The 60,948-nt window shown below is 43.3% G+C and overlaps 1 protein-coding gene across 3 annotated transcripts; it reads left to right on the top strand.

The window, feature by feature from the left end:
- The first annotated feature begins 3,584 nt into the window (after positions 1-3,584).
- On the top strand, positions 3,585-32,955 carry surf4l (surfeit 4, like). Of its 3 annotated transcripts, none has more exons than XM_046346601.1 (6): positions 3,585-3,801; positions 5,083-5,269; positions 21,904-21,980; positions 22,129-22,172; positions 30,903-31,089; positions 31,492-32,955. In XM_046346601.1, the coding sequence occupies exons 1-6, from the start codon at positions 3,754-3,756 to the stop codon at positions 31,756-31,758; spliced, it is 810 nt and encodes a 269-aa protein (XP_046202557.1). In that variant the 5' UTR covers positions 3,585-3,753; the 3' UTR covers positions 31,759-32,955. The 3 variants fall into 3 exon arrangements, with proteins under 3 accessions (XP_046202557.1, XP_046202558.1, XP_046202559.1); XM_046346602.1 differs by lacking the exon at positions 3,585-3,801 and adding an exon at positions 21,690-21,814 and having other exon boundaries at positions 5,159-5,269; XM_046346603.1 differs by lacking the exons at positions 3,585-3,801; positions 5,083-5,269 and adding an exon at positions 21,235-21,239.
- Positions 32,956-60,948: the final 27,993 nt, after the last annotated feature.

Here is a 60,948-nt window from a genome sequence, read left to right as displayed (position 1 = left end):
ATGTTGTACTTTTATCCCAGATTTTGTACCTTGTCAGCTCAGGGATTTGAACTTGCAACCTTTCGGTTACTAGTCCAATGCTCTAACCACTAGGCCACCCTGCTGCCCTTTGATGGAAGTAGTTGACTGTGGTGTTGTGAAATTAGTGTGTGACAGGCAGACAGAGAAACTGGAGAATATTGTAATGACTTCAATTTTACAATGGCAATAGTGTAATCCCAATACCAATCTGGAACAAATTATTGAGTTTATTATATCACATTTGGGACCAAGGGTTGAACTAGTTAACCCACTGTTCCTAGGCTGTCATTGAAAATAAGAATTTGTTCTTAACTAACTTGCCAAGTTAAATAAAAATATTATTGGTGATGCTTATTCCTAGCCGCAAAATAACTTAACCTGCTGGTGAAAAATTTGGCCTACATAGTACAGTAGTGATGAACAGCTAGCTCACAACCACGCTGGAACAAGTTGATTTCTCTGAGTCCCCGAACCCACCACCATTTATTGTAGAGTAGCATCGCCTGTTGGTTAAAGTTAACACTTGTTGGTTTGTGCATAATAGTGTACTTTTAGTTACGACAAGGTATGAAATACCCATTATAATAAGAAAATTGATCTGAAAATACGAAGACTGAAAAATCGAGCACATAGACCGTAGACCTGCTCGATGTTTCAGTCTTCATTGTCACACAATGTCACACACCAAGTACCTTTTGACTGATGCCAATGATACAGTATGTTCACAACTATGCAGGTTAATATGATTTCGGTGTTGATGTATCAAATAAAACAAGTGAGGTGGGTGATATGCATACAAGCAAATGTAATTATAAATCGGACAAACTAAGAAACGTTAACAGGGGAAAAGAGAAAAATTCCACGTCTCCCGTTTTCTGATGACAGCATTTTCTTGTTTTTTTCTTCCAACATGTCCCTTTACAAATGATCAGTGTTGACAAACCACCAGTATCATAACACGGTCCACGCTAGAATCCTTGGGATGTCCCAACTCTGAAGTTACCCCATTGAAGTTGATATTTAATATAGTTAAGGTGATGGTTAAGGTTGGGGTCAGTGGCGATTTTAGCTTGTAAATCTTGGTGGGGCAACTTAAAATATATATTTTTTAGATACATGCCAGCAAAGCCACAACACAACACAACAATAAACAATACATTAATTGGACTATAACGTTGACAAATGGTTCCCACAAACTGTTAGGGCCTACATAAAGCTGTCCCAATGGCAGTGTCCCAACAGCAATCTCAACACCTTACCACAAATCAACCTGGCTATCAGGCAAGCCTTGTCTGGCAGCGGAACAGTTCATTCAGCCTTGTTTACTGCCTTTAAAAAAACCATAGTTGATATGGCTGACTTGCTTAAACAAATGTGGTTTCCACTGACAATTGAGATGTACAAACTATGGCATAAGGGGATGATGAGCGGATAAAATATAATCTGTAATTTCGATTAAGACATTAATGAGCGTGCTAGGACAGACGTGGTCTATATAACTATTTGTTCAGCATGTTTGAAATGTGCAGCGACAGAATTCAGAATATGGGCCGTTCTTACAGTATTCTCCCTGTATACCAAGTCAGTAGGATAAATAAAGGGGGCATGTAAAGCAGACAATATTCAATGATGACATTTCTCTAAAACAGGCTATAAGCTACATGTGCACCACCAAGTCCGAACAGTAGGCTTAATTATGAGGGGAAAAGGGACCAAATTATTAGGGTGATGCACATGGGCTACTAACAGCTTACTTTCCAACATACACATAGTATTACTTTCTTAGCTACAGTATACATATCTCCCTGGCATATTACATCATTTTTGCAGCAGCATAAAATACATTTCTGGACTCACGTTGTTGTGCTGTGTTCACTTGAACAGGAATGTGGCACGGCGCTCCTTCGTGGGCAAATTTTGTCATCAAACTTTGTCATCAAAGTCTGGCATTCTCTGGATTTATGGTGCTTTCAAGACAGCAGGGGATTTAAAAAAAACAAGGTTGAATCATGACATTAGTGATCTTTAGGTTGGAGTTCTAGAAAGAGGCAAGTTGGAATTCCGAGTTGGATGACCGTTCAAAATGTATTTTCCCAGTCGGAGCTCTTTTTTTCAGTGGTCTTGAACTCACTGAAGTCTGAGATTTCCCAATTCCGAGTTTCCAGTTGTTTTGAAAGGGGCAGAAGTCATGCTGGATTGACAGCATGGCCAATGTTGAATGTTTATCCTTTTAAGCTTGGAAAAGAGACTCTTAAACTCAGACTTGGACCACACATCCACTCCACTGAAGATCAGGCTAGTGATTGCTTTGCAATGCTTGCAGTTAGCCACTGATTACTTCCAAACCACTCATTGTTGAATTTGCAAGTTCCAACTTGTTGTTTATGTCGAATGAGCACCCGAAACATTTTATCTATAATTTATCTTCATATGACAAGGATTGAAAAGGATTTTACAGTTGATTGTCGACTTGATTCAAGATGATGACTGTAAGCTTGTCCAATCAAAGATCAAATCAAAGTTACTGTAGATATAATGTGATTTGACGTAATTTTATCTGTGGCCAATGACCTTGAGCTTTCTTGGATCGCCACTTCTAATGTAACTCTATGGCAGCACAATAGGGGCCTGCATTTTTTTGTTCTGACTGTACATTTTGCAGTGATGTAGTATCCCAATGAGTGACAGAACACTGAGCCAATCACGGCTCAACGAGAGAACATTACCAACCCCATACGCCAAGGATTTATAACTAATCCAAGATACACAACTGCCTGTCATTTTCAATGGAAACAAATGAGTCATAGAGAGCAGAACAAGCAAGGACGTGGGCAGAGTCAAGCACACGCTAGCGAGATCCTATTGGCGTGTTCTAGCATGCATCTGCATATTTCCGTTAGGGAACGCCTACTCTGTGGTGTGCTTGCAATAACTCAATTCGTCTTTGCATTCCTTCTACACAGCGCAATTTAAAAAAAAGTTTTGCGAAGGGTAAAGTCTACAAAATTTAGTCCACTCTGTTCAAAGCAGATTTGGGAACAGAAAACTGTATTAAGAGCTACTCTTTTATCGAGGAGAAAATGTGCAGAATGTCAGCCCCCAAAAATGTAACACAAATTATTATTTACAATGACAGCCTACCCTGGCCATGCTGGTCCAATTGTGCACTAACCTCCCAATCACAGCCAGATGTGATACAGCCTGAATTTGAACCAGGGACTGATATGACCCCTTGTAACACTGAGATGCAGTGCCTCCTGTGTCACTCAGGATCCCTAGCAGCATGAATATAAAATGTCAAATATAAAACTTCGGCTGTGAGTGATGGAAGAAAATTGGCCTCGAAGACAATTAATGGAAAAATTCAATGGATATTTGTCACAAAGGTGATGATGAAAGTTTCTTCTTAAATCATTTTGAAAATTGACTTCTCTTTGAGGGCGTTTTCTGGGCTCGCGTCAGTTAAACTGCAGTACCGCCAGTTTCCTCTGTCTACATGGGATGGTGTGCTTCCCAACCAGAACACTAGTCCCTTGGATCAGTATACGTGGCACGCTATGGCAATTACTGCCTACAGAGGGAGCTGTGTTATGGGGCGGAGGTTAACGCTTGCACTTCTTCGATGAAGAGGAGGTAGCGTCTGAAAAAACTCAAGGCGACAGGTCAGATTTTTGTCAGTTAGAATTCTAGGAAACTACAGTGGCACCAGCAGTACCAGACTCAGAGCGTGACATGGGGCAGAATGATTTGATGAGCAATGCGGAGGACGTGGCAGACCAGGTAGGCAGTGCACAAGGCCCTCGCGGCCACGACAGAACCAGACAGGAGTCATCATTGAATTAAGGGGAGGGAGTCTGCTCACTTTTTCATGATAGCGAAACTAGAATGTGGATAAAAAAAGTGAATGTATATTAATGAACCAATGATGGTGTGTGTAGTCCCTTCCCATTTGAGTTATTCTTCAATCGTACAGTCATGAAGCCGAAACAGTTGCAGTAGTGGCTACCTCTGGTTTAGCTTTCAAAAACACTTCTGCTCCGTATGTATTGGTTTCAGCGGTTACATTCGTCCACATTTGGTACATTTCCGACGCTGTGTTCCTACTCTTAGAAACGTCTATAATAATTGTTTTCGAAACATATGCTGATATGCCCCTGACAGAATTGTTATAATAAAAAAATATAGCAGTTATGCTTACACACAGGTGTTCAGCGCAAGCTATATAGGCGGCCACATGTGCTAATCAGCCATGTCTTCCATCTGTCTTTGGAAACAAGCAATGTAAACATGGAGATATGGCCGTGTGGGAACACTAACCATATAAAGGTGTGTCGTAGTTTAACCGTTTTAGTTTTTAGAAAATCGTTAAGCTTAAATGAAAGATACGTTCCTTATGTTTCCAAAAACGTACCGCAAGCGATATGTTAATTTGTAGACTAGTGTCGGGGCTCTTAACAAAACTCACCCAGTCAGAAGATACTATCATCAACAGGTAAGCGGTGGACTGCTAAATCAGTGTCTATGAATTGTCTACCTCAGGCTGTTCGCAGTAAACACAGTAACATGGATAGTCAGATTAATATAATAGTTTGTTTAAAACCTAACATCAGAGGGACAGTACAAGCACCACTGCAACAGTGCACCCTCCCTTCACCGATCCCCTGTAGACAACCGTAAATCTGCTTATAAGAATACATACCCGGTAAGCAAATCATCTTCTCCTGGCTCCAACCAGTGGCAATGCTGGGGGCATTTAAAGTTGTCTGTTATTATGCTAATGCATCCCAGAAGATGTCATATTAACCTGAGACGTTCAACACTTGTGACTGGACAGAAGACGACCTGCCTGAAACGCCACTAATGACTACAATAGTTGACCTTAGATACTGATCTTGGGTCATTTTAGCATTTTCCTCACTCATGGTTAAGGTTTGGATTGAGGGAGGGATCCTAGATATGTACCAAGGGAAAACTTAATCTCACACCTGCAACTGCATGTGTTGTGACTGAGCTACTCTCTCTGACTAACCATTTAAACAACCACTTCCTCTTTCCTGGCAGTTCCTGAGAGTGACCAAACAATACCTTCCTCACGTGGCACGCCTGTGTCTGATCAGCACCTTCCTGGAGGACGGCATTCGCATGTGGTTCCAGTGGAATGAGCAGCGGGACTACATTGAGGCCACCTGGAGCTGTGGTTACTTTCTGGCTGCCTGCTTCGTGTTACTGAACCTGCTCGGACAGCTAGGTGAGTTACTTGAACCTGTTACTGAACCTACGAGAACCGTTGCACTGTAAAGCTTTTCCCTGAGTTGCCAGCTTAATACTGTAATTTTGTTTTACCACAGAGAGGCTCTAATGTATTTGACAGTACTATTTTCCTTACTGTAAAAAGATATTGCAGCTCCCTGCTGTACATTTTAATGGATGCTGTCATTTTTTACAGTATCAAAATAGTACTGTCAAATACATTACAGGATCTCTTCTCACCAATTAGGAAAAGCATAGAAAAATAAAGAATAGAATGAGAGATGAGCACTAGTTACTCTGTGGGTAAAAAGACAGGTGACAAGGGACATATCAAGCTTGTGTGTGTGTGGTCATCCACATCGGCGTTAAACTAATGTCAAAGCTTACATGCATACCTTTATAACATGACTTAATGACGCCACATAAAATGTTCACTACATGTGCAACACAGCATTCCTAACCTAGCCCACAATGTCTGCTGTGTGGATCGAGCACTCGATTTGAAAGATTAAGAATATTTCAGTGAGACAACTCAAAGGCGATATCCATTAATGACAAGATAATGGAATTCATTGCCATTGAAAATCAACTGTTTTGTCATGGTTGGTGTGAGCTTTTGTGACTGGTTGAGCACTGGTACACACTAATGTTACCATGTGCGCTATTGTTCAGATGTTTGCCCTTCTGGAGTTACACTGTGATAGCATCACTGCTATTAGCTTCACGACGTACTATGGAACGCCGTTTGGGTCTTTGCGTATCAAAAAAGATGCACGTTAAATAACACTATTTGACAATAACACTTTGATGTGTTAAATAAGCTTTTAATTTGACACATCAAATAATACCGTTCTATTATAGAATGTTGTCTTCTGAATTTGCACGTGCAAGCCAAGCGCCACCACTACTGAGCGCCAGTAGCACTGTCAAAGCTGTAAAAAAAAGAAGTATGCAAACGTTGGCCACGAACAATGTGTTTACAATACCACGAAGGTAATAAAGCATTATTTGTTTGACTGCAACTTCTGGGGTAGCTAGCTAGCTTTAGCTTGGTACCTAGATAGCACCAATACAACCAGCCTGAAAACAATGACCAGTAGAAACTGCATTCATTTTTACTATTCTTAGAAAGGATTTAGTAATCCTTGTGATTTAAGTATTAGCTTGGTAGCCACTTGTTGTTCGCCTATTGAAATTGAACTTCAGTTAATGTAAATAAATGGCTAGCCAGTTAATTAACCCTGTTGCCCAAAGCTAATGTTATAAGCAGCCATATAGCTTCATCTGGCTAGTGAGGCTCGACCTGACCTGGTTGCGTGTTGTGCCTAATCCTTATTGTGGCTTTCTTCACAAGAGTGGAGTTTGCCTTCAAAATAAAAGTACCTCTTTGAAAGTGAAGCAGAAGGTTACAATTGGTGGAATCATGCCATATTTAGACAAGATAATGTTAAACAAGTTTGGAATGTGAAGCAATGAAGTGGGGGTTCAGTCTACTCGGTGACACCCACAGAACACAACTGTTAAGAGTTTATGCAAATTAGCGTTGTAGCCCTTCTGGAAGGGACTGTGACTTGTGGGAAATCACCTCCCCAGTCAGCCTATTGAGTGTATTGACATTCATATTGCACTGTAGAGCTTTACCTAAGGATTGGGGATCAATGAAATGAGGTAACAGTCTACTCAATACCCAATATTTTTTTCCCCCAGCGTCGTCCTCAGAGTTATCAGGCTCCTAAACATCCACACAGTATTGTTTCTCCTCGAATAGTGTTCAATACACACTGGTTGACAAATGTGGCTCAATTCAGTTGTTTCAGAGTCTGAGCCATGATGCTAATGTTCTCTGGGTGTCACTGAGCAGACTGATAACCCATGTAATTGAGCCACAATCCTAAATAAACTGTACTAGAATGCTTAAAAGGCCGCAGGATTTTTGGCAAGGAAAATATTGGATATCAGTATTGGCCAAAAATGTCATATCGGTGCATCACTCGTTGGTACCATGTTTCATGAGCTGAAAAAGGAGATCCCAGAATTGCATGTGTCTACACCTATTTGTCTCTACAGTCCCATAAGGTGTATTTCTACCTGTGTTTTAAAAATCTGATTCTACTGCGTGCATCAGTTACCTGATGTGGAATAGAGTTCCATGTAGTCATGGATCTACAGTTGAAGTTTACATGCACTTAGGTTGGAGTCATTAACTCGTTTTTCAACGACTCAAAAAATGTCTTGTTAACAAATTATAGTTTTGGCAAGTCGGTTAGGACATCTACTTTGCATGACAAGTCATTTTTCCAACAATTGTTTACAGACAGATTATTTCACTTATTCACTGTATCACAATTCTAGTGGGTCAGAAGTTTACATACATAAGTTGACTGTGCCTTTAAACAGCTTGGAAAATTCCAGAAAATTATTTCATGGCTTTAGAAGCTTCTGATGGGCAAATTGACATCATTTGGGTCAATTGGAGGTGTAGCTGAGGATGTAATTCAAGGCCTACCTTCAAACTCAGTATCCCTTTGTCAAGGTATTGGAGTGGCAATCACAAAGCCCTGACCATAGAAAATGTGTGGGCAGAACTGAAAAAGCGTGTGCAAGCAAGGAGGCCTGCAAACCTGACTTAGTTACACACATCATGGGAAAATCAAAAGAAATCAACCAAGACCTGAGAAAAAAAAATTGCAGACCTCCAAGACCGGTTCATCCTGGGAGCAATTTCCAAACACCTGAAGGTATAAACACCATGGGACCAAGCAGCCGTCATACCGCTCAGGAAGGAGACGTGTTCGTTCTCCAAGAGATGAACGTACTTTGTTGCGAAAAATGCAAATCAATCCAAGAACAGCAAAGGAACTTGTGAAGATGCTGGAGGAAACAGCTACAAAAGTATCTATCCACAGTAAAAACGAGTCCTATATCGGTATGACCTGAAATGCCGCTCAGCATAGGAGCCACTGCTCCAAAACCACCATTAAAAAGCCAGACAACAGTTTGCAACTGCACATGGGGACAAAGGTCGTACTTTTTGAAGAAATGTCCTCTGGTCTGATGAAACACAAATGGAGCTATTTGGCCATAATGACCATCGTTTATGTTTGGAGGATAAAGGGGGATGCTGAAGAACACCATCCCAACCGTGAAGCACGGGTGGCAGCATGTTGTGGGGGTGCTTTGCTGCAGAAGGTGCACTTCATAAAATAGATGGTGTCATGAGGGGGGAAAATTATGTGGATATATTGAAGCAGAATTTCATAGGAAGTTAAAATGAGTCTTCCAAATGGACAATTACCTCAAGCATACTTCCAAAGTTGTGGCAAAATAACATAAGGACAACAAAGTCAAGGTATTGGAGTGGCCATCACAAAGCCCTGACCTCAATCCTATAGACAATTAGTGGGTAGAACTGAAAGTCTGTGCAAGAAAGGAGACCTGCAAACCTGAGTCAGTGACACCAGATCTGTCAGGAGGAATGGGCCAAAATTCACCCAACTTATTGTGGGAAGCTTGTGGAAGGCTACACAATTCTTGACCCAAGTTAAACAATTTAAAGGCTTTGCTACCAAATACTAATTGAGTATTTGTCAACTTCTGACCCACTGGGAATGTGATGAAATAAATAAAACCTGAAATAATTATTGACTATTATTCTGACGTTTCACATGCTTAACATAATGTGGTGATCCTAACTGACCTAAAACTGGGAATTTCTTCTAGGATTAAATGTCAGGAATTGTGAAACTGAGTTTACATGTACTTGGCTAAGGTGTATGTAAACTTCCAACTTCAACTGTATATAAACTCAGCAAAATGAACTTAACAAGATTCAACAACTGAGACAAACTGAACAAGTTCCAAAGACATGTGACTAACAAATGGAATGTCCCTGAACAAAGGGATGGTCAAAATAAAGTAAATTGTCAGTATCTGGTGGCCACCAGCTGCATTAAGTACTGTAGTGCATCTCCTCATGGATTGCACCAGATTTGCCTGTTCTTACTGTGAGTTGTTACCCCACTCTTCCACCAAGGCACCTGCAAGTTTCTGGACTTTTCTGGGAGGAATGGCCCTAGCCCTCACCCTCCGATCCAACAGGTCCCAGATGTGCTCAATGGGATTGAGATCCGGCCTCTTCACTGGCCATGGCAGAACACTGACATTCCTGTCTTGTAGGAAATCACACAAGAACAAGCAGTATGGCTGGTTGCATTGTTATACTCGAGGGTCATGTCAGAATGAGACTGCAGGATGGGTACCACATGAGGGAGGAGCATGTCTTCCCTGTAATGCACAGCGTTGAGTATGTAAACCCCTAGGCTAATTACTTCTCCAATAGCTAATTGAAGTCAGCTAACCTGGAGTCCAATCAATGAGATGAGATTGGAGATGTTGGTTCGAGTTGCATTGCCCTATAAATAACACTCAAGTTTGAAGCATTGCCTGATGTGAACCACGCCTTGAACAAAAGAGATCTCAGAATATTAAGACTTGTTGACTTTTGTGATCCTTCCCAGGTATCTCAAAGCCTTGATGTTAATCAGTCCACGGTAAGACAAATTGTCTATAAATGGAGAAATATCAGCACGGTTGCTACGCTCCCTAGGAGTGGCCGTCCTGCAAAGATGATTGCAAGAGCGCAGGGCAGAATGCTCAAGGAGGATAAGTAGAATCCTACAATGTCAGCTAAGGAGTTACAGAAATTTCTGGAATATGCTAACATCTCTGATGTATCAAATTGTATTTATCACATACACATGGTTAGCAGATGTTAATGCGAGTATAGTGAAATGCTTGTGCTTCTAGTTCTGACAATGCAGTAACAACCGAGTAATCTAACAATTCCACAACAACTACCTTGTACACACAAGTGTAAAGGGATGAAGAATATGTACATAAAAATATATGGATGAGCGATGGTACAGAACGGCATAGGCAAGATGCAGTAGATGGTATAGTGTACAGTATATACATATGAGATGTGTAATGTAGGGTATGTAAACCTAAAAGTGGCATTGTTTAAAGTGGCTAGTGATACATTTTTCCATTATTAAAGTGGCTGGAGTTGAATCATTATGTTGGCAGCAGCCACTCAATGTTAATGATGGCTGTTTAACAGTCTGATGGCCTTGAGATAGAAGCTGTTTTTCAATCTCTCGGTCCCTGCTTTGATGTACCTGTACTGACCTCGCCTTCTGGATGATAGCGGGGTGAACAGGCAGTGGCTCGGGTGGTTGTCCTTGATGATCTTTATGGCCTTCCTGTGACATCGGGTGGTGTAGGTGTCCTGGAGGGCAGGTAGTTTGCCCCCGGTGATGCTTTGTGCAGACCTCACTACCCTCTGGAGAGCCTTACGGTTGTGGGCGGAGCAGTTGCCGTACCAGGCGGTGATACAGCCCGACAGGATGCTCTCGAATGTGCATCTGTAAAAGTTTGAGTGCTTTTGGTGACAAGCCAAATTTCTACAGCCTCCTGAGATTGAAGAGGCGTTGCTGCGCCTTCTTCATCACGCTGTCTGTGTGGGTGGACCAATCCAGTTTGTCTGTGATGTTGTAACGGTTTTGACTTGAGGTTATTATTTATAGGGGTGCCAGGTAGGTTGTGCCTACCAGAGAAAACATTAGTTTCTCCTTTTAGTTTGGGTGGGAATGAGTCCCATCTGGTCCGTCAAGTCTACACCAATACAAAGGACGTATGTAAAAGTCAGGATGGAAATAAACTTTTCATAAACCCTTAAAACATTGAAAAGAACTTCAAAAACAATTATATTCTGTTGCGTGGGTTGTATTAGCAACAACAATGATTACACACATATATAATAATATCACAATGAGTTCTGGTTCCTCCAGAAATGTCCTGTACCTCGGGCCTAAAAAGAGTCCTGCCCGGTAAAGGAGTTCAGTGAACTCAAGTGACTTTTGTCACGCGATGTTTGTCCGTTCGTTCCGTGTAGCGTAAACCCAGTATTAAACATACAATCAATATAACAATTACTTTACCACAGAACCTTAAAGCGGATCAACTCTTAATTAAGTCCTCAACTACCACTAACTACACAAATCACAGTATACATCACATCCAAACAAATGAAATACCGTATACAAAAAGGTGGTAGTCAGTCGGTCAGTCAGACAATCCAATCCGCCAATAGATCTCCAGCGGAGAAAGGCCACGAAGAACGGAGGTGTAGTCCAGGGATGCAAAGAGTGGATCCGATCCTGGGTAAACTCTATTAGGCAACAAAACACACGTTTAACGGCAACAAAACAACGGAATAGAGAAGCTTCGGGAACTGAGGGTTGAACACATCCTCAGTCACGTCTCCATCACAAAAACCCCCACTTTTGCGCAGCTGATACTGGCTATTTAATTGGGAATTAAAGGGAAAGCGCCCTATTGGAAGGAGCTGCACTGAGACTGTTCAGAAAAATTCAGGGCCGTCACACACCCCCTCCCCTGGAAAAAGCCGACCATTGCCCTGGAAGGCACATCTTGGTCGGGGAAACCGAGAAAGGTCTCCTCATCGCTTTCCTCTACAAAAATATTCATTACTTTTTGGAGCTCACGCTCCTCAGCTGAGGGGCCACAGGCCTTAAGGTGCGAGACTTCTGGGTCTGGGAATCCGAGAAAAGTCTCCTCACTTTCCTCTTCAAAGATATCCAGGACCTTGCGGCGCTCAATCGCCTCCATTTCCTCAGCCGAGGGGTAACAGGCCTTAAGGCGTGAGACATGGACGATGCGCATATCTTCACCTGTGTCCTCTTTCACCACTCGGTAGTTCAAAGGGCCCATCTGCTCCACAATCCTATATGGTCCTTGCCATTTAGGAGCGAGCTTGGCCGAGAAGAATTGTTCAGCTTTCGAGTAAGGATGAGAGCGAAGCCACACCCGATCACGAAGCTGGAACTGCATGTCTCGTCTGTTCTTATCATAATTTCTCTTCTGCTTGAGTCGAGCCTGGATCATGTTCTTTGAGACAAGAGCTCTCAAGTCATGGAGATGGCCTACCTGGTCATAGCAAGCAGCGTCTGGAGTAAGCTGCTGGGGCTGTAGCACCATATCCAAGGGTCCTCTGAGAGGACGACTTAGGTTCAGCTCTGCAGGTGTGACTCCAGTGGACTCTTGCACAGCAGAATTCAGGGCAAATCGAAACTCGTGAAGGTGCTTGTCCCAGTGTTTGTGCTGCGTCCCTACATAGGAAGCAATCATTGTCTTCAAGGTTCGATTTACTCTCTCAGTGAGATTGGTCTGTGGGTGATAGGTCGTGGTCAACTTCTGTCTCAGGTTCCATCTTTGGCAGGTCTCCTCAAAGAGATCAGAGACAAATTGGGAACCTCGATCAGACAGGATGTAATCAGGCACTCCCCAGCGAGTCAGGATCTCTTTCGTAAGGATGTTAGAGACGGTCCTTGCTGTGGCCTGACGCAGGGAAAAGAGTTCCACCCACTTTGAATAATAATCAACAAAAACAAGCATGTACACATTCTGATTGGAGCTTCTAGGAAATGGACCCATCAAATCCACTCCTAACATTTCCCAAGGTCGGGTAACCACCGTTTGCTGCAACTTGCCAGCAGGCTTTCTACCTTCTGGTTTGTACATTTGACAAACCTGACAATTTCGGATGTGTGACTTCACATCCATGCTCAGATGTGGCCAGTAGAGTAACGCTTGCAACCGCTTGTAGGTTTTGAACCTGCCCAAATGACCAGCTAATGGGTCTTCATGGAAATGTTGAAGCAGTTGTAGGCGTAGAGTGTCCGGTATGTACATTTGGTAGAGTGTTCTGTGAGGTAGTTGTACGACTCGGTAGACTTTATCTTCAATGATGGTCAGCTTTGTGGTAGGATTGACCATCTTTTCTCCATCTTCCAGGATAGTCTGGTACAAAGCCTGTACTTCTGGATCATCCTGTTGAGCTTTCCATATTGCCTCATCAGAGATGGGAAAGTCTGTTTTGGGCGAGTCTCGACTGCTTGACAGGACAGTAGCACATGTAAGATCAGGGCCACCGTTATCACAAGTAGGAGCTCTGGACAAGGCATCTGGCACAGTGTTATATTTTCCTTTCCTGTATTCCACTGCAAATGTGAACTCTTGCAACCGTAGAGCCCATCTTATGAGTCTGGTGCTTGGTTTGTTGGTCTTGAACACCCACACAAGGGAGGAATGGTCAGTGACCACAGTGAAGTGTCTACCCTCCAAGTAGTACCTCCACTTTTCCAAAGCCCAGACAACTGCAAGGCACTCTTGCTCGGTTGTGGAGTAGTTCCGTTCTGCTCCATTCAATGTCCGACTGGCGAACGCTAGCACTTCTTCAGTGCCAAGTCCAGTCTGTTGGACTAGGACAGCACCAAGTCCAACATCACTTGCATCAGTGTAAACAACAAAAGGGCAATCAAAGTTGGGATGACCTAAAATGGGAGGTGTGACGAGATGTCGTTTCAGGGTTTCAAAGGAGGTCTGGCACTCTGCCGTCCATTGGAATTTCGCTCCTTTTCGCTTCAACGCGTTGAGGGGTTCTGCCACCTGGGAGAAGTTCGACACAAACCGATGGTACCATCCAGCCATACCAAGGAACCGTTGAAGGGCCTTGAGTGTGGTTGGCACAGGGAAGTCTTGTACAGCCTTTGTCTTTTCAGGATCCACATGAATGCCGTCGAAAGACACAATATGGCCAAGGAACTTCAGGGAGGTTTGGCAGAAGTTGCTCTTCTTCATATTTAAGGTCAGACCAGCTTCTCTTAGCTTGTCCAACACTGCTTGAAGATCTTGAAAGTGTCTTTCTCTGTTCTGAGAGTAGATAATTATATCGTCCAGGTAGATGAAACAGATCTTCCCTTTGAGCTCACCTAACGCAATCTCCATGAGTCTTTGGAAAGTGGCAGGGGCATTCTTTAATCCAAAGGGCATCACCTTAAAGGAAAACAAGCCCTCAGCACAGACAAACGCAGTCTTGTCCTTGCTTTCCTGGTCCATCTCAACCTGCCAATAACCACTATTGAGGTCAAGGGTAGTGAACACAACAGCGCCAGACAATGACTCCAGGATCTCATGGATGGTAGGAAGAGGATATGCATCAGTCTGAGAAACATTGTTGGTCTTCCTATAGTCCACACAAAATCTAAGACCACCAGTCTTTTTTGGGATGAGGACAACAGGAGCAGCCCAGGGAGAGGAGGAACGTTCTATTATATCTTGTGCTAACATATCATTTATGAGTCCCTTTTGGATGATTAGCTTCGCTGGGGACAAACGATATGGCTTTTGCTTGATCGGCATTTCCTGTGTAAGGAATATTTTGTGCTTCAGGAGCCCGGTGCGTCCTAGCTTTGAAGTACATACATCAGCATTATTCTGCAGCTGTTCCAACAGCCGTAACTCCTCTGGCTGTTCCAGCTGAGCTCTTCTCACAGCCTGTAAAAGGAGATCGTCAGAAGGATTATCAAGGGTTAGTGGTACCGGAGCAACGGCAGAGAAGAGTGCCACATTTGAACCCCAATCATGTAACTTTTTAGCTTCTGATTGGTGCGGTATTAACTGAAAGGAAGGGGATGTCGATGGGGGCGTAGGCAGTGACTCTTGGGGTTTCAGCTCTGGTTAAAGCACCCAGAGAAGGATGGTCATTGCTGCGAAGAGAGTTAGGTGTGTTGGCCTGTTGTGATTTGTGGTTTCTGGAAGGGTTTACTTGATACGGTCTTGGACATCTAGCTGAAGAATGTCCCTTTTGGCTACATCTCCAACAGAACATGAGAGAGGTCTTGGCTGGAGACTCTGGCTGTTGTTGATGGTCTGTCTTGGGCAACTGTTTGGGTGTCTGTTTCTTTCTCTGGTCATATTGCTGTTGGCATTCTCTGTCCTTCTCAAACTGCTGTCCCAAGCGAACCAGTCCATCGACAGTGATGACTGTAGCATTGCCTTGTCTTGGCTGTTCAGAGGTGCCAGCTTGGCCCTCAGTGGTCTGAACAGAAGTGGACACCAGAGAAACTCTGTGTAAGGAGTTGTGCCTAATGGAGGCCATGTCCACAGACACGTCATCCAACATTTTAACACAATTAGAGAGTTCTCTCTGCAAGTGGCCTACAGTGTTAACCATGGGAGAAAAAACAGAATTAACGTCCTTGAGGACCTCAGTGTGGTGATGTTGCAGGCGCCATTGGAGAGTGGCAGTGAGTTGGTTTCGTTGGTAGTCAAACTGCCTGTCCAGGGCACCAGTAATTTCCCGTCTTCCACTCTCACTGAGCTCTGTCAGCGTGCGGGTTAGAGTGCTCAGTGAGTTTCTGAATTCCATGGCACTCTGTTGTTGCTCTTCCCTCAGACATTTGAAATTATGGTGGATAAGAGTTTGGAGATGTTGTTGAGTCCGACGAATATCAAGGATGTCACCTTGAAGTTGTAAGACTACAACCTCTGGAGATAAACCAGACAATGGAGGAAGGTTGGGTGTCAGAGGGAGGGCTAGCTCAGTACTTCCACACAGATCCATGTCAATAAGTGAGTAACTGGTTAGACCTCCTGTGGCCTGTGGCTCAGGCCGAGCATTCAGATTCCCAGGGCTCTGGCCCAAATTAACTCCATTATCTCCATTCACATTATGATTTGTATTGTCAGCTTGATGGTCAGAATGGCCCGGTGTATTCCCATTGACAGGTATGACATGGATGAGCACATTATCTTGGGGTGAATCCATTGTTTTAATTCCACACAAAATATTTGCTTTGGTTAGTTCTCAATGTTGAGCTGTCCCATCTGGGGTGCCATTTTTTATGTAACGGTTTTGACTTGAGGTTATTATTTATAGGGGTGCCAGGTAGGTTGTGCCTACCAGAGAAAACATTAGTTTCTCCTTTTAGTTTGGGTGGGAATGAGTCCCATCTGGTCCGTCAAGTCTACACCAATACAAAGGACGTATGTAAAAGTCAGGATGGAAATAAACTTTTCATAAACCCTTAAAACATTGAAAAGAACTTCAAAAACAATTATATTCTGTTGCGTGGGTTGTAATTAGCAACAACAATGATTACACACATATATAATAATATCACAATGAGTTCTGGTTCCTCCAGAAATGTCCTGTACCTCGGGCCTAAAAAGAGTCCTGCCCGGTAAAGGAGTTCAGTGAACTCAAGTGACTTTTGTCACGCGATGTTTGTCCGTTCGTTCCGTGTAGCGTAAACCCAGTATTAAACATACAATCAATATAACAATTACTTTACCACAGAACCTTAAAGCGGATCAACTCTTAATTAAGTCCTCAACTACCACTAACTACACAAATCACAGTATACATCACATCCAAACAAATGAAATACCGTATACAAAAAGGTGGTAGTCAGTCGGTCAGTCAGACAATCCAATCCGCCAATAGATCTCCAGCGGAGAAAGGCCACGAAGAACGGCGGTGTAGTCCAGGGACGCAAAGAGTGGATCCGATCCTGGGTAAACTCTATTAGGCAACAAAACACACGTTTAACGGCAACAAAACAACGGAATAGAGAAGCTTCGGGAACTGAGGGTTGAACACATCCTCAGTCACGTCTCCATCACAAAAAACCCCCACTTTTGCGCAGCTGATACTGGCTATTTAATTGGGAATTAAAGGGAAAGCGCCCTATTGGAAGGAGCTGCACTGAGACGGTTCAGAAAAATTCAGGGCCGTCACAATGTGTACGCCGAGGAACTTTCCACCCTCTCCACTACTGTCCTGTCGATGTGGTTAGGGGGGGTGCACCCTCTGCTGTTTCCTGAAGCGCATGATCATCTCCTTTGTTTTGTTGACTGAGTGTGAGGTTATTTTTCTGACACCACACTCCGAGGGCCCTGACCACCTCCCTGTAGGCAGTCTCGTCATTGTTGGTAATCAAGCCTACCATTGTAGTGTCATCTGCAAACTTGATGATTGAGTTGGAGGCGTGCATGGCCGCGCAGTCGTGGGAGTACAGGAGAGGGCTCAGAACGCACCCTTGTGGGGCCCCACCGTTGAGGATCAGCGGGGTAGAGATGTTGTTTACCTACCCTCACCACCTGGGGGCGGCCCCGTCAGGATGTCCAGTTGCACAGGGCGGGCTCGAGACCCAGGTGATGACGAGTTTGGAGGGTACTATGGTGTTAGATGCTGAGCTGTAGTCGATGAATAGTATTCTCACATAGGTAGTATTCCTCTTGTCCAGATGGGTTAGGGCAGTGTGGTTGCGATTGTGTCGTCTGTGAACCTATTGGGGCGGTAAGCAAATTGGAGTGGGTCTAGGGTGTCAAGTAGGGTGGAGGTGATATGGTCCTTGACTAGTCTCAAAGCACTTCATGATGACGGTAGTCGTTCAGCTCCGTTACCTTAGCTTTCTTGGGAACAGGAACAATGGTGGCCCTCTTGAAGCATGTGGGAACAACCGACTGGGATAGGGATTGATTGAATATGTCCGTAAACACACCAGCCAGCTGGTCTGCGTATGCTCTGAGGACGTGGCTGGGAATGCCGTCTGAGCCTGCAGCCTTGCGAGGGTTGACACGTTTAAATGTTTTATTCACGTCGGCTGCAGTGAAGGAGAGTCCACAGGTTTTGGTAGCGGGCCATGTCGTTGGCACTGTATTGTCCTCAAAGCGAGCAAAGAAGTTGTTTAGTCTGTCTGGGAGCAAGACAACCTGTTCCGCGATGGGGCTGGTTGCTTTTTGTAATCAGTCATTTGACTGTAGACCCTGCCACATACATACCTCTCGTGTCTGAGCCGTTGAATCTACTTTGTCTCTATACGGAGGCTTACCTTGTTTGATTGCTTTGCGGAGGGAATAGCTACACTGTTTGTACTATATGGTTTCCAGTTTACATAGAATCAAATAAAGTTCGTTCAGGGCCGTTTGTCTGCTTGGGGGGGATTATATGCGGCTGTGATTTCTCTTGGTAGATAATGCGGTCGACATTTGATTGTGAGGTGAACAGAAGGACTTGAGTTCCTGTATGTTATTATGATCACACCACGTCTCGTTAATCATAAGGCATACCCCCCCGCCCCTCTTCTTCCCAGAAAGATGCTTGTTTCTGTCGGCGCGATGCGTGAAGAAACCAGCTGGCTGTACCGACTACGATGGTGTGTCTCGAGTGAGCCATGTTTCCGTGAGGCAAAGTTAGTCTCTTATGTCTTTCTGGAATGCTACCCTTGCTCGGTTTTCATCAACCTTGCTGTCAAGAGACTGGACATTGGCGAGTAGTATGCTTGTGCGCGATGTGCCCGTCTCCGGAGCCTGACCAGAAGGCCGGCTTGCCCCTTTTACGGCGACGTTGTTTTGGTTCGCCGGCTGGGATCCGATCCATTGTCCTGGATGTTGGGCAAACCACAGGATCCGCTTCGGGACAGTAGTGTTCCTGGTCGTAATGATGGTGAGTTGCCATTGCTCTTATATCCAGTAGTTCCTCCCAACTGTATGTAATAAAACCTAAGATTACCTGGGGTACCAATGTAAGAAATAACACGTAAAAAACAAAATAGGAAAGATAAGCGGCCATCTCTGTCGGCGCCGGAAGTACGATACGTAAAACACTAAACAAGAATGGTGTTCATGGGAGGACATCACGGAAGAAGCCACTGCTGTCCAAAGAAAACATTGCTCCTCGTCTGAGGTTTGCAGTAGTGCACCGGGATGTTCCACAGCGCTAATGGCAAAATATTCTGTGGACAGATGAAACAGTTGAGTTGTTAGGAAGGCACAGCACACCAACATCAAAACCTCATCCCAACTGTAAAGTATGGTGGAGGGAGCATCACAAGGGCCTGGAAAACTTGCTATCATCAACGGAAAAAATGAATTCCCAAGCTTATCAAGACATTTTGCAGGAAAATGTAAGGCTATCTGTACGCCAATTGAAGCTCAACAGAAGTTTGGTGCCGCAACAGGACGACAACCCAAAACACAGAAGTAAATCAACAGAAGAAATTACACCATCTGGAGTGGCCCAGTCAGTCCTGACCTCAACCTGATTGAGATGCTGTGGCATGACCTCAAGCAGTTCACACCAGACATCCCAATAATATTGCTGAACTGAAACAGTTTTATAAAAAGGAATGATCCGCAACTACAGAAAACATTTGGTTGATGTTATTGCTGCCAAAGAAGGGTCAACCAGTTATTAAATCCAAGGTTTCACACACTTTTCCCACCCTGCACTGTGAATGTTTACATGGTGTGTTCAATAGACATGAAAACATAAATTTGTTATTAGTTTTAAGCAGACTGTGTCTATTGTGACCTAGATGATCAGATCAAATTGTATATGACCAATTTATCTAGAAATCTAGGTATTTCCAAAGGTTCAACTTTATACGAGGTCCCACAGTTGGCAGTGCATGTCAGAGCAAAAACTAAGCCATGTGGTCGAAGGAATTGTCTGTAGAGCTCTGAGACAGGATTGTGTCGATTATTTAATCAATTTTAGAACAAGTCTGTAACTTAACAATGTGGTTAAAGTTGAGCTCTGAATACTTTCCGAATGCACTGTCTCAAGTTTGAGGGATCATGCTGACTGCAGGAATGTCCTCCAGAGAATTGAATGTTCATTCCTCAACCGTAAGGCACCTCCTACGTCAGTTTTGAGAATTTAGAAGTACGGCCAACCGGCCTCAACTGCAGACCACGTGTAATCACGCCAGCCCAGAACCTCCACATCTGTTTTTTCACCTGTGGGATTGTCTGAGACCTTCCACCCGGACAGCTGATGAAACGGAGTATACACAACCAAATAATTTCTGCACAATCTGTCAGAAACCGTCTAAGGAAGCTCATCTGCAAGCTCGTCGTCTTCACCATGGTCTTGACTTGACTGCGGTTCGGCATTATAACCGACTTCTGTGGGAAAATTCTTACCTTCGATGGCCACTGGCACGCCGTAGAGGTGTGGTTTTACAGACTGTACCAAGCAGATTGCATGGTGTCGTGTGGACTAGCAGTTTGCTGATGTCAATGTTGTGAACAGAGTGCCCTATGATGGTGTTATAGTATGGGCAGGCATAGGCTACGGACAATTAACACAGTTGCATTTTATCGATAGCAATTTGAATGCACAGAGATACCGGGATGAGATCCTGAGGCCCATTTTGCCATTGAGCTGCTGCCATCACCTGATGTTTGAGCATGATAATGCAATGCCCCATGTCGCAAGGATCTGTACACAATTCCTACATGCTGAAAATGGCCCGGTTCTTCCATGGCCTGCATACTTACCCGACATGTCAACCATTGAGCGGGTTTGGGGTGCTCTGGATCGACATGTATGACTTCGTGCTCCAGTTCACGCCAATATCCAGCAACTTCTCACAGCCATTGAAGAGTGGGACAACATTCCACAGGCCACGATCAACAGCCTGATCAACTCTATGCGAAGGAAATAGTCACACCAGATACTGACTGGTTTTCTGATCCACGCCCCCTACCTTTTTTTTAAGGTACTGTATCTGTGACCAACAGATGCATATCTATATTCCCAGTGATGTGAAATCTATAGATTAGGGTGTCATGAATTATTTATATTGACTAATTTCCTTATTTGAACTGTAGCTCAGTAAAGTCTTGGAAATTGATGCATGTTGCGTTTTTATATTTTTGTTCAGTGTATAAACAAATCACGGTAGCTGCTGAAAATATTCTTCCACTTCAAGATATTTACTAAAATAGTCTGAGCGTCATGCGTCTCACCCGACAGCATGAGGTTGGCGCCTGAGACGAATTATTTGAATCTACAGTAGGCATACGATATAACTGTAAACAGTTATGTACATTTTTACATGAGGCTTCCAATTAGTTATAGTATTTTTCTACGCTTTTTACCCACGGTACAGTGTAGTCTAAAGCATCCATGCTGTGAAACACTTGAAATTACAGTCTTGGTGTCGGTGAGTTAGTAAACATTCTAGAACAACTAGGTTAGCTCCTGAACCTACCAGGACAATTAGGGGAGTTACTGAACCTACTAGGACAGCTAGGTGTGAGAGGCTAGTTGTTCACTATGTAGTGAATATGTTGGTGCAATTTCTGGCAATGCCTGGGGAGACTGCTAGTAGGGCTGGGAATTGCCAGGGATATTGCAATACGATTATTATCACGATTTTTATGTGCCGAGACGATATGTATTGCAATTCTCACGATTCTATATGTATTGCGATTTGATGTTCCAAACATATTGCTCACTATATGTCTGCTGCAGAGAGATGAGAAAGCATGTTAAAATAGGTTTTGATCACTCATTGAAATAAAAGTGCTGAAAACATGTTGGCTAACTTTAATACAAAGAAAATGCTAAAGGATAAATAATACCAGAGTTTTGGCGCAGGTACAGCTGACTAGTGCTAGCTAATACTACCTATCAGTCAAATATCAATATAATATCCTGATACGTTACTGTATCGATTTTATTCCCCATCACTATCTAGCAGATGAGGGATGGCCAGTTGCAGTTACGTTGGGCCCTGAAAACTGGCCTAGGGAGGGAGAGAATCCAGGCTGTATCACATCCGGCCGTGATTGGTAGTCCCGTAGGGCGGCGCGCAATTGTCCCAGGGTAGGCAGTCATTGTAAATAATCATTTGTTCTTAACTGACTTTCCCCGTTAAATAAACAAATGTTATTGTTCATCTCTCTTTCAAACAGGTGGCTGTGTCCTTATCCTCAGTAGGAATTTTGTCCAGTATGCTTGCTTTGCATTATTTGGAATCCTTTCTTTACAGGTAAGTTTAAACTTGTTTTTCTTTAATTGTATATGGGCTGAATACAGCAGAAGATGAAACCATTCATGATACTATATTCTGTTTACAATCCTTATAATTAAATACATAAGGGAAACCAGTGTCTCACTAAATCATCTTACCATTTCAGACGATTGCCTACAGCATTTTATGGGATCTTAAATTCTTGATGAGGTGAGTCCTTTGATTGTTTGTATTTTTCAAACGAACCAATGAGTGCAAAGTTGGTGGTCATAATCTTTAAACAAATGTCCTTCTGTGAGGCACAGATCAGAGCAACACGCCCCAGCGAATGATCGTGGTTCCTCCTTTAAAAGTTGCGAGCTTAGACCATGGGACCTAGAGGTACCCAGCGTCATGGCTTCATTTCTCCAGACCACAAGGGGGAGTTAGAGCACTCATTATGCATTTGGGTCCCAAGGTTTTTATATCACCAATCATATAGTGGTTCCAATGACAAATTTGACGCGAGCCCGCCCGTCCCTGGTGGCTTTCAACGAAGATGCCTGACAACATTACGGGGGAAGCAGATGTAAGTAGTTATAGCGCCATAACGAGTCGAGCTAAACATGTACAATTGAGAGGAATATGTTAGTTAATGTAGAGACATGTCATAAAGTTAATTCACAAAAATCACAATTTAGATAGCTAACGTTAGCCAGCTAGCTAGCTGGTGTTATGATGTAAGTACTGTATGACATTGTAATTCATGTTTAATGTTTTTAGGGACTTCTGCGCAAACCAGGCTGTCGTCTTGGGAAACAGTGGATGTGAAGAATCTAGCTAGCTGAAGCATTTACTGCAAATTGAATGTACAATTGTGTAAGCTTTGGGGCGGCAGGGTAGCCTATTGGTTAGAGCGTTGGAATAGTAACCAAAAGGTTGCAAGTTCGAATCTGCGAGCTAACCAGTTACAAGTCTGTTGTTCTGTGCCTAAACAAGGCAGTCAACCCTAGGAACGCACTGTTCCTAGGCCATCATTGAAAATAAGAATTTGTTCTTAACTGCCTTGCCTAGTTAAATAAAGGTGTTAAAAAATAAATAATAATAATTGGCCAAGTTAAATAAAGGTAAAATAAAAGCTTGCCTTGCCATGCAATGCAGCTGAAGTAACATAGCTAGCTAACTATTTACTTGCTTATTGTGTAGTGGAGGATAAAATAACTGTATGCCTATGGATGTGTAGCTAGCTACAGTATGTAGCTGATCTGTGTAAGGACCCCAAAATGTTAGCTTCTGAACTAATATTCATACCAATCTATGAACCTCGGCTATCAGAGTTGTTGTGTCAACTTCAAGTCCGAATGCCATTAATAAAGCCTATGGATTGAGTAGAATATACAGTTGAAGTCGGAAGTTTACATAGACTTAGGTTGAAGTCATTAACTTGTTTTTCAACCACTCCACAAATTTCTTGTTAACAAACTATAGTTTTGGCAAGTCTGCTAGGACATCTACTGTGTGCATGACACAAGTAATTTTTCCAACAATTGTTTACAGACAGATTATTTTACTTATAATTCACTGTATCACAATTCCAGTGGGTCAGATGTTTACATACACAAAGTTGACTGTGCCTTTAAACAGCTTGAACAATTTGAGAATTATTTCATGGCTTTAGAAGCTTCTGATAGGCTAATTGACATCATTTGAGTCAATTGGAGGTGTATTTGTGGCTGTATTTCAAGGCCAACCTTCAAACTTGCCTCTTTGCTTGACATCATGGGAAAATCAAAAGAAATCAGCCAAGACCTCAGAAAAAGAATTGTAGACCTCATACCGCTCAGGAAGGAGACTCATTCTGTCTCTTAGAGATGAACGTACTTTGGTGATTAGTGCAAATGAATCCCAGAACAACAGCAAAGGACCTTGTGAAGATGCTGGAGGAAACGGGTACCAAAGTATCTATATCCACAGTAAAACGACTCCAATATCGACATAACCTGAAAGGCCGCTCACCAAGGAAGAAGCCACTGCTCCAAAATCGCCATAAAAAAGCCAGACTATGGTTTGCAACTGCACATGGGGACAAAGGTTGTACTTTTTGGAGATATGTCCTCTGGTCTGATGAAACGAAAGTAGAACTGTTTGGCCATAATGACCATTGTTATGTTTGGAGGAAAAAGGGGGAGGCTGGCAAGTGGAAGAACACCATCCCAACTGAAGCACGGGGGTGGTAAGCATGTTGTGGGGGTGCTTTGCTGCAGGAGGGACAAAATAGATGGCATCATGAGGAAGGAAAATTGTAAATATTATTGAAGTAACATCTCAAGACATCAGTGGAAGTTAAAGCTTGGTCGCAAATGGGTCTTCCAAATGGACTATGACCCCAAGTTAAAGACAACAAAATCAAGGTATTGGAGTGGTATCACAAAGCCCTGAGCTCAAACCTACAGAAAATTAGTGGGTAGAACTGAAAAGGCGTGTGCGAGCAAGGAGGCCGACAATCCTGATTCAGTTACACCCGCTCTGTCATGAGGAATGTGCCAAAATTCACTTATTGTGGAAGGCTACCTGAAATGCTTGACCCAAGTTAAGCAATTTGAAGGCAATGCTATCAAATACTAATTGAGTGTATTGTCAACTTCTGACCCTCTGGGAATGTGATGAAATAAATAAATCATACTCTACTATTTTTCTGACATTTCACATTCTTAAAATAAAGTGATGATCCTAACTGACAGGGAATTTTTACTAGGATAACATTTTTGTAATTGTGGAACTGAGTTTAAATGTATTTGACTAAGGTGTATGTAAACTTCCGACTTCAACTGGAATAACTTTGTGCCAAGGATGCAAGTCCTATATATAGTGGGGCAAAAAAGTATTTAGTCAGATGAGGCCTGTAATTTTCATCATAGGTACACTTCAACTATGACAGACCAAATGGGAAGACAAATTCCTGAAAATCACATTGTAGGATTTATTTGCAAATTATGGTGGAAAATAAGTATTTGGTCAATAACAAAAGTATCTCAAAGTTATATACCCTTTTTTGGGCAATGATAGAGGTCAAATGTTTTCTGTAAGTCTTCAAGGTTTTCACACACTGTTGCTGGTATTTTGGCCCATTCCTCCATGCAGATCTCCTCTAGAGCAGTGATGTTTTGGGGCTGTTGCTGGGCAACACAGACTTTCAGCTCCCTCCAAAGATTTACTATGGGGTTGAGATCTGGAGACTGGCTAGGCCACTACAGGACTTTGAAATGCTTCTTACGAAGCCACTCCTTCGTTGCTCGGGTAGTGTGTTTGGGATCATTGTCATGCTGAAAGACCCAGCCACGTTTCATCTTCAATGCCCTTGCTGATGGAAGGAGGTTTTCACTCAATCTCACGATACATGGCCACATTCATTCTTTCCTTTACACGGGTCAGTCGTCCTGGTCCCTTTGCAGAAAAACAGCCCTAAAGCATGTTTCCACCCCCATGCTTCACAGTAGGTATGGTGTTCTTTGGATGCAACTCTGCATTCTTTGTCCTCCAAACACGACGAGTTGAGTTTTTCGCTAGAAGCCCCAGATGGAGGGAGATTATCAGGGGACTTGTATGTCTTCCATTTCCTAATAATTGCTCCCACAGTTGATTTCTTCAAACCAAGCTGCTTACCTATTGCAGATGTCTTCCCAGCCTGGTGCAGGTCTACAATTTTGTTTCTGCTGTCCTTTGACAGCTCTTTGGTCTTGGCCATAGTGGAGTTTGGAGTGTGACTGTTTGAGGTTGTGGACAGGTGTCTTTTATACTGATAACAAGTTCAAACAGGTGCCATTAATACAGTTAATGAAGTTACAGGTCTGTGAGAGCCAGAGATCTTGCTTGTTTGTAGGTGACCAAATACTTATTTTCCACCATAATTTGCAAATAAATTAATAACAAATCCTACAATGAGATTTTCAGGATTTTTTTTTTCTCATTTTGTCTGACAGTTGAAGTGATGATGATATGATGAAAATTACAGGCCTCATTTCTTTAAGTGGGAGAACTTGCACAATTGGTGGCTGACTAAATACTTTTTTGCCCCACTGTACATGTACTGTAGTTATTACCACGCATGCGATCCCCACATTGTTGCCTGTACATTGAGTATATTCACTGATCATGTACTCTTCCTTGGCAAATAAAGGTGTGGTTCAGGTATGAATCTGACATTATTTTTCAGTCCTATCCAATACCAGGTGTATCAAAATATCTTTGAATGATGCTATGTCTGCATTACAATTACAGTGTTTACCACTCCTGCTCCTGGGACGTCAATGATTACACATTGTAACTATGCAATAGACTAGAAACATGATTGATTTGTAATTCATATATACAGAAAAACTATGCATATCTAACTCCATCTGCATTAATCTGAGGACACAGGATAGTATTTCAATGGGATACTTAATTCAGCCAGTGGAGAATGCGAAACGCTTTATTGAAAGAAGTTCATTATCCAGGTGTTAATACATGTATTATTATTAATATTATAAATATAAGTTCAATCTGTACTTCAATGCATATAAGGTGTGCATTATAAAATGAGGGGAGAGAGGTGTAGAAGGGAAAAAGGTAAGAACAGAGGTAGACAGCATATGATTAATGAATTAGTGCTAATACCCTAATATTCTCTCAGTTCATCACATTTACGTAGTGTTTCCTAACTAGCCTTGGGCCGAAGGTTATCTTAAGAGTAGGTGAGGTGGCTGACGGGACTGGATTCCCCTCACATCAAAACATACCTGCAATCGAGAGACCAATGGATAGAGAGCATGATTAAGCCTTTTTCTTTTATTCTAACACGGTCAGTCATCAGGAGGTGAAATGCAAAACTAATCTTGTATCATTAACTCTGGGACTACTACATCTCTATATGTATTTCAATGTAAAGCATCTCTTTAACAATATTTCCTTTTGACCTATGATCATGCTGTGCCCTCTGTCAGCCAGTTCAGATGCGGGAGGGGTTCACCGACACAACTGATATAACCTAGAGGATTTAGGGAGGAGAGGTATGAAGTGAAGGAGAGACATACTTGTGTGTGTGGTCTCACCTGCTATCCACACTAAGTAGACAAAGAGTACTTTATGCTGAAAAACACACACGAGGACAAATAATGGAAGATGTCATTTATTAGACATAAATACCACTTGAAGCTTGATGACATGATCATTTGAATCAGCTGTGTAGTGCTAAGGCAAAAACAAAAATGTGCACAGGTGTTTGGAGCATTCCGTAATGCCACAGCTGGTGAGGTGTCAGTTCGCCTCTGTACTTAAATGGTGATTATTCCAACTCTGAAATGCTGCAGATCTGCCCATAGATGAGGTAGGAACATATCCCACACAGAAGAGGTGGATAGAATTCAACAGGTCAATGTATCCTCCTCCCTCAACTGCATGTGAGACAGTTTCCATGTACAACAAGACAGGCAGAGGGAAAAAAAACACAGAACAGTTTAATTACCTCTGGTTATGGACACTTGCCAGGAATAACGCTTCCACGGTCTGTTCCTCGGACAGTGAACATCTAGCAATATCTACATTTTTAACCCCTTGATCAGCTCATACTCAAAGTACAGAAAATAGCTTATTGTTTTGTAGATATGAAAACAATAACTTGAGATATGACCATTCAATCTAAAGCAGCAGATGTCGTTTTCAGGATACGTCAATACAGCACAGAAAGCTTAACACCAGACTGGTATTGTGGTTGTTCGTGAGGTGATGGGAAATATGCAATATGGATACAAAATAATATGCTTACCTTTTGTAAAATGCATTGGAATTTAAAGTCTGTTTAACCTATTAACCTTCATTATTTATGTATTACCAGTTGAAGAACAACTCCAATTTCATACTTATTCCTAGACACATTTTCAATGATGTAAGAATAAAGAAGTTTAAATAACTCTTTAGATTTGAAAAAGATAAACTCAACAAAAAAAGAAACCTTCTCTCACTGTCAACTGCGTTTATCTTCAGCAAACTTAACGTGTATTTGTATGAACACAAGATTCAACAACTGAGACAAACTGAACAAGTTCCACAGACGTGACTATCAGAAATGTAATAATGTGTCCCTGAACAAAGGGAGGGTCAAAATAAAGTAAACAGTCAGTATCTGGTGGCTAGCTGCATTTAATTACTGCAGTGCATCTTCTCATGGACTTCACCAGATTTGCCAGTTCTTGCTGTGAGATGTTACCCCACTCTTGCAAGTTCCCAGACATTTCTGGAGGTGAATGGCCCTAGCCCTCATCCTCCGATCCAACAGGTCCCAGGCATGCTCAATGGGATTGAGACCCGGGCTCTTCGCTGGCTATTGCAGAACACTGACATTCCTGTCTTGCAGGAAATCACGCACAGAACGAGCATTATGGCTGGTGGCTTTGTTGTTCTGGAGGGTCATGTCAGGATGAGCCTGTAGGAAGGGTACCACATGAGGGAGGATGTCTTCCCTGTAACGCACAGCGTTGAGATTGCCTACAATGACAAGCCCAGTCCGATGATGCTGTGACACAAAACCGCGACTCGTCAGTGTCGAGCACTTCTTGTCAGTCCTGTCTGATCCAGCGACGGTGGGGGTGTGCCCATAGGCGACGTTGGTGACGGTGATGTAAGGCAGGTCCTCACCAGACAACAGGCCTACAAGCCCTCAGTCTAGCCTCTCTCAGCCTTTTGAGGACAGTCTGAGCATTGGAGGGATTGTGCGTTCCTGGTGTAACTCGGGCAGTTGTTGCCATCCTGTGCGTGTCCCGCAGGTGTGATGTTCGGATGTACCGATCCTGTACAGGTGTTGTTACACGTGTTCTGCCACTGCCAGGATAATCAGCTGTCCGACCTGTATTCCTGTAGAGCTGTCTTAGGCGTCTCACAGTACGGACATTGCAATTTATTACCCTGCCCACAACTGCAGTCCGCATGCCTAAGGCACGTTCACGCAGATGAGCAGGGACCTTGGGCATCTTTCTTTTAGTGTTATTTCAGTCAGTAGAAAGGCCTCTTTAGTGTCCTAAGTTTTCATAACTGTGACCTTAATTTCCTTCCGTCTATAAGCTGTTAGTGTCTTAATGACCGTTCCACAGGGGCATGTTCATTAATTGTTTATGGTTCATTGAACAAGCATGGGAAACGGTGTTTAAACCCTTTACAATGAATTTCTTTGGATTTTTACAAATTATATTTGAAAGACAGGGTCCTGATAAAGGGCCGTTTCTTTTTTTTGCTGAGTTTACGATTTGTATCAATGTGGATGAGAGATGGGTGCAGGAGCAAGCAATGCAACGAAGCTGGATCATTCTGGCAATGATACCTGCACCATCTACACTCTGCAAAGACTTCGCCATTGTACACGATGGCCCGTTGCTCTGAGACTTCCTTTGACCATTCTAAAGCCCACATGGGGCATCCTTGCATTCCCTGACAGACATATTGTGTTCTTTCATCCTTCAGGAACAACGCTAACTGTTACACTGTCATGAAATATGATTATATATTGACTGTGAAACAAATAGGACATGGCCTGCTTATGAGATGCCATAAAAGAAAGTTAGATTAATTAAACTGAAAATGGCGATCAGGCATTCGTAGCTAAATGATTTTGTTTAGCTTGAGAATAATAATTGCATGATTCATTCTATGGTATGTATGTAATTTAGTACAATATTATGAACCAACACTGAATCGTAGGAGCTATGTAAAAGTTGGACGGAAGAATGCCCAGTGCTGCTTACCTGATGCCATCACACAGTCCTTCGTAGTTGTCCGCAGAGTCGAAAGAGCGCGTCCTTGTGGTAGCTTGCAACTCAATGTAGTAAAGTAATTACTTTTTAAATAAGTTACCTTACATGTTTTGTTGGCTACACATGTTTTGTTAGCTACACTGTCCACATAGCATATCATTACCGCAGTATGTACCAGTATGTTAGCTATCTACCTAACGTTAGTAGTTATACATCAAACTTGACAGTGTATTAACTACAGGCTATCTAACTACCCAACGTTTATGGACTTGATTATTCCTGTCATTCTTAGCTTAGCTAAATGGTATTGTCGGTGTGCGTTCTCAATGGACATTCGGGTGCTTTCGTAAATTCGTTCTGACTATCTACTCCGATTTCAGAGCACTCTTGTCTGAGTGTACCAGAGCTCGGGAATAAGGAATTTACGAGCACTCAACACCCGTTGATTATGGCCAGTGTCAGTAAACGTCGGCAAAAATGCATAATTAAATTGTTTCCTGCAGCACAATTACAGTCACCAACTCTCTGGTTAACAGAACATGCCTAACCAGCTCTGCTTGGGTGAGTAAAATGGTCAGAGTGGTCTCATTTGTGTATGGAAGTAACTAGGAAGCTAGCCAACGTTAGCTTGGGTGCTTGACTGCCTCGGCTCGAACGTCCAGTGTGTTCTCCGACAGCGAAACGGTCTGAATTTACCCAGAGGGTTTTTTGTTTTTCATAGAATTAAAAACACCATAATATGAATCAAATTAAGCAAGTGCCAGTCAACCGTTTGGACACACCTACTCATTCCTGGATGTTTCTATAGTTTTACTATTTTCTACATTGTGAAATAATATTGAAGACATCACAACTATAAAATAACACATATGGAATCAGTTACAAGGACAGCCTACTCCTTCCTCCCCGTTGGGGGATTGAACCCCGGTCTCCCGTATGTCTGCAATATGGAAGACTATCATATACTTCCCAGATGCCCTCTAGTGGTCAAACTAGCAGTAACAGAAAAAATGGCTGAGAATTAAATGACGTGCCACAGAATGCTGAGGCAGCACGCAAGGTGTGCCGCAGTATGACGCAACTTTTAAAGGAGGAACCACTGTACATCTCTGTGCAAAACTGCAAATACACTTGCTTTGCTTAACACTTTCTCCCTCTCACTCTGCCTCCTCCTTTCCAGGAACCTGGCCCTGGGCGGGGGGCTCCTGTTGTTGCTAGCCGAGTCGCGTGGGGAGGGGAAGAGCATGTTTGCTGGGGTGCCGTCAATGGGAGAGCACTCGCCCAAGCAGTACATGCAGCTGGGCGGACGGGTTCTCCTGGTGCTCATGTTCATGACCCTGCTGCACTTTGACCCCAGCTTCATCTCTGTGAGTTCTGAGCTCCTGCATACCGATTCAAATCGCATTTGATCGAGCCTGCCTGGATGAGGGTGTTTATTTAAATTGTATTTATTTTTTTACTTTTGTGACTTCCATTGGTTTCATTGCGAGCTCAATCAAGCACCTCATGTATTTGAAAAAAACATTTGATTCTATTTGAACCCGGGTCTAAACTGTTTGTCTCAGGCAGTCAGCTTGTATTCCCTTATTTATTAATTAACATTTTATTAAAACTACTTTTGACTAGGGGTACCTGGACAATAGTAGTGCACTATATAAAGTATAGGGTGCCATTTGGGATGCAACCATATCAACATGCTTCTGTAATCCTGGTACGAGTTTGAATGAACATTGACTGCTGTCCTACTGTACACCTTCCCCTAATTTTAGATTCTGCAGAACCTGGTGGGCACAGCTCTGATCGTGCTGGTGGCAATCGGCTTCAAGACCAAGCTGGCCGCCCTTACCCTGGTGTTGTGGCTGTTTGCCGTCAACGTATACTTTAATGCCTTCTGGATGGTGCCCGCCTACAAGCCCATGCACGACTTCCTCAAGTACGACTTCTTCCAGACCATGTCGGTGATCGGTGGGCTGCTACTGATAGTGGCTCTGGGGCCCGGTGGGGTGTCCATGGACGAAAAGAAGAAGTTGTGGTGAGACTCGACCCAAGTTACCAGGACCGACAGGACAGGGGACCTCCCCCCACCTTACCGAACATGGCCTAAGCAGTACGCACCTCTACCCCCCTCAGCACTGTCTCATTCTCAGTCTGTCTGTCTCACTCTCCCTCGCTAACTTTTCTGTGACTGTCCTCCACAGGCACCTTTACAAATGTTTTGCAGTCTTTATTTTGCTACTGTAGCTCGTCGTGACATGGCCATCTCTCGATTTGGGGATATCCAATACATCACTAATGTTTTTTGTCTTTTAAAACAAATATATATTTTAGTGACCAATTTTCAAGGTATTGTCTGTCTTTAATGGTGTATTTGTACAATTTATATACTGTAATTCTTTCATGCTTATTTTGCTATTTTTTTGTGTGCATCTTTTGTCTATGCTTTCAATAATGCCAGCCCTTAACTAAAGACACAACCCACTGTTTTAGAGGACAAGTTTTACACACTTGTGTGTAAATGATGGTAGCTGCTTTTGTGCTGATTTGAGTTAGCACAGAATTACTATATTTATGGTTAGGTAGGTTTCTATGAAGGGGCAAATGCAGTACTTTCTATCAAATATTTTAAGTTAGGATGAACAAGGGATAAAAATTTACCTTTTGGCTAGTTGCATAATTTGACAGTTCAATGAACTGGGGCAGCAGGTAGCCTAGTGGTTAGAGCGTTGAGCCAGTAATCGAAAGGTTGCTAGATCGAATCCCCGAGCTGACAAGGTAGAAATCTGTCGTTCTGCCCCTGAACAAGGCAGTTAACCCGCTCTTCCTAGGCCGTCATTGTAAATAAGAATTGGTTCTTAACTGACTTGCCTAGTTAAAATAAAAAAGCATGTTAGCTGCTTTTTACTGTATTTGTCCACTTTCTGAGTTTCTCTGTGCCTTTTCAAATGCCTTGTAGAATCCCATGAACACCTTAAGCCATTTAATGTACAGACACTTTCACATGAGGGGATTTCTATTCTGTTCTTTATTTAAATTTTGTCACAACTATGAGTCCTCATAGCATGTTAAACTATTCCATATTACAAATGTGAGTGCTGTCAATTGAGTCCAAAGTTTACAATTGGTTAATTATAGTATTCTATGTCATCCAGCACAACAGGGCCATTTAGCTTTAAAGCCCTCTATCATTGGTTTCACTCAGTGTTTTTCCATTTATTAAAGGATGAGAAAAATAATGATTTTGTATTTATTTTTGAATATTTATAAATCATAAACAAAAGCATAAACTCTGGTGTGTTTATTACGGCTCTGTGTAGATGGCTGTGTTTCTCCGCACAATTTTTTTCCATCATGAATATCAAGGCTCCCATGATATCAGGAAATAATTGACATTTTGGGGGCAGTCTAAAAGTATGAATTTTCACTGTCCTCATAACTCTTGACTGATAGATTTTCCACTATTCTGTTTCATGATAGGTGAATCAAATATTTAAATGCACTAAAGACCTAAGTTGATAAAGGATACATGTTACATTTTTTATTCTAGTTCAAACCAGATCTTTTTTTAAATTTGTAGCTCAACTGTTAATCTTTTAGTTGTGCCATCTACTGGACAAATCTGAAGTTATGGCCACAGTGGTTTTATTGGCATAACTGAATAGCCCCGACTCCTCCCACTGACTCAATACTAGCAATCAGGAGTTCCTGTCAACGCGGAAGAGACCATGAGGGGGCATCAGTTTAGGTTTGCAATCTCCTCCCAGGTTGTCTCTTTGTCATCACATTTCAAGGAGTCCGTTTTGTGGTCAGTAGCGAACAAGGCTGCTTCACTAAGCTAGACTGACCTGACCTTTTATGAACTGACAGCTTCCCTTGGCACCAGGCAGTTGAGGTGGGTGTTGTGTGGCGAGTGCCATAGTCTGTTAAGCTCAAGCATAGCCGTGCCGTGCCGTACCGGCCCTTGTGCTGAAACAGAGGGCCAAACAGGTTGACTGCTGGAGCTGAGTGAACAAAGGAAAAGCGACTTCAGAAAGTACGTAAAATGGAGCACACAAAGGATGAACAAAGTGATACCCTGTCGGAAGGGGAAGAATCTTTGTGTCTATTTCAAACAATGCCCACGGATACTGGGTGACACCGCTACTAGATAGAAAAGCAGTACGGATGCAAGTGGACACTGGAGTAGCCATATCTTTTCTGTATACAAGGAGAAACTACATCACACCACAGCCCACAAAGAGGAAGCTGAGAACATACACCGGTGAGATTGTTCCAATGAGAGGAAGTGTGATTGTTAGAGTGACCATGAAACCAGACAGCAAGCTAGACCTGTCCCATACGCCATAAAACCAAAAGTTGAAACTGAGCTAAACAGACTAGTCGAGAGTGGAGTATTGGACCTAGTGAATGGGTTACACCTGTCGTTCCAGTCATAAAAAAAGATGGATCACTCAGACTGTAGTGATTTCAAAGTCACCATTAACCCAGTCTTGACTGCTGAGAAATATCCACTACCCTGCATTGATGACCTCTTTTCTGATTTAGCTGGAGGACATAAATTCAGTAAGATAGGCCTGACATAAGTCTATCTCCAGATGCATGTGGACCAAGAGTCACAAGAACTGTTGACCATAGTGACTCACAAAGGACTGTACAGGTACCGGAGGCTTCCTTTTGGAATCACCTCAGCTCTGGCCTTGTTTCAGAGATGGATGTGGACCAGATAGTGAGCGGGCTCACAGAGGGTCCTATGTTACCTTGATCTAGTCATCACCGGCAAAGATGAGCAGGAGCACTTAAGAAACCTGAACGCTACACTACAGAGACTGGAGGAGTACGGACTGAGGGTCCGGAAGGACAAATGCAAGTGTTTCCGGGCTTCTGTTGAGTACCTGGGCCATGTCATCGACAGTTCGGGGCTCCGCAAGGCACCGTCAAAGGGGAAGGCCATTGCGGAAGCTCCATACCCACAGAACTTGAGTTATCTGAGATCATTCTTTGGATTACTGACGTACTACGCAAAGTTTGCCGAACCTAGCTAGCATGTTAAAGCCACTGCATGAACTTTTGAAAAAAAACAAACAGTGGAAATGGACAGACAAATGTGAGGCCTTCAATAAAGTGAAAACAGCCTTCGCTCAATCAGAGGCCCTAACCCACTTCAATCCCAACTTGCCATTACAGTTGGCATGTGATGCATGGCCTTATGACAATGGTGCTGTTTCACACATCATGCCATCAGGTGAACTGTTTTCGCATCACGGACCTTAAGTAAAGCTGAGAGCAATTATGCACAGATAGAGCGTGAAGCCCTCGCCATCGTGTTTGGAGTTAAAACATTTCATTCGTTTCTGTTTGGCCCGACGATTCACACTGCTGACAGACCACAGACCCCTCACCTCCATCTTTGGTCCCATTTTATTTTATAAAGTGGTTTCTTGCATCAAACAACATTTTCAGTCCCTTCGTCTGAAAGACAAGTATATAAACAGGTTAATGTCAAGCCCTGCATGTTTGTTTCAAAAGTTTTTATGGAATGTAGGCCTACATTGAACACAACACATTGGCTGCTTCTGTAGGCTGAACGATAGAACAGCTACAATATTTCCATGTTAAAATGTTATGGGATGCATTTTATACATTGTTTTTGATGGTAGGCAACTCTGGTAGGCCTACATTAAGATTAAATAGCCACAGTAGACTACTTGACCACTGTTAAAACAAACTTAAAGTGGTTATCAGTGTTCAGCCATCAGTGTTCACAGTCAATGTGTGCTGGAAGTTGCACAAAATTTTCACAACCTTCAAGTTTGCAGTTAGCATACCTGAAATTTGCTCAGTGATGAAAAAACATTTCTGGGAATATTGGTGATAACTCTCTTGTTTTTTTAAAGAAATACTTTCCCCAAAACCTTTTAAATTAAATGTTAACAGCAAAGTAGGCTTACCTAGCAGAAGTATATCATGAGTAAGTATATCATTTGTATCTATTATTTGCAAACGTTGCCATGTAATGAGCAACAGCAGTACAGATCCATCACTAAGATGGCTCATTTAGATGGCACTTTCTGTCTTCTTCTTCTTTAAGTTTTACTGGTGAATCGCAACCAAGTGACAGGTGCATACACCACCACCTACAGTCCTGAGGTCGTGACCAGCCTCACACTCATCTATTCTCACTATATTCTAACCCTGGATTTCTACAACCTCACTACTCCCATCACCCCCCACCCAAAATACCACCCACTCCCTATTCCCATCCAACCTCTTTGACCCTGTCATGCAAACTCTCCCTTTCTACATCATACAGTTAACAAAATAATAGTACATGTTCAACTGTCTCCTCTCCATTACACATTCCAGTACCATGTTTCCCTATCAATTTCAAAGATGAATTAAATCCTGAATGCCCTAATTTTTCATTTCATTTAAGTCATTTAGCAGACGCTCTTATCCAGAGCGACTTACAAATTGGTGCATTCACCTTATGACATCCAGTGGAACAGCCACTTTACAATAGTGCATCGAAATATTTTAAGGGGGGGGTGAGAAGGATTACTTTATCCTATCCTAGGTATTCCTTAAAGAGGTGGGGTTTCAGGTGTCTCCGGAAGGTGGTGATTGACTCCGCTGTCCTGGCGTCGTGAGGGAGTTTGTTCCACCATTGGGGAGCCAGAGCAGCGAACAGTTTTGACTGGGCTGAGCGGGAACTGTACTTCCTCAGTGGTAGGGAGGCGAGCAGGCCAGAGGTGGATGAACGCAGTGCCCTTATTTGGGTGTAGGGCCTGATCAGAGCCTGGAGGTACTGAGGTGCCGTTCCCCTCACAGCTCCGTAGGCAAGCACCATGGTCTTGTAGCGGATGCGAGCTTCAACTGGAAGCCAGTGGAGAGTGCGGAGGAGCGGGGTGACGTGAGAGAACTTGGGAAGGTTGAACACTAGACGGGCTGCTGCGTTCTGGATGAGTTGTAGGGGTTTAATGGCACAGGCAGGGAGCCCAGCCAACAGCGAGTTGCAGTAATCCAGACGGGAGATGACAAGTGCCTGGATTAGGATCTGCGCCGCTTCCTGTGTGAGGCAGGGTCGTACTCTGAGGGCCTAGAACAGAGCCCTGGGGGACACCAGTGGTGAGAGCGCGTGGTGAGGAGACAGATTCTCGCCACGCCACCTGGTAGGAGCGACCTGTCAGGTAGGACGCAATCCAAGCGTGGGCCGTGCCGGAGATGCCCAACTCGGAGAGGGTGGAGAGGAGGATCTGATGGTTCACAGTATCGAAGGCAGCCGATAGGTCTAGAAGGATGAGAGCAGAGGAGAGAGAGTTAGCTTTAGCGGTGCGGAGCGCCTCCGTGATACAGAGAAGAGCAGTCTCAGTTGAATGACTAGTCTTGAAACCTGACTGATTTGGATCAAGAAGGTCATTCTGAGAGAGATTAGCGGGAGAGCTGACCAAGGACGGCACGTTCAAGAGTTTTGGAGAGAAAAGAAAGAAGGGATACTGGTCTGTAGTTGTTGACATCGGAGGGATCGAGTGTAGGTTTTTTCAGAAGGGGTGCAACTCTCGCTCTCTTGAAGACGGAAGGGACGTAGCCAGCGGTCAGGGATAAGTTGATGAGCGAGGTGAGGTAAGGGAGAAGGTCTCCGGAAATGGTCTGGAGAAGAGAGGAGGGGATAAGGTCAAGCGGGCAGGTTGTTGGGCGGCCGGCCGTCACAAGACGCGAGATTTCATCTGGAGAGAGAGGGGAGAAAGAGGTCAGAGCACAGGGTAGGGCAGTGTGAGCAGAACCAGCGGTGTCGTTTGACTTAGCAAACGAGGATCGGATGTCGTCGACCTTCTTTTCAAAATGGTTGACGAAGTCATCTGCAGAGAGGGAGGAGGGGGGGGAGGGGGAGGAGGATTCAGGAAGGAGGAGAAGGTGGCAAAGAGCTTCCTAGGGTTGGAGGCAGATGCTTGGAATTTAGAGTGGTAGAAAGTGGCTTTAGCAGCAGAGACAGAGGAGGAAAATGTAGAGAGGAGGGAGTGAAAGGATGCCAGGTCCGCAGGGAGGCGAGTTTTCCTCCATTTCCGCTCGGCTGCCCGGAGCCCTGTTCTGTGAGCTCGCAATGAGTCGTCAAGCCACGGAGCTAATCTCATCCTATACAACATAACCTCCCTTCTGTTCCCATTTAATGGCAGTATGTCCCGTACAGATTTCCTTGTACTATAAAAAGTCTGCCCTTACTACTTTCCTCCCATTGTCTCTGCCATCAATCTTAACTAATTATTCCTAATGAGTTATTATTAATATCCATAATATTCTCTTTCACTGCCCTTTATGCTATTATCTACTATATAATTTCCATAAACACCTGTATGAGCCAAAATCCAACAGACCTGAATTTCAATACCATCCTTAGTCTTCCTATACTGTCAGTGTAGGATGACCTACCGTAATACCCTTCCGTATGCCAGGGCTATTTTAACTCTTCTAAGGGATAGTGGCATTTCCCCAGTATCTACTTGTAAAAGCCTCAACTGGTGTAGTTTTAAATGCACCATCGAAGTGCCTTCGCTTTTATCCTATCAAGGCACAGCAATGATATACAGTGGAGAGAACAAGTATTTGATACACTGCCGATTTAGTAGGTTTTCCTACTTACAAAGCATGTAGAGGTCTGAAATTTTTATCATAGGTACACTTCAACTGTGAGAGACGGAATCTAAAACAAAAATCCAGAAAATCACATTGTATGATTTTTAAGTAATTCATTTGCATTTTATTGCATGACATAAGTATTTGATCACCTACCAACCAATAAGAAGTATGGCTCTCACAGACCTGTTGGTTCTTCTTTAAGAAGCCCTCCTATTCTCCACTCATTACCTGTATTAACTGCACCTGTTTGAACTCGTTACCTGTATAAAAGACACCTGTCCACACACTCAGTCAAACAGACTCCAACCTCTCCACAATGGCCAAGACCAGACTTTTAGACAAGTGGAAGATGTTTGAAATGATTTTCCTTCTGAGTTTCCTGCTAATACAGGATGTAGGTGGTGTTTCCTATTTCTAACACAGAGATGCATCAGCAGGATGAGGGCATCAATACATTTCTAGCCTTCTCTCTACACTATGTCACAGTAGTCAATCAAATTAGTTGTTGGGTTTGTACGTATGCACCATTCACATCAAGGGCAGGTATTCCATTAAGGGTTATTCCATTTAACCAGAGTGAAATGTTGGGTATATGGAGAGATTATTGCCGATTATTGGTACTAATTTGGGTAAGAATGTTGAGTATCAACATGCGAGAGTACCTAGTTCTGCAGTACCTTCCTTCATTTGAGATTACCAATGACACTAATCAGCGACCACCTTACCTAGTTATTACACAAGCCCCTGTTGGGTGGTTATGTTTTAATAGGTCACTCTTTCGGAATTTGTGTCAACTGCACCAGGACGCGTTTGTCAAAGTAGCACAGAGAAAGTGTGATCAGACAACAGATCTATCTATCTGCCTGTGATGGTACTAAGGTTGCGGAATGTCTAATGTCTGTTTAATTGACTTTTGGTAATGGCACTATGACTACTTTTTATGCCAATACCTTCGGTAATATCATCAATATTGGTATGGCAGCTCCTAATGGGACTTACTTTATTGTGGATACTATGCCTGTTCCTGGTTACCAAAGTTGTGGCAAGGGTCGTGTATTAGGGTCGTGTTATTTGGAATATGTCGTATATCATGTAAAACATTCAGTGAATTATAAACATGTGATTACAGAAACGGAGAGATTCTTTGCAATTGCTTTTTCCATTTTATGGTATTTCTAAAATAGCACAGGAAGTTATTAATATGGTTAACTCTGGAAATCCTAGCTAATAGTACAGTTGAGAGTCTTGAGGGTGCTAAATATCTTGATTTTACAATCCAGATGATTTAGGCTTAATCATGTGGTTGCCTTCCACATTCGGTACATGGGGAAGTTTTTTGGTGGGTATGATACTTCCAATAGTGGGAGTTGTGGTTATTTTTCTCATCCTCATCCAGGTTAACAAGTGTGCTATTGCCCCAATGTTTGTCAGCCAAAAATCCGATGGCTACGTGACAGGGGATATCATCCGATTCATCAACCGCGTCCTTTTGGAGATGTCAGTGGTGTTCACAAGAATGTGGTGGGGATCATAAAGGTCTTCATGTCACGCCCTGATCTGTTTCACATGTCCTTGTGATTGTCTCCACCTCCCTCCTCCGGGTGTCACTTATTTTCCCCAGTGTATTTATCCCTGTGTTTCCTGTCTCTCTGTGCCAGTTCGTCTTGAATGTTTCCAAGTCAAGTGCCCGTTTTCAAGTGCCCGTTCAGGCACGTGCTACTTCCCTTCCCCTGCATCGTCCTTTTGATTGTGCCATTGACCTTCTACCAGGCACTACACCACCTCGGGGTCAGTTGTATTCTCTGTCCGGACCAGAGACAAGCTCTGGAGGAGTACATAGAGGAGTCTCTAGCCAATGGGGCCATCAGACATTCTGCATCTCCTGCCGGTGCAGGGATTTTGTTTGTAGAGAAGGACAAAACCCTGCGCCCGTGCATTGACTACCGGGGACTTATTGATATCACTGTCAAAAATCGTTACCCCCCTTCCTCTCCTCTCCTCAGCGTTTGAACCTCTCCAGGGGGCTACCATGTTTTCCAAGTTGGACCTTCGGAATACCTACCACCTGGTTCGGAGATGCGAGGGGGATGAGTGGAGGACAGCCTTCAAAACAGCCAGTGGACAATATGAGTACCAGGTCATGCCATTTGGACTCACCAGCGCCCCCGCTGTCTTCCAGGCTTTGGTCAATGATGTGCTTCGGGACATGCTAAACCGGTTTGTGTTCGTCTACCTGGATGACATCTTGTTTTTTTCCCGATCTGCACAAGAACATGTACTCCATGTCAGACGGGTCCTTCAGCGCCTCCTGGAAAACCAACTATTCATGAAAGCCGAGAAGTGTGAGTTCCACCGCTCTTCTATGACCTTTCTGGGATATGTCCTTGCTGAGGGTAATGTTCAGATGGATCCTGGAAAGGTGAAAGTAGTGGTGGATTGGCCTCAACCAATGTCCAGGGTGCAGTTGCAACGGTTTCTTGGGTTTGCAAACTTCTACTCCTGTTTCATTCAGCACCATGGAATCCCCCCTCTCGGCACTCCCCTCTCCCAAGGTACCTTTCAAATTGTCTCCAGCTGTCGACAAAGCCTTTGTGGTCCTAAAGCATCGGTTCACAACAGCACACATCCTCATCCATCTGAACCCCTCGCGTCAATTTGTGGTGGAAGTGGATGCTTCGGAAGTTGGAGTGGGGGCCATCCTGTTCCAGCGATCTGCCCAGGACCAGAAGCTTCACCCCTGTGCCTTCCTGTCCCATCGTCTCAATCCTGCTGAGAGGAACTACGATGTTGGCAACCAAGAACTCCTGGCGGTGAAGATGGTGTTGGAGGAGTGGAGGCACTGGAAGGAGCAGAACAGCCATTCCTGGTCTGAACCGACCATAAAGCTTGGAATATCTCCGTTCAGCCAAGCGCCTTAACTCAAGGCAGGCCCTCCTGTTTACCAGATTCAACTTTACCACTTCCTACCGTCCTTGATCTAAAAATGTGAAGCCTGATGCTCTCTCCCACCTGTACAGTTCCTCTGCCACACCCTCGACTTCCGAAACCATTCTCCCTACCTCATGCCTTGCTGCCACTGTGGATTGGGGTATTGAGAACCTGGTTCTCACAACAAATGATTGACTTAAAAGTCATACAATGTGATTTTCTGGATTTTTGTTTTAGATTCCGTCTGTCACAGTTGAAGTGTACCTATGATAAAAAAATTACAGACCTCTACATGCTTTGTAAGTAGGAAAACCTGCAAAATCGGCAATGTGTCAAATACTTGTTCTCCCCATTGTACGTTACTTTAACCCACTAATTAAGAGACTCAGGAAAAAATACAGGAATTTATATATGAAATCCAGTCTTTATGAAAATCCGCTTGGAATAGCAGGCCTTGTTCTTAGATATTTCATGTTGTTCTATTTTTTTCTAGTAGTTGTCATATATTGCCTCCAATGTATCAACCATGTAAAAACACTGCCCAGGTATTCTTTCGACCCAAATCTGGCAGCCTTAACTGAACATTTTAGGGACAGAAACGACCCAGCCCAAATCTACTCCATTCAAGCCTCCTCACCCACATCACAAATTTGAAATATTTCAATTTGTTCGTTCTTGATCTCTGTGAGCCTTTCCTGTGGGCCACTTGTACAAGCTCTGATTTTCCACCAGAGGTCACAATGTCCTTCTTCTTAGTTGTCTGGTCTCCACTGGCTGTTTCCTAAGAACAGCTATTTAGCTGTAACCGTGATTGTCTGAGACTGGAGTTTCCTTCTCCTCTTCCTCTAGTAGATGGTCAAAGTTCCAAACTTAACATGTGCAGCTGCAGACTGGCGGTGTCCTGGTCTGGTAAGTTAATTTTCTTCACCTCGTGTTGAGAGTTTGAGTTTCTAACCATTTCACATATGGACCACGGTCTCACGTCTTTCTGGTCTGATATGTTAATTCTTAGCCTGGCCTTTTAAGCACGAAGCCTTAGCCTGGCCAAAGGGGACGGCTCCGTCCGTCTGACACATCCTTCTGTCCTCATTCGGGGTGTGGCTACTTAATGTGCAAAGGATATGATTAGAAGTTATCTCTTATGACTCCTAAAATCACATTCCTGTATTAACAAAAAAAATGTAATCCATTTTCATATCACATAGACAACGTATTGGATGGAAACTTGATAGATAAAGGGGGTAAACTTCCTAAGTTACAGTATTTGGTTCATACAGTTTTTAATAACATCACAAAATGAAAAGCATTAGTTTTCCACATCTACACATTGACCATTTGTCACGCCCTGACCTTGGAGAGCTTTTTATGTCTCTATTTTGGTTTGGTCAGGGAGTGATTTGGGTGGGCATTCTGTTATTTTTGTCTATGTTATTTTTTTGTATTTCTTTGTTTTGGTTCTAAATCAGGGACAGCTGTCTATCGACGGAACCATACTTGGGTAGCTTTTTCCCACATTCTTTTTGTGGGTAGTTATTTTCTGTTTAGTGTTTTCTGCACCTGACAGGACTGTTTCGGTTTCATTTATTTATTTTTGTTATTTTGTTATAGTGTTAAGTTACAATAAAAAGGCATGAACACTTACCACGCTGCGCTTTGGTCCGATTCCTCTTCTTCAGACGATGACACCCGTGAAACCATTTCCCACATTCGGATGTTCGTTTTTGGCTTGTAAAAGTCTGCGAACAACGACATTCCTTTAGTTCATACCAGAGACACAGAGACTCCTCTGCTGTATAAAATTCACGACCGTTGTGCGGAGGTGTGAAAAAGTGGCCCGGCCCTCCCCCACTCCTTCTTCTGTGGGTGAGAGAGGGCCTGGTTATTTGTCAATCATTGCCAAGCTGATCTGATCCTCACGTGTAGTCATGACAGTAATACTATTATATTAAATGTAGTAACATTGCAGCTATCAAGAGAACTATGAACAACATAAACATAAAAAAATACATTTAATTTTAAAACTTGTATTTAAATAGATGAAATTGACTTCGTGTGGCTACCATCCCTCACCAGGTATTATGTATGTACAGTAGCATCTACAATTGAAGTCAGAAGTTTACAGGTTGGAATCATTAACTCGTTTTCAACCACTCCCCAAATTTCTTGTTAACAAACTCCTCCTTCCGGCGCCGACAGAGATGGCCGCCTCGCTTCGCGTTCCTAGGAAACTATGCAGTTTTTTTTTTACATATTATTTCTTACATTGGTACCCCAGGTCATCTTAGGTTTCATTACATACAGTCGAGAAGAACTACTGAACACAAGAGCAGCGTCAACTCAGTACGACCAAGAATATGACTTTCGCGAAGCGGACCCTGTGTTCTGCATTTCACCCAGGACAACGGAATGGATCCCAGCCGGCGACCCCAAAAAGCGACTTGGAAAAAGGGGAAAACGAAGCGGTCTTTTGGTCAGACTCCGGAGACGGGCACATCGTGCACCACTCCCTAGCATTCTCCTCGCCAATGTCCAGTCTCTTGACAACAAGGTTGATGAAATCCGAGCAAGGGTAGCATTCCAGAGGGACATCAGAGACTGTAACGTTCATTGCTTCACGGAAACATGGCTCACTGGAGAGACGCTACTGGCGACGGTGCAGCCAGCTGGTTTCTCCACGCATCGCGCCGACAGAAACAAATATCTTTCTGGTAAGAAGAGGGGCGGGGCATATGCTTTATGGTTACCGTGACGTGGTGTGGCCAAAACAACATACAGGAACTCAAGTCCTTCTGTTCACCTGATTTAGAATTCCTCACAATCAAAATGTAGACCGCATTATCTATCAAGGGAATTCTCTTCGATTATAATCACAGCCGGATATATTCCCCCCCAAGCAGACACATCGATGGCTCTGAACGAACTTTATTTGACTCTTTGGAAACTGGAATCCATATATCCGGAGGCTGCATTCATTGTAGCTGGGGATTTTAACAAGGCTAATCTGAAAACAAGGCTCCCTAAATTTTATATCGATTGCACAACCAGGGCTGGAAAAACCTTGGATCATTGCTATTCCAACTTCTGCGACGCATATAAGGCCCTGCCCCGCCCTCCTTTCGGAAAAGCTGACCAAGACTCCATTGTGTTGATCCCTGACTACAGACAGAAACTAAAACAAGAAGCTCCCGCACTGAGGTCTGTTCAACGCTGGTCCGACCAATCTGATTCCACACTCCAAGACTGCTTCCATCACGTGGACTGGGATATGTTCCGTATTGCGTCAGACGACAACATTGACGAATACGCTGATTCGGTGTGCGAGTTCATTAGAACATGCGTTGAGGATGTCGTTCCCATAGCAACGATTAAAACATTCCCAAACCAGAAACCGTGGATTGATGGCAGCATTCGCGTGAAACTGAAAGCGCGAACCACTGCTTTTAATCAGGGCAAGGTGACTGGAAACATGACCGAATACAAACAGTGTAACTATTCCCTCCGCAAGGCAATAAAACAAGCTAAGCGTCAGTATAGAGACAAAGTAGAATCTCAATTCAACGGCTCAGACACAAGAGGTATGTGGCAGGGTCTACAGTCAATCACGGATTACAAAAAGAAAACCAGCACCGTCATGGACCAGGATGTCTTGCTCCCAGGCAGACTAAATAACTTTTTTGCCTGCTTTGAGGACAATACAGTGCCACTGACACTGCCCACAACTAAAACATGCGGACTCTCCTTCACTGCAGCCGACGTGAGGAAAACATTTAAACGTGTCAACCCTCGCAAGGCTGCAGGCCCAGACGGCATCCCCAGCCGGCAACTGCTCCACGCACAACCGTAAGGCTCTCCAGAGGGTAGTGAGGTCTGCACAACGCATCACCGGGGGCAAACTACCTGCCCTTCAGGACACCTACACCACCCGATGTCACAGGAAGGCCATAAAGATCATCAAGGACAGCAACCACCCGAGCCACTGCCTGTTCACCCCGTTATCATCCAGAAGGCGAGGTCAGTACAGGTGCATCAAAGCTGGGACCGAGAGACTGAAAAACAGCTACTATCTCAAGGCCATCAGACTGTTAAACAGCCACCACTAACATTGAGTGGCTGCTGCCAACACACTGACTCAACTCCAGCCACTTTAATAATGGGAATTGATGGGAATTTATGTAAAATATATCACTAGCCACTTTAAATAATGCTACCTAATATAATGTTTACATACCCTACATTATTCATCTCATATGTATACGTATATACTGTACTCTATATCATCTACTGCATCCTTATGTAATACATGTATCACTAGCCACTTTAACTATGCCACTTTGTTTACATACTCATCCCATATGTATATACTGCACTCAATACCATCTACTGTATCTTGCCTATGCCGCTCTGTACCATCACTCATTCATATATCTTTATGTACATATTCTTTATCCCCTTACACTTGTGTCTATAAGGTAGTAGTTTTGGAATTGTTAGCTAGATTACTTGTTGGTTATTACTGCATTGTCGGAACTAGAAGCACAAGCAAAATTTGATTTGATTTGAGAACTATAGTTTTGGCAAGTCGGTTAGGACATCTACTGTGTGCATGACACAAGTAATTTTTCCAACAATTGTTTACAGACAGATTATTTCACTTATAATTCAATGTATCACAATTCCAGTGGATCAGAAGTTTACATACACAAAGTTGACTGTGCCTTTAAACAGCTTGGAAAATTCCAGAAGATTGTCATGGCTTTAAAAGCCTCTGATAGGCTAATTGACATAATTTGAGTCAATTGGAGGTGTACCTGTGGATGTATTTCAAGGCATACCTTCAAACTCAGTGCCTCTTTGCTTGACATCATGGGAAAATCAAAATATATCAGCCAAGACCTCAGAAAACAAATTTGTATACCTCCACAAGTCTGGTTCATCCTTGGGAGCAATTTCAAAAAACGCTGAAGGTACCACATTCATCTCTACAAACAATAGTACTCAAGTATGAACACCATGGGACCACGCAGCCTTCATACCACTCAGGTAGGAGATGCGTTCTGTCTCCTAGAGATTAACATACTTTGTTGAAAAAAGTGCAAATCAATCCCAGAACAACAGCAAAGGACCTTGTGAAGATGCTGGAGGAAACAGGTACAAAAGCATCTACAGTGCCTTGCGAAAGTATTCGGCCCCCTTGAACTTTGCGACCTTTTGCCACATTTGAGGCTTCAAACATCAAGATATAAAACTGTATTTTTTTGTGAAGAATCAACAACAAGTGGGACACAATCATGAAGTGGAACAACATTGATTGGATATTTCAAAATTTTAACAATCATAAACGGAAAAATTGGGCGTGCAAAATTATTCAGCCCCCTTAAGTTAATACTTTGTAGCGCCACCTTTTGCTGCGATTACAGCTGTAAGTCGCTTGGGGTATGTCTCTATCAGTTTTGCACATCGAGAGACTGACATTTTTTCCCATTCCTCCTTGCAAAACAGCTCGAGCTCAGTGAGGTTGGATGGAGAGCATTTGTGAACAGCAGTTTTCAGTTCTTTCCACAGATTCTCGATTGGATTCAGGTCAGGACTTTGACTTGGCCATTCTAACACCTGGATATGTTTATTTTTTAACCATTCCATTGTAGATTTTGCTTTATGTTTTGGATCATTGTCTTGTTGGAAGACAAATCTCCGTCCCAGTCTCAGGTCTTTTGCAGACTCCATCAGGTTTTCTTCCAGAATGGTCCCTGTATTTGGCTCCATCCATCTTCCCATCAATTTTAACCATCTTCCCTGTCCCTGCTGAAGAAAAGCAGGCCCAAACCATGATGCTGCCACCACCATGTTTGACAGTGGGGATGGTGTGTTCAGGGTGATGAGCTGTGTTGCTTTTACGCCAAACATAACGTTTTGCATTGTTGCCAAAATGTTTCATTTTGGTTTCATCTGACCAGAGCACCTTCTTCCACATGTTTGGTGTGTCTCCCAGGTGGCTTGTGGCAAACTTTGGCTTTCTTCTTGCCACTAAAAATGGCTTTCTTCTTGCCACTCTTCCATAAAGGCCAGATTTGTGCAATATACGACTGATTGTTGTCCTATGGACAGAGTCTCCCACCTCAGCTGTAGAGCTCTGCAGTTCATCCAGAGTGATCATGGGCCTCTTGGCTGCATCTCTGATCAGTCTTCTCCTTGTATGAGCTGAAAGTTTAGAGGGACGGCCAGGTCTTGGTAGATTTGCAGTGGTCTGATACTCCTTCCATTTCAATATTATCGCTTGCACAGTGCTCCTTGGGATGTTTAAAGCTTGGGAAATCTTTTTGTATCCAAATCCGGCTTTAAACTTCTTCACAACAGTATCTCGGACCTGCCTGGTGTGTTCCTTGTTCTTCATGATGCTCTCTGCGCTTTTAACGGACCTCTGAGACTATCACAGTGCAGGTGCATTTATACTGAGACTTGATTACACACAGGTGGATTGTATTTATCATCATTAGTCAATTATGTCAACATTGGATCATTCAGAGATCCTCACTGAACTTCTGGAGAGAGTTTGCTGCACTGAAAGTAAAGGGGCTGAATAATTATGCACGGCCAATTTTTCAGTTTTTGATTTGTTAAAAAAAGTTTGAAATATCCAATAAATGTCGTTCCACTTCATGATTGTGTCCCACTTGTTGTTGATTCTTCACAAAAAATACAGTTTTATATCTTTATGTTTGAAGCCTGAAATGTGGCAAAAGGTCGCAAAGTTCAAGGGGGCCGTATACTTTCACAAGGCACTGTATATCCACAGTTATATAGCGAGTTCTATATGACCTGAAAGGCCGCTCAGCAAGGAAGGAACCACTGCTCCAAAACCGCCGTAAAAAAGCCAGACTATGGTTTGCAACTGCACATGAGGACAAAGATTGTACTTTTTCTGAGAAATGTCCGCTTGTCTGATGAAACAAAAATAGAACTGTTTGGCCATAATGACCATCGTTATTTTTGAAGGAAAAAGGGGGAGGCTTGCAAGCCGAAGAACACCATCCCAACCGTGAAGCACAGGGGTGGCAGCAGCATGTTGTGGGGGTGCTTTTCTGTAGGAGGGATTGCTGCACTTCACAAAATAGATGTCATCATGAAGGAGGAAAATTACATGGATATTTTGAAGCAACATCTTAATACATCAGTCAGGAAGTTAAAGCTTGGTCACAAATGGGTCAAATAGACAATGACCCCAAGCATACTTCCAAAATGGCTTAAGGATAATAAAGTCAAGGTGTTGGAGTGGCCATCAAATGCCCTAACCTCAATCTTATAGAAGATTTGTGGGCAGAACTGAAAAAGTGTGTGCGAGCAAGGAGGCCTACAAACCTGACTCAGTTATACCAGCTCTGTCAGGAGAAATTGGCCAGAATTCACCCAACTTATTATCGGAATCTTGTGGAAGGCTACCCGAAACGTTTGACCCAAGTTAAACAATTTAAAGCCAATGCTACCAAATACACTCCATTAGTATTTAAACTTCACACCCACTGGAAATGTGATGAAAGAAATTCAAGTTGAAATAAATAATTCTCTCCACTATTATTCTGACCTTTCACATTCTTAAAATAAAGTGGTGATTCTAACTGACTTAAACTTGACCCCCAAAAAACATATGGGTCAGATGGTTTAGACCCTTTCTTCTTGAAGGTTGCTGCCCCTATCACTGCCAAGCCTGTCTCTGAACCTCTCTGGGGAGGTGCCCATTGTTTGGAAGGCATCCACAGTGTGTATTTTATTTAAAGGGGAGATCAAACTGTTATAGGCCAATTTCTATTTTGCCCTATTTATCAAACGTGTTGGAAAACTTCAATAATCAACTGACTGGCTTCCTTGATGTCTATAGCATTCTCTCGGGTATGCAATCTGGTTTCCGCTCAGGTTATCGATGTGTCACCACAACCTTAAAGGTCCTAAAGGATGTCACCATTGCCCTTGATTCTAAGCAATGTTGTGCTGCTATTTTTATTGACTTGGCCAAAGCTTTTGATACAGTAGAACATTCCATTCTTGTGGGCCGGCTAAGGAGTATTGGTGTCTTTGAGGGGTCTTTGGCCTGGTTTGCTAACTAACTCTCTCAAAGAGTGGAGTGTATAAAGTCTGAACATCTGCTGTCTCAGCCACTGCCTGTCACCAAGGGAGTTCCTCAAGGCTTGATCCTAGGTCCCACGCTCTTCTCAATTTACATCAACAACATAGCTCAAGCAGTAAGAAGCTCTCTCATCCATTTATATGCAGATGATACAGTCTTATACTCAGCTGGCCCTTCCCCGGATGTTGAGTTAAACGCTCTACAACAAGGCTTTCTTAGTGTCCAACAAGCTTTCTCTGCCCTTAACCTTGTTCTGAACACCTCCAAAACAAAGGTCATGTGGTTGGTAAGAAGAGTGCCCCTTTTCCCACTGGTGTGATTACTACCTCTGAGGGTTTAGAGCTTGACGTAGTGATCTCATACAAGTACTTGGGAGTATGGCTAGATGATACACTGTCCTTCTCTCAACACATATCAAAGCTGCAGGCTAAGATTGAATCTAGACCTGGTTTCCTCTATTGTAATCGCTCCTCTTTTACCCCAGCTGCCAAACTAACCCTGATTCAGATGACCATCCTTCCAATGCTAGACTAAGGAGATGTAATTTATAGATCGGCAGGTAAGGGTGCTCTCGAGCAGCTAGATGGTCTTTACTATTCAGCCATCAGATTTGCCACCAATGCTCCTTATAGGACACATCACTGCACTCTATACTCCTCTCTAAACTAGTAATCTCTGTATACCCGTCGCAAGACCCACTGGTTGATGCTTATTTATAAAACCCTCTTAGGCCTCACTCCCCCATATCTGAGATACCTACTTCAGCCCTCATCCTCCACATACAATACCCGTTCTGCGAGTCACATTCTGTTAAAGTTCCCCAAAACCCACACATCCCTGGGTCATTCGTCTTTTCAGTTTGCTGCAGCTAACGACTGTAACAACCTGCAAGAAACACTCAAACTGGACAGTTTTATCTCTATCTCTTCATTCATAGACTCAATAATTGACACTCTTACTGACAATTGCTTTGCCTGATGTGGTGTTGTTTCTACTACCTTACACTTTGTGCTGTTGCCTGTACCCAATAATGTTTGCACCATGTTTTGTGCTGCTACCATGTTATGTTGCTACCATGTTGTTGTCATGTTGTGTTGCTACCATGCTGTGTTTTCATGTGTTGCTGCCATGCTATGTTGTTGTCTTAGGTCTGTCTTTATGTAGTGTTGTGGTGTCTCTCTTGTCGTGATATGTGTTTTGTCTTATATATATCTTTTTTTATCCAATTACCCGTCCCCGCAGGAGGCCTTTTGCCTTTTGGTAGGCCGTCATTGTAAATAAGAATTTGTTCTTAACTGACTTAGTTAAATAAAGTTTCAATAAATAAATGACTTGAAATAGATAAGATGGTGGCGTACACTTTTGGATTACTTCATGGGGCAAAAAAGTATTTATTTTAATAACGGAGCATTTTCTAAATTCAAACAGATCCCCTGCAACTGGACATGGACATTTTGAGACATTTCCATGAATCAATGTAGAAAATTCTCTGTTCTACACCAAAGAGTACCTATCTATCAAGGCACCAGTCAAGACCCAGGAGGCAGACGGTTGGAGTCTTACAATGTTTAATAATCCAAAGGGGTAGGCAAGAGAATGGTCGTGGACAGGCAAAGGGTCCAGGAGATAAAGAGTGGCTGACAGGCTCGTGGTCAAGGCAGGCAGAATGGTCAGGCAGGCAGGTACAGAGTCCAGAAACAGGCAAGGGTCAAAACCAGCAGGACTAGAAAAAGGAGAATGGCGAAAACATGCTGGTTGACTTGACTAAACATACAAGATGAACTGGCACCGAGAGACAGGAAACACAGGGATAAATACACTGGGGAAAATAAGCCACACCTGGAGGGGGTGGAGACAATCACAGGAACAGGTGAAACAGATCAGGGTGTGACACCTATCCTGTAAATCCCAGTAATGGATACCAAAAATCTTTGGTTGAATCACATTATCTGTTGTAACAGTCTGTAGCTACAGATCTCTCCACTGAGACACACTGAACACAGATTTTGTTTTGTATGTTACTTTTACCATATAAGATTTTTGCTGAATACACAGTTCTCTTTTTGATTTAGCATTAAGTGTTGTACACTGGCCTATATTTTAGATGTTGACAAATACACATTTCTTGGATATATCTGAATGTCTAACATCTGTTTGGTGCTACAGAGCACTGTACAGCTTATATAAATATATTCTGTGAATCCATAAAGCCAGACTCATTTTGAGGTTTGATCAAAGATACTTTACTTCATGGTCCTTTATCTGGCTTCGCTACACTGGAAATGGTGTTTGGCATGGTGGGCTATGGAAACAGAGTGCTTGTGGCGGACAATTAGGGCCATTGGGAGCTGCTTTGAGAGGAAAGATATGTCAACAAAGTGAATGGAATGGGGTGGGGGCTGCAGAAGTTGTAAAAAGTGTGTAAAAACAGTTCTTACACAATATGTATTGTTGCGTATGAGAGATTGAGGAGAAATGGGACCTTTTCATCGTTCTCATACACAACAATACATACGGTCTCTAAGCACAACCAAAACCCCCTTCCTCATCTCAAATAGTTATCTGTAAACCTCCCCAAGCCCATTGACTTTGACAGATCGTTCTTCTCAATAGTAGCAGGGGATTTTTGTAGCCGTTTCTTTGTATTGTGTTTTGAGAATCTGCAGAGAGAAGAATGAAGTGGTTGTGTCATTAATGCTATAGTCTTGATTTGATATCTTTCAGTGTCCATTGCAGTTTTTGTCCCACAATCTTCTTGTTCTACATAACCACAAGGTGTGTCCCCTCCCGCATGTGTGTGCAACCAAAATGCCGCCTCTTTGGGGCATTTTTCAGCAGGGCCTGTGGAAGGACACCAGATAACCTGAGTTTTACAAAGAGAAAACGGGTAGACTAAATTGATTACATGTTCTGGAAGGTACTCTGTAGTCCTCAGGCTACATCGAACTAGCTGTAACCCCATAATACAAACACAAACCCATACAAACACTACCAAATTCATGTGTATACCATGCTTACTGTAAATCTCAGCCGTCAGCTTGTAAATAGTGTAAATGTTTTTGCCAATTTACCTTCACCTTGATTAGGTACCAGCTACAGTAACAGTCAAAAGTTTGGACGCACCTACTTATTAATGGGTTTTCCAAACGTTTGACTGGTACTGTACAACAAAACACACAACAATACACAATTTAATCCCCCCCACTATTTGTATTGATCTCTATTAGGCTGGCTAGCTTAGCACACCTAACATGGACATTTCAATATTGTCAGCTTGCTGTTAGATAGTTAGCATCACTAAATTGGCAGCAAGATTGTGAGCCAGCTGAGAACCAAATAACCAACCATAGACAATTTATACACATTCATCATTTTACATTTACATTTACATTTAAGTCATTTAGCAGACGCTCTTATCCAGAGCGACTTACAAATTGGTGCATTCACCTTATGACATCCAGTGGAACAGTCACTTTACAATAGTGCATCTAAATCTTAAAGGGGGGGGGGTGAGAGGGATTACTTATCCTATCCTAGGTATTCCTTAAAGAGGTGGGGTTTCAGGTGTCTCCGGAAGGTGGTGATTGACTCCGCTGTCCTGGCGTCGTGAGGGAGTTTGTTCCACCATTGGGGGGGCCAGCGCAGCGAACAGTTTTGACTGGGCTGAGCGGGAGCTGTACTTCCTCAGTGGTAGGGAGGCGAGCAGGCCAGAGGTGGATGAACGCAGTGCCCTTGTTTGGGTGTAGGGCCTGATCAGAGCCTGGAGGTACTGAGGTGCCGTTCCCCTCACAGCTCCATAGGCAAGCACCATGGTCTTGTAGCGGATGCGAGCTTCAACTGGAAGCCAGTGGAGAGAACGGAGGAGCGGGGTGACGTGAGAGAACTTGGGAAGGTTGAACACCAGACGGGTTGCGGCGTTCTGGATGAGTTGAAGGGGTTTAATGGCACAGGCAGGAGCCCAGCCAACAGCGAGTTGCAGTAATCCAGACGGGAGATGACAAGTGCCTGGATTAGGACCTGCGCCGCTTCCTGTGTGAGGCAGGGTCGTACTCTGCGGATGTTGTAGAGCATGAACCTACAGGAACGGGCCACCGCCTTGATGTTGGTTGAGAACGACAGGGTGTTGTCCAGGATCACACCAAGGTTCTTGGCGCTCTGGGAGGAGGACACAATGGAGTTGTCAACCGTGATGGCGAGATCATGGAACGGGCAGTCCTTCCCCGGGAGGAAGAGCAGCTCCGTCTTGCCGAGGTTCAGCTTGAGGTGGTGATCCGTCATCCACACTGATATGTCTGCCAGACATGCAGAGATGCGATTCGCCACCTGGTCGTCAGAAGGGGGAAAGGAGAAAATTAATTGTGTGTCGTCTGCATAGCAATGATAGGAGAGACCATGTGAGGTTATGACAGAGCCAAGTGACTTGGTGTATAGCGAGAATAGGAGAGGGCCAAGAACAGAGCCCTGGGGACACCAGTGGTGAGAGCGCGTGGTGAGGAGACAGATTCTCGCCACGCCACCTGGTAGGAGCGGCCTGTCAGGTAGGACGCAATCCAAGCGTGGGCCGCGCCGGAGATGCCCAACTCGGAGAGGGTGGAGAGGAGGATCTGATGGTTCACAGTATCGAAGGCAGCCGATAGATCTAGAAGGATGAGAGCAGAGGAGAGAGAGTTAGCTTTAGCAGTGCGGAGCGCCTCCGTGATACAGAGGAGAGCAGTCTCAGTTGAATGACTAGTCTTGAAACCTGACTGATTTGGATCAAGAAGGTCATTCAGAGAGAGATAGCGGGAGAGCTGGCCAAGGACGGCACGTTCAAGAGTTTTGGAGAGAAAAGAAAGAAGGGATACTGGTCTGTAATTGTTGACATCGGAGGGATTGAGTGTAGGTTTTTTCAGAAGGGGTGCAACTCTCTCTCTCTTGAAGACGGAAGGGACGTAGCCAGCGGTCAGGGATGAGTTGATGAGCGAGGTGAGGTAAGGGAGAAGGTCTCCGGAAATGGTCTGGAGAAGAGAGGAGGGGATAGGGTCAAGCGGGCAGGTTGTTGGGCGGCCGGCCGTCACAAGACGCAAGATTTCATCTGGAGAGAGAGGGGAGAAAGAGGTCAGAGCACAGGGTAGGGCAGTGTGAGCAGAACCAGCGGTGTCGTTTGACTTAGCAAACGAGGATCGGATGTCGTCGACCTTCTTTTCAAAATGGTTGACGAAGTCATCTGCAGAGAGGGAGGAGGGGGAGGGGGAGGAGGATTCAGGAGGGAGGAGAAGGTGGCAAAGAGCTTCCTAGGGTTAGAGGCAGATGCTTGGAATTTAGCGTGGTAGAAAGTGGCTTTAGCAGCAGAGACAGAGGAGGAAAATGTAGAGAGGAGGGAGTGAAAGGATGCCAGGTCCGCAGGGAGGCGAGTTTTCCTCCATTTCCGCTCGGCTGCCCGGAGCCCTGTTCTGTGAGCTCGCAATGAGTCATCGAGCCACGGAGCGGGAGGGGAGGACCGAGCCGGCCTGGAGGATAGGGGACATAGAGAGTCAAAGGATGCAGAGAGGGAGGAGAGGAGGGTTGAGGAGGCAGAATCAGGAGATAGGTTGGAGAAGGTTTGAGCGGAGGGAAGAGATGATAGGATGGAAGAGGAGAGAGTAGCGGGGGAGAGAGAGCGAAGGTTGGGACGGCGCGATACCATCCGAGTAGGGGCAGTGTGGGAGGTGTTGAATGAGAGCGAGAGGGAAAAGGATACAAGGTAGTGGTCGGAGACTTGGAGGGGAGTTGCAATGAGGTTAGTGGAAGAACAGCATCTAGTAAAGATGAGGTCGAGCGTACTGCCTGCCTTGTGAGTAGGGGGGGGGGTGAGAGGGTGAGGTCAAAAGAGGAGAGGAGTGGAAAGAAGGAGGCAGAGAGGAAAGAGTCAAAGGTAGACGTGGGGAGGTTAAAGTCGCCCAGAACTGTGAGAGGTGAGCCGTCCTCAGGAAAGGAGCTTATCAAGGCATCAAGCTCATTGATGAACTCTCCGAGGGAACCTGGAGGGCGATAAATGATAAGGATGTTAAGCTTGAAAGGGCTGGTAACTGTGACAGCATGGAATTCAAAGGAGGCGATAGACAGATGGGTAAGGGGAGAAAGAGAGAATGACCACTTGGGAGAGATGAGGATCCCGGTTCCACCACCCCGCTGACCAGAAGCTCTCGGGGTGTGCGAGAACACGTGGGCGGACGAAGAGAGAGCAGTAGGAGTAGCAGTGTTGTCTGTTCCTACCAACACACAGAGAGTGAGTTAGCTAAATCACCTATTCTATTTTTATTAGCATTCCAAACATGGGTGGAATAGATGGCTACCAGATTGAGTTAATCTGATTTAACGTTAGTCGAAAACGAACAGACAAACATGTTTACTCTGCTGAATGTAGCTACCAGTCTAGTAGTGACTACCGTGGCACAGGTGAAATTGATTGACAGTGTGTATCCAAAAGATAGATAGCTATATGATTTAGCTGATAGCTTTCAGAGTTCAATACAGGACTGTAACGTTTGATAAAGTAGATAATTTAACTAGTCCAGCTAATGTTACGTTTCCTCTAATCAACAATCTTCCATTTTGTTGTGCAGGGAGAAAACAATGGTATCACAGCACTTCTAAGCTGTCATCTAAATGGATTCCCTATCCATTCAGCCTGAAAATCCCTTTGGTCACCGTAAGCATCATTCTTGATAGCCACAAACCACTGGCAGCATCAGTGTAAATCTCTGGTAGGTAGAACGGTGAAAGATTTCTAATTTTCTTGCTTGTTTGTAATGAGCACAGACAGACAGAACCACACACGGGCATGATGACATACTTGAGTGAAAAACAAACCATTTTTTCCCCCAGATGTCCACATGTAGCAGGCGTTTGTGTTGTGCTTCAGCTAGGATGCGGAGGTCTTCGTCCTTATAGTCATCCCAGAGCTGGTACATGTAGAGCACAGGGTCCTTTTCATATGTGATGGGCCATCTTGATATGTGACAGGCATCATGGGCCATCTTGATCTTGTTGTTTACAACTTTCACTGTTAACCTATAGGTTGGACACTCGCTCATCATTGAACAACTAGATGCCATAGACGCAGTGGAAGCTGTCGTATTTGACCATGTAGAGGGAGGTGTTGACGATGCTGTTACACTTGGTCAGGTTGCCCTTTCCCTCCTGTTGTGCTCAATCAGCAGGCCCAGCAGGTTTTTAAGGTCCGAGGTCGATGACAGAGACAAACAAACTCTCACTCAGCCTCTTGGACGTAATTTCCATGAATTCACACAATCCCAGGTAGCTTAGTTTCCCGTGAGTAGACCACAGGCATTGTTACCTTGTAGTCCTACCAACAAACAACGTCACCCTCTCCTTCCATAACCTCTTTCAACTGCTGCCAGTGCAATTAGCTTTGAAATCATGTTGCACATGTCGTGACATGACTATCATTGATGTGATGACATGCTATTTATAGAATAATTACCTAACATTTATTTATTACCCAATTAAATTAATCATGTAACAATTAAATAATTAGGAATCTGGGCAACACGGGAAAAGTTTGTTGAAGGAGTTACTGTTTCCCAAATTAACTCAAGAATATATCGGAATATATCGATATTATTACAGTCAATAATTTATAATTTCCTCATATCAGTCTCATTCTGAACATTGTAGACTCCATAAATCTGCACAAACCCGGGTCTCATTGATCATTCAGTACCACACAAATTGATTTGATTATTTATTTGCTAACAAGCTAAATTATAACATAAGATACACATACACACACAGTATAGGTTATTGATTAGAAACCTATATTTACAACAGGTCCCTACAACTGGTCCCCAACACAATATGACACGTTTTACACAAGATGGAGATTTAAAGCGAGGTAGAGCAAGAGAGAAAGAGAAACAACACTTGGATACATTTATAAACTACACTTAGTTTATCCCTAATACCTTGCTCCGAACTGCCGCTCTTCTGGTTAAGAAGGTGTCCGCCTCCTTCGGGTGGCCGCCTCCTTCGTTCTCAGGTGTAAGTTTCTAATTGTCCACAAGATGTCACAATGTCCTTTCTCTTAGTTGTCTGTTTCCTTGTAGTTGTTCTGGAAGAGTGGTCTTCTGAGGATGGCTAATCAGCCATGTAGATTATTCCAGCATGGGGATGAAAGCAGTGTAGACGAACAATAACTTGAAAAGAATAACCTGATGGTCCTGCTTGTGTTGTCTTATTAAGGGTCAAAAATGTTCCGCCACTATGTTTCACAGCCGAGAAAACCCCTAAATTATATTTTTTCAACTTGAAATTGGACTTTTCCCAGTGACCCCAACATTAGAAAAAGTTCAACATTGACTTTGCTCATATTATTCATGAAAGCTGTACACCACCAGGGTACAAAGATTGTCTTAGGGTCATTTTTGACCCAGCAGTAATAAAATAATTTACACACCACAAAAACCACAAAGACACACACACACACACACACACACACACACACACACACACACACACACACACACACACACACACACACACACACACACACACACACACACACACACACACACACACACACACACACACACACACACACACACACACACACACACAATGAGAAATTGAGATTGTGTACTACTGATTGAACTCAGATAAAACTAAAAATGTCTTATACATGTGCAGCATCTCCACTTCATGACCCCACTCATGACTCAAGTTCACAGACAAAATACAAACCATTTCAGACAAAATTAACATTTCTTGAAAGCATTTTTTACTAATGGGGAATGCAGTCAGGGGCTATAAAGGTGATGCAGATGACAGTCCCCCAAGTTCTCTCTTTGCTGATGTCACGCCTTGGTCATTGTATTTTGTGTTTTTGTTATATGTTTGGGTAGGCCAGGGTGTGACATGGGTTTATATGTTGTTTTCGTATTGGGGTTTGTATTATTTGGGATCGCGGCTGATTAGGGGTGTTGTTAGGCTTGGCTGCCTGAGGCGATTCTCAATCAGAGTCAGGTGCTTATCTTTGTCTCTGATTGGGAACCGTATTTAGGGAGCCATAGTTTCGCTTTGTATTTCGTGGGTGATTGTTCCTGTCTCTGTGTTGTAGTCACCAGATAGGCTGTAATTAGTTTCACGTTCCGTTCTGTTGTTTTTGTATTTAGTATCAGTTATTTCATGTACCACGTTTTCTTTCATTAAAGTCATGAGTAACCAACACGCTGCATTTCGGTCCGACTCTCTTTCTTCAACAGACGAAGCCGTTACAGCTGAAGCCATGAGTGCACGTTTCAGTGCCCAACAGGTCGCAGATCTGTTTTTTTCAGATGTCCAGGAGGAACAAGAGAACAATGATTTAGAAGGGAAGGAGGTATCTGGAGAAGAATTACAACCCAGAGCACAATGCATCATCTTCAGATGAAGAAGAAATCCCTCAAGCTGAAAGAGAGACATTTTTGTCAAAGAACAGCATAATAACATGCTCTTGTCACCATATGACAACCAGGACAGGATGGCAGCACAACATGTCATAAGGATGACCCCAGGGCCCACAAGACATGCAGTTGCCCATGCCCAGGACATTGCCTCAACATTCTACATGTTCATCACACCAGCCATCAAAAAAAAAAAATCATCCTGGAGATGACAAATTTGGAGACAACTGGAAAAGGATGGATGAGATTGACCAACCAGGCTGTCGTCTTGGGAAAAAGTGGATGTAAAGAATCTAGCTAGCTAAAGCATTTACTGCAAATTGAATGTACGATTGTGTAAGCTTGCCTTGCAATGCAGCTGAAGTAACATAGCTTGCTAACTATTTACTTGCTTACTGTGTAGTGGAGGATAAAACAACTGTATGCCTATGGATGTGTAGCTAGCTACAGTATATAGCCGATCTGTGTATGGACCCTAAAACGTTTGGTATGAATGTTAGTTCAGAACCTATGAACCTCAGCTATCATAGTTGTTGTATCAACTTCAAGTCTGAATGGCATTAATTATGCCTATGGATTGAGTAGAATATAATAACTTTGTACCAAGGATGCAAGTCCTATATACATGTACTGTATTTATTACCACGCATGAGATACCCACATTGTAGCCTGTACATTGAATATGTTCACTGATCATGTACTCTTCCTCTGCAAAAAAATGTTTGGTTCAGGTATGAATCTGAGACGTTCTTTTTCAGTCATATCCAAAAACAGGTGTATCAAACTCCATTCTTTGAATGATGCTGTGTCTGCATTATAATTGCACACTTAAACAGTGTTTACCACTCCTGCTCCCGGGACATCAATGATTACACATTGCAACTATGCAATAGACTAGAAACATGATTGAAGTAAAGGCTGATTTGTAAATCATATATGCAGAAAAAAACTATGCATATCTAACTCCATTCATCTGCATTAATCTGAGGACACAGAATAGTACTTCAATGAGATACTTAATTTCAATGAGTGGAGAATGTGAAACACTTTATTGAAAGAAGTTCATTATCCAGGTGTTATAAATACATAATACATGCATTATAATTATGATAATTGTAATATTATAAATACATGTTCAATGCACATATGGGGTACATTATAAAACAAGGAAGAAAGACGAGTTGGGGAGCGAGGTATAAAAGACAGAGGGAAATATGTAAGAACAGAGGCAGACAGCATATCATTCATGAATTACAGTGCTACCCTACTATTCTCTCAGTTCATCACAATTACAGTGTCTCTAGCGGTGTCTCCTAACCAGCCTTGGGTCCCCAGTTGGCCTGAAGGTTATCTTAACCTGTTACTCCTACCCCCTACTTTTTCGAACATTCTGTTAAAAATCGCGCAACATTTCAGCGCCCTGCTGCTCATGCCAGGAATATAGTATATGCATATGATTAGTATGTGTGGATAGAACACACTCAGACGTTTATAAAACTGGTTAAATCACGGCTGTGACTATAACAGAACGTGCGTTTCATCGAAAAGTGCAGGAAAATCTGATCACTGAAAATGGAAAAATATATCCATGCGCGACTTGAACCCATTGATAAAGGTGAACCACATTTAATGGGGCTGAGGTTGCTATACCTACAGCTTCCACACGTTGTCTAGAGTCTTGTCATTTGCCTACTATTTGTTTCTTGGTCAAACAGACGCAAGGCAGCGCAGTTCTTCCGGTCTCCGACCGGATATTTTGATTGAGATTTACCCGGACATTATTTCCAGACGGACAGCTAAAGAATATACTTCGCCGCGTGATCAATTTGATCGCTTATTAACGTTTACTAATACCTAAAGTTGCATTACAAAAGTATTTCGAAGTGTTTTGTGAAAGTTTATCGTCGACTTTTTTAATTAAAAAAAAGACGCTATTTTTTTTGTTTATCACACAGTCTTCATAGATCGATATCTAGGCTATATATGGACCGATTTAATCGGAAAAAAGACCCAATAGTGATTATGGGACATCTAGGAGTGCCAACAAAGAAGATGGTCAAAGGTAATGAATGTTTTATATTTTATTTGTGCGGTTTGTGTAGCAACGACTATGCTAATTATTTTGTTTA

Source organism: Oncorhynchus gorbuscha, linkage group LG04 (assembly GCF_021184085.1).
Source record: "Oncorhynchus gorbuscha isolate QuinsamMale2020 ecotype Even-year linkage group LG04, OgorEven_v1.0, whole genome shotgun sequence".
Classification (NCBI taxonomy): domain Eukaryota; kingdom Metazoa; phylum Chordata; class Actinopteri; order Salmoniformes; family Salmonidae; genus Oncorhynchus; species Oncorhynchus gorbuscha.
Note: the sequence above shows the minus strand (reverse complement) of the source record. Positions and strands in the feature narration are given on the sequence as shown.

What these genes read in the sequence shown, in the direction of transcription:
- surf4l (XM_046346601.1), top strand. Translation starts at nt 3,754, where the DNA reads ATGGGGCAGAATGATTTGATGAGCAATGCGGAGGACGTGGCAGACCAG. An exon ending in GAACCTGCTCGGACAGCTAG is followed by an intron (nt 5,270 to 21,903) that starts GTGAGTTACTTG and finishes TCTTTCAAACAG; the next exon opens with GTGGCTGTGTCCTTATCCTC. An exon ending in TTGGAATCCTTTCTTTACAG is followed by an intron (nt 21,981 to 22,128) that starts GTAAGTTTAAAC and finishes TTACCATTTCAG; the next exon opens with ACGATTGCCTACAGCATTTT.